This window comes from Anomaloglossus baeobatrachus, chromosome 5 (assembly GCF_048569485.1).
Source record: "Anomaloglossus baeobatrachus isolate aAnoBae1 chromosome 5, aAnoBae1.hap1, whole genome shotgun sequence".
In the NCBI taxonomy this organism is placed as follows: domain Eukaryota; kingdom Metazoa; phylum Chordata; class Amphibia; order Anura; family Aromobatidae; genus Anomaloglossus; species Anomaloglossus baeobatrachus.
This window is the reverse complement of record NC_134357.1, coordinates 408992925-409065013: the sequence shown is the minus strand read 5'-3', so window position 1 is coordinate 409065013 and position 72089 is coordinate 408992925. Positions and strand designations below refer to the sequence as shown.

At 47.2% G+C, this 72089-nt stretch overlaps 1 protein-coding gene across 1 annotated transcript; it reads right to left on the bottom strand.

The window, feature by feature from the left end:
- Positions 1-17898: 17898 nt before the first annotated feature.
- DLX3 (distal-less homeobox 3) lies at positions 17899-26528 on the bottom strand. The gene is made up of 3 exons (XM_075350218.1): positions 26123-26528; positions 22124-22314; positions 17899-18877 (listed from the first exon to the last, which is right to left on the bottom strand). Exons 1-3 carry the CDS (start codon positions 26448-26450, stop codon positions 18575-18577), a joined length of 822 nt encoding a protein of 273 aa, XP_075206333.1. The 5' UTR covers positions 26451-26528; the 3' UTR covers positions 17899-18574.
- Between the last annotated feature and the right edge of the window lie 45561 nt (positions 26529-72089).

The window sequence follows — 72089 nt, the reverse complement described above, 5'->3', positions numbered from 1 at the left end:
ACAGTTTATGACAGGTAACATTTTACCATCAACATTTACAATTTGCCACCATACTACTGTGGCGTCTTCAGGGGGGAAAAACCGCTCCTTCACTACCAGGGGTCCGACTACCCCTTACATTCCTCCCCTCTTTAACCTCAGCCTCCTGGCGAGGTTCGTACCTGCAAAACAACACATGTAGGAAAACACACAGACTGGCACACAAGTTTGGTGCCCGGAGTCCCTCCAGGGAAGCTCCCGGTCTTAGTCGCACATCTGCCCGGAGGCCCTCCTCAGGTGCTCCCGGTCTTAGCTGACCTTCTATCCGGAGGCTATTTCCAAGCGCTCCCGGTCTCTGGGTGGGCAGAAAACAACAAGACAACAAGATTCCTTCTTAACAGTCACGGAAGGAGTCCACGCACAGTTCTGCATTAAGCTCCTCCCGGGTTCAGTACTTTTAACGTTACCGTAACTGGAAACATTCACCGGCTTTCAACAGTACCGGTTTTCAACGGCAAACAAATCACTCTCTTCCGGACGATTACCTCTGGTTCTGGGATATCTTGCCAGTACGGGGCCTTAACTCCTGAGGGGGGCAGAGGGCCTACCTTAACAGACGCGGGCGCCTCCGGAATCTGTACGGATGCTCCTGGTTGCCCGCTCCCCAGAGTCAGCCGGGACTTGTAGGTGGCCCGGACTTCCGTCGTCGTTTCCCCGGTAACGGCATCCCATGAGGTAAAAAACGTGACCTTCGCTGGTTTCTCCGAGACTCCAGTCATGGCTAGTATCATGCTTGCCGGCAACGTGATGGTGGGTAACTCTCCCACCGAGCTCTCCATCGGACGTCCTCTTCCGCGTCCTACGGGCACTAGCGCGCCCGCTACGGCTTGCTTGTCTGTCCTGGCCTCCATTTTGTGTAGCACAGGTAACTGGAACTGTTGCTTCTGCTGCTGGGATTGCAATGGCGCCGGGGAAGGTGGAGGCGGTTCTTCTTTTCCCGCTTTAGCACACACTCCACCCCCGGCTTCACCCACCAGGTCTGCATAGCATTGGCGACGCCTTTTCTTTCTTGCGGCGCCGCCCACGTCTCTAGACCTCTGCAGCTTCTTGGGGCAAGTACCTCCCCTCTTTGGGCGGCGCACTCCGGGCTTCTTCCTCCCAGGCCAGCCCAGCGCTTTTCGTTTGGCGCCAACTTTTCGCGCCTCCACTGAGTCCATGAGGACGGCCGCCATCTTGCCGCCATCTTGTGGCCCGTTCAGCACGTCAGGCACCACTTGATCTTCCTCACAGTCTCTGGTCAGGGTTTCTTGCATGCAGGCTTGATCCTGGCGACTACGCCAAAATGTAACGGGGGCAGGGGGCGCCTCAGGGGGTGTAGTCGAGTCCCCTCGCCTTGTGGGCCGCAGGCTGAACCCCGGCCCGACCGTTACTTGCAAAACAGGTGTGTTGTTGGGGCAGAGTGTGGATGCATGGGGCCCATTCATGACAGCGTTCTTTCTGTGCTCTCCAGCTCCTTCTTCACTTTCAGGAAAGAGACAATTGCAGGCAGCGGATAAACCAAACACCGATTTATTAAACAAAGCTTCCATCTTTCTGTTTGCAGCAGGCTTACTTTAGTACGTTACAAGTTACAAGTCCTCTTCTACAAAAACGGTTTCCTTTTCCTCTACGGGCACTTTCCTTTGCCTGCAGGGGCCAATTGTTATCTCCCTAGCAGTGGTACTCCTATTCCGATTTTAGTCCAGCCCTTTTCCAGGGATTTGTATTGAACTAGGGGATGGCTCCAGTACTCACTACCGGCTCCGGATTAGCTCCAACTTCTTCGCTCCACTGCCACAGCACCCACTCCTGCACTCTGCCCCGGCACTTCTCCTCAGCTCACTCCCATGTTACATCTCACAGCACACTGCCCTGCATTCAGAGCCCAACCCCTCCTAGGCTGCCCTGCCCCTTCCTTCCCTGCCACTGTTACCAGGGGAACCACTGCTCTACACTGGCACCTAGTGGGGAAACAGTTTATGACAGGTAACATTTTACCATCAACATTTACAATTTGCCACCATACTACTGTGGCATCTTCAGGGGGGAAAAACCGCTCCTTCACTACCAGGGGTCCGACTACCCCTTACAGTGGCCCCTGCCCTACCAACCTCTCCAATACCTACAGCCCCAAGCAGCACGATGGAGGAACTGGCAGCCCAGGTCCATCGCATGGACGGAGATCTCGCCAAGATCCTCGCTGCACTCCAACCTTTGACCAGATCCCAGCCTCCAGCACAGATACAGCTTGCCAACAGCCCTGGGGATGTTCCCTGGATGCAGCGGAGAAGTGCTAACAACCCGCAGAGCAGACCTCCAACCTGCTACAAGTGCCTCCCGTTGTGGGATGATGTTATCCTATTTGTATATGTTACCGTTTCTTATCTTTTCAGAAAAATAAAACCGGCGTTGGACGGGCAGCCCGCGGACGGTCTGCATTTTGCTAAGGGGGAATGTGACGCCCTGGGCAAGCCAGGGGTCACAGGTCATGACACCACCACACCCTACACCCCGGATAGGTACACCGAAGCTACAACAAAAATCCTTGTTGCCTTCCTCCAGGGGCTTATGTTCACACCAGGGGGTGGGCCAGGCGGTTGGCTCCGCCCACCGAGGAGTTCACAGCCCTGGAGGTGGGAAAACCAGGCAGTTAAGCTAGGGAAGTGAAGTGAAGTGGTAGAGGAGCAAGAGAGAGGAGTAAAAGTGGAAGAGAAAGTGACAGTTGAGGAAGCCTGAAGTTGGTCCGGGTGTGTGCCCCGGACTGAGAACAGCAAGGTTAGCAGACGGCGGTGACTGTCTGCAGGAGAGGCTGCTTGGAGGTTGCCGAAAGGACCGTGGACGGGTGGTGGCCCGGCGGTACCGGAGCGGTATACGAAGAGAAGCCAGCACCATTGGCAGGGGCCTTTCGGATCCCGGCAAGGCTAGGAGTCGCCGTGAATTTGCCAAATCCGTTAGTGAAGGGGACCTCTGGGTCTCCCAACAAGCAAGTCCCGATTGAAGGCAACAGTCCAACCGTTACAGAGAGACACCGCCACCGCCAGGGCACCAGTTTCTCAGGGCCAGCGCCTGCGGGCAAAGTAGGGCTCCTCCGGCCCATATCCAAGCCGGGGAGCGGGTTACCGGTGGGACCCCATCGAAACCATAATCATCTTAGGTGCAGGAAAAGGGACCGTCACCGTCAACTACTGGGGAAAAGCAAGTGCAGCCGTCCGTGGGAACCGTCTTTCCAGCCGTGTGTTTTACCGAGAACTGTGTCATCGTCTCAGGCTGAGTGAGTACCACAGTGCCGTGCGGCACAGCGCTGCCCCCGCGTCCCTGCACCCCACCAAGCCCTGCATCACCCTCCTCATCACTGGGCCCCGGGACAACCAACCCCCTACCCATGGAGGGGAGGATTAACATCTAGCTGCTCCATACCATCACTCCCGGGATCCCCATACAGAGCAGCGGTGGTGTCAACAAATCACCACAACCGTGGGTGGCGTCACGGACAATAAACTATCCCAAAACCCAATCCCCTTTCCCTCACGGGCGAGGAGCGCCACTCGAGTCCCCGGGATCCGGCCCATCGCTCGAGCCACCGAGCAGCAGCAGCAGGCCGCAGCAGCCGCAGCGGCAGCCGGACCCGAGCAGTGGGAGAGCGTCCCCTCCTCCGCCCGCGACACTGGCACTGGTCTTCCGGGGCCCTAGGGGGTAGGCCCTGCATCCTGGTGGGGATAACATAACTCACATCAGGAGCCATTAGAAAATAAGCACCGAGCCTCCCTTAATTAGGTAGGGAAGGTGCCGGCACTACTCATTATGGGAATAATAAACAAGAGAACAAGAGTAAAGTGCAAAAAATAGACAACTTTTATTGAATACACAACAAGACAATTACTTCATTAAAATGGTGCACTACCAGTATATCCTGGGGATGCCAGCATAGAATAGACCAGTGATTATAGCCAACGAAGTCAAAAAGACCAATAAGTCAGAATCTATGTATATGGCAACAACTAGCCTAAACAGATCACAGTGATTGGGACCATACCCAGAACCAAAGGAACTGCTGTGTGGAAAGTGAGAAAATGGTCAGATCAAACCGTGGTTGCCCACCGTATAAGGGTGGGGAATCATGGTGATACCGCTGGCTATGCTGTTGATGAATATATGTGTACAGCAGGGAATCAGCATGCAATAACTATATAGAACAAGTGTGCAATTTAGGAAATGTTCCCTTACCTAAAGTGCTAAAGTGCAGATCAACCCAACGCAGGACAGCCAGCCGTAGACACAAGCAGTTCCTATGGGGTGTGAGAAGGCATCCTCAGGTCATCCAAAGGTCTCCATCCGACGCGCGTTTCGCGGGGATAGCTTTGTCAAGGTGGAAAACCAAAGTAATGGCCCCATGACCTGCATGCCTGTTTTATATACCCCTCCTAATGTAAAATCCAACAGCTGAGTGGCCGGAAATGGCATGGAGACAGGAAGTGACATCGCTTAGTAACAAGCTTATGTCGCCATCGTACCTCAAAGTGGTTAAAAGTACATATAATCTGCGGGTCCATAGTGCCTCCAAACTAATCTTGATTAAACCGCTGGAAATTGGAGCTGAATTAAACATCAGAGATCTGGCCCTGGCATATATCGTTACTACGGACGCACTTCCTGATACAACCAACAGGAAGTCGTCAGCACAAGGGGCAGGGAAAGTCCAGTGGCCGCTATGTACGCTGGCGTGTCGTAACTATAGACGCTATTCCGGATCGTTACCGGAAGTCGTCATAGGAGGGGGCGGGAAGATCCCACGTGTCCGCCATGGACGCTGGTAGCTAAGGAAGCTATGGACGCACTCCGGTGAGACAGGAAGTCATCATAGGTCCTGAAGTCAACTCCACCCTATCGCCAGGTGAGTGACGCATGAATCGCCCAATAGCAATCCAAGTGCGGACATACGGGGATCACCACAAAGGAGGGCGGGGACAAGGAAAGGCCATATGACCGCAATGCAACGTCCAACCTAGGGCCACGCCTCTCCATCCCTGACTAATACAGATACAGATAGAGCGTACATCCCTGTTATAATAACTCATGCCACATTGGGTAACTAGACGGGCAGAAAAAGTAATGGTACTACTACCGAATGATGTGGTAATCAGGAAAGCCGATTATAAATAGCACCCGAAATAACTAAAGAAAGAAAAGAAAGAGAAAAGAACAGCCCACATCTCCCCAGACTTCGGCGCAATATGTGAACACTCATAGCGGTCCAAAGACAAAAGTATCATCGGTTCTCATACCTGGTGGGAAGGCCCCACGTGGCTAGTGGGGACGTGTCACCCCCCAACCACGCACCACCATTCCCAATCAGGACGACAAAACCCAACGCAGACCATGAGCCACCACATTGTGTCCTAAGTCCTGTCACCACAAGACCACCTGTTCCGAGGGACACGTATCCCCGGACACAGGGTGTACATGTGTACAAGATAGGTACCGAGGAACATCATGGGGGAGTAAAGAAGAATCAAAATTGAAAAGCATTTTTCCCCCATATCACAGAGTTGTTATAAACCGAATATAAAGTGCCAAGGTGATCAAAATTGCATGGCAAAAAGGAACACATGGAAAACATGGTACAATTAGAGTTACTCAGAACACCAATTTAGGACATGCTAATTGAGCTTCAATAAATCTTAAATATGCAAAGAGCCGCCGGAGTATACGAATCGAGCTGTTCTCTCCGTAAGATGATGATAATCCTTCAATTTGTCCCACTATTGGGTATCTGGCAGAAATCCAGGCCATGCTTCAGCCTTACGGCACACAATCACTCGTACCGCATAAAGGAGGAATATATCTAAAAGGTAATGTATCGAAAATTAATAGCAGGTCAGAGGTCATTACAATATTGAGCAAAATATTGCTCCCGGTAGCATTAAAATAAAAATAAGAACAAACCAATAAAAACAACACTCATAAACACACAAACAATGAAATTAAAAAAAGAAGGATTGCAAAAAAAAGGAGAACAGGAAATAGCTGGAACGCCAACTAGATGTCAAATTATAAAAAAGAAACAAAGCTGATGTTCTCATTGAGCCCCTTGGGGACCAGAGTGTCCAAAGTGGAGATCCATCGGGCCTCCACTTGAGCGAGACGCTTTTTCAGATCGCCACCACGGGATCCGCCACGTATATGGTCAATACCCCGTACCTTCAGTCCAGACGGGTTACTCCCATGAAATTTAAAAAAGTGTCTAGGGAGTGTTTTCAGCGTGGTAGGGTCAATAGTGTCCTTGGCAGCACTAATGTCCCGTACATGCTCCCTCGTGCGTACCCTCAATTCACGTGAAGTGAGGCCAACGTACACGAGGGAGCAAGGACACGTGGCGTAATAAACAACGTGTGTAGTAGCACACGTAATATAACACCTGATGTTAAATGTCTTAGTGCCATCTGAGGACGTGAATGTGGAGGTGCGGATGGTGTTCTGGCAGGCCAGGCACCGACCACATGGAAAACACCCTAGCAAGGGACCACGGGTACTGAAAGGATTACAAATAGGTGGCACGTAATGACTCCTTACCAGAATGTCCCGAAGATTTTTAGACCGGCGAGCTGTCATGAGAGGGCCAGGAGGGAGGACGTCAGCCAGAATAGGATCCGATCGAAGAACAGGCCAGTGCTTACCCAGGATATCTCGCATAGTCTGCCAGTGATCGTTATGAGTACCTATAAAACGAATAGGTGGATCAGTTTTTTGTACTTTAGGAGTATATTGAAGCAACTGCTGACGAGGAGTCCGCTTAGCACGTAAATACCCCTTTCGGACACAGCGGTTGCTATATCCACGATCCCTGAATCGGCTCTTGAGGTCGGCCGATTGTGACTCAAATGTCTCATCGGTAGAACAAATCCGCCTAGTTCTCAGGAACTGGCCAGTCGGGATAGCGCGTATTGTCGAAGATGTATGGGCAGATGACGCATGCAGCAGGGCATTGACTGAAGTGGATTTGCGATGGACACTAGTCTGAATCATTGACAAAGGGTCCACTTCGATGTTAATATCCAAAAAGTCAATGCACCTGCTGCTGTGTTTGTATGTTAATTTAATATTAAGGTTATTGTTATTCAATTGCCCCATAAATTCGTCAAGCTGCTCCACTGTGCCCTGCCAAAAAAACAAAACATCATCAATATATCTGAGCCAGCACTGCACATGGGAGCTAAGCCCAGTGCCACCCTCGCCAAAGACCTCCCTCTCCCACATGCCGAGGAAGAGGTTGGCATACGCAGGGGCACAGGCCGCCCCCATGGCAGTGCCGCGTTGCTGCAGATAAAATCGGTCCTTAAAAATGGAAAAATTATGTGTAAGGGCAAAGGATGCCTTCTCACACCCCATAGGAACTGCTTGTGTCCACGGCTGGCTGTCCTGCGTTGGGTTGATCTGCACTTTAGCACTTTAGGTAAGGGAACATTTCCTAAATTGCACACTTGTGCTATATAGTTATTGCATGCTGATTCCCTGCTGTACACATATATTCATCAACAGCATAGCCAGCGGTATCACCATGATTCCCCACCCTTATACGGTGGGCAACCACGGTTTGATCTGACCATTTTCTCACTTTCCACACAGCAGTTCCTTTGGTTCTGGGTATGGTCCCAATCACTGTGATCTGTTTAGGCTAGTTGTTGCCATATACATAGATTCTGACTTATTGGTCTTTTTGACTTCGTTGGCTATAATCACTGGTCTATTGTATGCTAGCATCCCCAGGATATACTGGTAGTGCACCATTTTAATGAAGTAATTGTCTTGTTGTGTATTCAATAAAAGTTGTCTATTTTTATCCTGGTGGGGATGCAGAACATTGTAGCTCCCTGATGGCTTCAGGGGCGCTACACTACAACCCCGACCCAAGCCTCTTGGCGGGGAGCATGGCCAGATTGCCCTCATTATAATCTTTTGTGTGGTAACACATACTCACCTCCCTTCTCTTCACCCAGCGCAGTGAACCTTTCTGGAACTATGCTGCTGGCAATACAGAATGACAATGCAGCTCTAGGGGGGCGCCAGTGTCGGTGCCAGCATGTACTCACTGGCATCAAGAAGAAGTGCAACCCTGGGAGAATGCAAGTGAGGTGAGTATATGTATTTTATTTTGATATATAGGAGGTGTGGGGGTTATCCTGTATATAGGGGCTATGTGGGGACTCATGCTGTATATAGGAGCCTATATGGGGGCTACTGCTGTATATAGGAGGCTATATAGGAGCTTGTGTTGTATATTGGCTATGTGAGTGCTCATACTGTATAAAGGAGGCTATGTGGGGGCTCATGCTGTATATAGGTGGCTATGTGGGGCCCATGTTGTATATAGGAGGCCATGTGGGGATTCATGCTGTATATAGAAGGCCATGTGGGTACTCATACTTTATATAGGAGGCTATGTGGGGGCTCATGCTGTATATAGGTGGCTATGTGGGGCTCATGTTGTATATAGGAGGCCATGTGGGGATTCATGCTTTATATAGGAGGCTATGTAATGCTCAAGCTGTATATAGGAGGCTATATGGGTTCTTGCTGTGTATAGGAGGCCATGTGGGGGCTCATGCTGTATATAGGAAGCTATGTGGGGGTTCATGCTGTATATCGGACGATGAGTGGATGCTCATACTGTACATAGAAGGCTATGTGGGGGCTCCAACTGTACATAGGAGGTTATGTGGGGTCTCCTGCTATATGTAGGAGGCTATGTGGGTTCTCATGTTGTATATAGAAGGCAATGTGACAACTACTGCTGTATATAAGAGGCTATATGTGGGTTAATACTATATATGGGAGGATGTGTGGGGGCTCATACTGTATATAGGAATCTATGTGGGGGCTCATACTGTATATAGGATGATATGTGGGGGCTCCTGCTGTATATAAAAGGATTTGTGGGGAACCATGCTGTATATAGGTGGCTATGTTTGGTCTCCTGCTATATATAAAAAGCTATGTGGGGGTTCATGCTGTATATAGCGGGCCTGTGTGAGGACTCATACTCTTTATAGTGCATGTTGTGTGTGGACTCATACTGTACATAAGTCTTCTCAATATTAAGTGATACCATTAACCCCTTAACAACTGCGGGCAGTAATATTACGTCCCTGCGATCATAGTGTTAATCCCCACCTGCTGCTGCGGGCTGCAGGCGGGGATCCGAGTAAATGTCAGCTGAATGGTATAGCTGACATATGTGCATCGCAGGTACAAGTGAAATTGCTATTCACCCGTACATGTTAACCCCTTAAATGGCACTGTCAAGATGTCACAGCACCATTTTAATGGCGATCGCGGTATGACCAGCTGAGGGAGGATTCTCCGGTCGTGATGTCTGTGTAACCAAACCCCCTTATCCTCTAAGAATAAACACACGGACTGCATGCGACTTGATTCAAAATGGCCACAGCAGCCTTTTATTGCCTAATGTTTTACAAACCAGCACCTTAGGGACGCCGTCCAACGGGCGACCCAAAACAACCACATAACGGTAACAATAGACAATAACATTTACAATACCCCCCGGGGTAGGCCCAGTCCACTAACTACTACTCCCCCTGTCCCCGGCCGCAACACACCGACCCAGAGACGAGGTGCCAATCACCCACGGATTGACCCCCACACTTTGGCAGAACCCCGTGCCTGCCACATCCCGGAAACCGAGAGCCACCATACCAAGACAATGACTCCCGGTCCAGCCACCAATCACTTCCAAACCTCTGGACCAGACCTACCCCCACCGCTGCTGTGACAAAGAGTATCCCAACTACCCAAAAAACATCCCCCACATAACAACACAAAGGGAGGGTGGGCGGGGATCGTTCGGCGTCCGGAAACAGAAGAGGAGGTAACTCTTCCCTCTCCCAGACTAACCCTTTCCCTGCTCCTCCTCTTCCTCCCAGGCTAAGACCATCCCCCAATGCCATATTAGGCATACACACAACTGTCCCTATTAACCCCATCACTCCCTACCTCCCCCTTGGTCATGTCGCCCCTCCCCCCCAAGTGGGTCCGTGGCTTTCTATCCCATATTCACAGGCCGCTACCGGAAGTCACGTGACGTGATCACGTGAATTCAATGGTTGTCATGGTAGCACAGTCATGTGATGACTCCTGTAGCTCAAATGACTCAGGTCGTGTAAGAAGCAACAGAGAACTGCAGGTTACAGGAGATGATCATTTCTCACGGTCTGAGCGGTGGTGCTCTAATAGGGAGAAATTAATGAGAAATCAGACAGCTGATCCTTATAACTCCCTAAGGGAACTAGTAAAATAAAAAAAAGTTTACAAAAAAGTTTTGAAAAATAAAAAACCTTCAAATCACCATCCATTCGCCCCATTGAAAATTAAAGGGTTAAAAAAAGAAAAAATATACACACATTTGGTATCGCCGCATTTAGAAATACCCGATCTATCAAAATATAAGGCTATGTGCGCACGTTGCGTACAGTTCACTGCAGAAATTTCTGCAGCGATCTGAAGAGCACATATGCGCTTCTAATCGCTGCAGAAAATGTCCGTAGTGAAGCCGATTCCATGCGCTCTGCCTGCAGCTCCTCCCATAGACAGAGCAGGAGCTGCCGGCAAAGCGCAGGAAAGAAGTGACATGTCACTTCTTTTTACGCAGCGCTTCGGCAGTAGCCGAAACGCTGCGCTCTAAAGCGCCACGTGCGCACGGCCCCTGCACAATCTCCATAGACTGTGCAGGGGACGCAGGACGCATGCAGTTACGCTGCGCTACAAAGCGCAGCGTAACTGCATGTATTTGCGCAACGTGCGCACATAGCCTAAAATCAATTAATCTGATCAGTAAACGACGAAGCGGCAAAGAAATTCCAAACGCCAAAATTACATTTTTTTGCTTGCCGCAGATTTTGTGCAAAATGCAATAACAGGCGATCAAAACGTAGCATCTGCACAAAAATGGTACCATTAAAAATATCAGCTCGAGATGCAAAAAATAAGCTGTCACTGAGCCATAGATCCTAAAAAATGAAAACACTACAGGTCGCAGAAAATGGTACAAAACGTACATCTCTTTTTTTGGACAAACTTCTGATTTTTTTAACCCCTTAGATAAAAGTAAACCTATACATGTTTGGTGTTTACGAACTATGAGTAAGGGTCTCTATGGCCTGAAACGCGTAAGGCAGTTCTGATTTTAAACATGTATGTTTTCAACATGTTTTGTGAATAAAGGATATCTTAATTTACACTGAAGACTGGACTACAGGTGCTGGATTATCACTTACTCTTATTTAGACTGACTTCTGCAGGGGTGGACCACCCCTTTTCTTCATCCGTGCACCCTAGGTGGTTTGGATCACATGGCTATGGTGGGCTGAAATTCACTCCTTTTCACTTGGAGTTTTGAACTCATACCGACCTGAGGCATCCATATTACCATATAGTGAACACAGTGAATAAAATATCTCAAAAACAATAGTGGAATCGCACTTTTTTTTGCAATTTTTCTGAATGTGGACTTTTTTTGCCATTTTCCAGTACACTGTATGGTAAAACTCATCATTTCATTTAAAAGTACAGCTCGTTCCGCAAAAAAACAAGCCAACACATGACCAGATTGACTGAAAAATAAAAAAATTACGGCTCTCGAAAGAAGGAAGGCGAAAAAAAAACAACAGCGCAAAATCGGCCATTCGTGAAGAGGTTAATATAAAATATTAATTATAATTATTATATTAATATTAAGCAGAATTAATATCAGATCTTTGCTTCAGTCTTCTCAAACAGTCACATAGTTCATTGTCCCTTGGGAAATTTAATTTCCCACCTCTGCTCTATTATGTATAGCTGTATGTTATGTATAACGCTGTACAATTGAAAAAAATGTACCTTTCTATGCTTATGCTTTTGAAGACTACCATCTCTTGCCATTGATTTATTATAAATGCTGTTCCCTACATAAGGTGCACTGCCAGTAGGTTTTTACCACTGTTGTCAAATATTATACATATTCCTTGTATTTACTTTTGCCAAGGCTTTATTGCAAAGCAGTTATTAATTGTGGATTAACATTATATCAAGGATACAGCCTCCTTCATTTATTGTACCGATGATATTTTACAAAGTGTTCATTGTTTAATTTTATATATTAATAAATATGTAGTTTTTATATCTTGTGGGCTTGTATTTTTTTCTTACTAGAAATTAACAATCCATAATTTGTAAGATTACGTGATAGATGGTTATGTTAATAAATAGGGATGATCGAATACCTCAAATATTCGGCTTCACGAATATTTTCCGAATAGGAATATTCGATGCGCAATGTAAGTCTATGGGAAGCCTGAATAGTTCCGAATAGTTGTTATTCAGGTTTCTCATAGACTTACATTGCGCATCGAGTATTCACGAATAGTCGAATAGTGGCGACCTATCCGGAAAATATTCGTGAAGCCGAATATTCGAGGTATTCGATTATCCCTATTAATAAAGTGCTTTGGCATCTGACAAATTAAGGGTTACTCTGTCTTTATTTATGTTAGGTGCATTAAAGGGGTTGTTCAAGATTGTGATGAAAGTCTGCAGTTATTTTATGGGACTTCAGACTTCTGAATTCTCACAGCATTCACTGCACACTGTCAGGATTCTCTGGTACCGGCAGTGAGAGTGGAAAATCACGAAACTGCACGGATTTGATTTGCAAACATGTAGTCACGTGCACTGCCTAGCTCAATGAAAATGAATTGAGCGAGGCCGGATAAGTCTAGTTGGAATGTGGCCAAAATAAGGCAAATCGCATACTTACGCCCACATGACAGTCCACTCTTATGCGGGCGTCACATGAGACGATCTATCGTGTAATCGCACGAGCGATCGCACCTGCCCCCGTTGTTTGTGCGTCACGGGCATATAGTTGCCCGTGGCGCACAAAGTCGTTAAATCCCCATCACAGAGCGACGTCCACTTCCTGAAGGGGGAGGGACGTTCGACGTTACAGCGACGTCATACAGCGGCCGGCCAATAGAAGCGGAGGGACGGAGATGAGCGGGACGTAAACATCCCGCCCACCTCCTTCCTCATTGCCAGCGGGACGCAGGTAAGCTGTGTTCATCGTTCCCGGGTTGTCACACGAGCGATGTGTGCTGCCTCGGGAACAACGAACAACCGGCGCACAGAAGAAGAACGACTTTTTGAAAATGAGCAACGTGTCAACGAGCAACGATAAGGTGAGTATTTTTGCTCGTTCACTGTCGCTCGTAGCTCTCACACACTACGATATATCAAACGATGCCGGATGTGCGTCACTTACGACGTGACCCTGCCGACATATCGCCCGATATATCGTACCGTGTGACGCCCGCACTAATCCTAAAAGTGTGCAGTGGGAGTCTTCAAAAGCCTGCAGTCACCTAGAGTGACTGCAGACTTTCAGCTCAAACCTGGACAAGCCCTTTAATTATAATATGAAGCAGTGTAGCATGCCAATCCTAACAGTATGTAATATACATACTGTCAGGATTCAGCTCTCCTTGCTGGTTTCAGCAGTCATCACATGGTCTCTCCACTCATGGGAGAGTTTCATACTTGCAATCCAGTGACAATTAGCTTTTTTTCCTGCTAATCTCAGTTCCTCACTGAACAATGAGATAATATGATAGAGCAGTCCCTCTGCACGTGATTGTGTGTGCAATCAAAGATGATTGAGCAGTCACATGACGACTACCCAAACTGTCTAGGGGGGCACCAAACTGAATTCTCGCTCAAGGTGCTGGAAAACCTAGATACTCCCCTGCTTCCTAACACTACCACTCACAGTACCAGCAGCATTGCCCTTTTAGCATTGAGGGTAATCTTAATATTGCTGACTGCAATATCTTTTCACAGTAAAATATCCCCCCAAACAGTGCTCAGTCTGTCTCCCGACTGCAAACATAGCCCCAAACATTTTTACACTTCTGTCTACAAGATCTGCAGCCACCTGCTGCTTGCCAATTGCCTTAGGAGAGCTCCAACGCTGGTCCTCCCGAATTGACTAAACCCTGCCCAAAATCCAATCCTTGTACATTTCCTGGAGGCAGAAGCCATTGATTTATCTGCAATTCTTATCTATCTAAGGTAATGTATCTAGCTTGAAACAGGAGGATCATAAGTTCAGGGCTCAAATCTTTTGAGCCATATGTTTACCGTATACACACACTCATCATATATGTTAAATGTGTCCAAAGGGCTCTGTTAACCCAACAGAGGACAAAAAAGTGTCCTTTTGGCTTCCCTTTGATAAGGCATGGATTTGTCTGCCTTTTTTCTCAAATTCTTTTTATCTATCTATCAATCTATCTACCTATCTACACAGGGGTGGTATTTTGCTGGTTATACATGGAATCGGTAAAAATCAGGATTCAAAACCTATCCCAAACCAACTGTATACCTGTGTCCCTAAAATTGTAAGGTCTACATCACCATATGAATTGGATAACGTTCCGTGTTGGTGGGTGCATTCCCTCCTGGATGAGTTGTCTTGCTGTTCTTATTTTATACATATAAATAGGTGCTTGTGCTGTGATTAAAGACTTGATGCTGGGTGAGTAGGAGAAGGGCTGGGCTAACTATATTTTGTTATATGGGTGTGGGGAAAGTGCAGGGCACATGAACACACCTATTTTTATTACCGTGTGTGTCACCGTCTGGCAGCACGACACAGGAATGTACGTATATAATACTATGTGTGCGTGTATGTATATATATATATATTTGCGACCACAGTATGCACTGTTGGGATTTTGTGCAAGCAGAGCAATTTTGTGTTAGTGACAGCGATAAAGATAGCCGTAGACAATCTAACATCTGGGGCACATTAGATAGATGGATTCATGGATATGGAATATGGATTGATGATATACTCACATAGGTGAAGAAATATCACATACTGTAGGGCCATGTTCACATGTTGAGTATTTGGTGAGTTTTTTACCTCAGCATTTGTAGTCAAAACCAGGAGTGGGACAATCAGAGGAAAAGTATAATAGAAAAACTTCATCACTTCTGTATTTTCTTACCCACTTCTGGCTTTGGCTTATAAATTCTGGGGTAACAAAAACTCACCGAATACTCAACGTGAGAATGTAGCCTAAAGACATTCATACATATCAGAGAAAAATCAATCTACCATTAAATTGGTATGGGGGCCTTCGGACTTTCCCCCAACACTTTTACATCCTTACCAAGCCAAATACCGTATAGAGTGGCTGTGAAATGAAGTCTATGTATTGATTGGTGAGAGTCCAACCACTGTGCCAAATGGCAGATCAGGGCACTTTTGTCTCAAAATGGATCAACACTGCGCATTATCAACCAACACTCCATTCACTGACTCTTTGGCTGCCGAGCGCTGTAGTTGCAGCTTCATAAAGAATTAATGGATTGGGCAACCAGTTGGGCATCCGACCACCACCTTCATTCTAATGGGGGTAAATATGCCTTTTAGAATATTCCCATTTTGCTGATCAGTAAAGGTCTTAGCAGTCTGACTCCAACTGATCAATATTAGGTAAGTGATTAATGTGTTGTCTGATGAAAACGAGGTAAGTCCCACAGAACTACTGGGGAAAAACCTAAATGCCACGTTTGGGTGTTAGATTGTCCTGGCTATAGGCCCATATGCTTTTGTCTCTCAAAGGTGTCTCTCCGCTGCTTTCTCCCCTTTTCCAATTGAAAAAACATTCTCACTCTCCTCAGCTTTATGGGAGTTGGGGGAGATAGCTGTGTTCATATGTTACCTAAGGTGTACATTAGAAAGGGGATAATAGTTACCCCCTCTGCACAGAATCAAAAGGAGGACTTTAGCACTACTCAATTGTCAGTCATCCAGACCACCCCAAGCCTATAGGTATGCATAAACACACAATTTTACATATATTGCTAAATGCATCAGCAGTATGAATACAAATCGTAGATATTCTATCATTATATCAGTCATTATTCTGATCAATAAAAAGTGTGCATATCAATGTTTCCACAAAATTATTTCCAAAATTGGAAGTCAGTTCCATTAGATTGCTTTCAGGGTGTGTACTTTTGTAACAAATTTAGTTTATTTCTATATACATTTCTAGACATCTATGAAAATCAATGTGTCTCCATGGTTACAGACTACAAACAAAAAGCTGTGTAGTCTGACACTATAGTTACTTGCCAATTCACTCTGAATCTCATAAAGTGAACCCGTCAGCAGAATTTGGGCCCATAAATCCTCACCAACCTGTTATCCAGGTCAAGTGACAGGTTTACAATGATGATTTTCTTTTGTCAAGCATAATTTCCATAAGGGTGAAAATTAACTTTGATCACTGTACTTAAATGGCAGTAAGAAGTCACATGGGTGGAGCCACTTGCCCAAATAGGCTTGACTGATGTCAGCAAGGCCATGGATGTCATCACAAGCCACTCCCAATGGCTTCCGGTGCATGTGCGTGAAGGGAGGTGTTCTGGCCTTGGGGTCATGTGAGTACTGTGCATAAATCGAATGTTACTGGAGGTACTTCTTAATGCCGTTTCAGTACCGACATCTCTTATACTTTGGAATGTTAAAGTCAGACAGCCATGTGCCATCCATGTGATGTATATCTTTTTCACGAACCCATAGACTTGTATTGGCCCTTGTCATTCATGGTGCCGGAAAAAACAAACATGTCTCCGTGTGGTTCACATGGATACACAATATGGGGCATGTGAAGATCACCATAGGTTAAAATGGGTACATGTGGTATCTATGAAAAAATGGATGCCACATGTACCGGAAACATGGCATGTGAAAGGGACCTCATCTAATCTGCCCAATAAGTCACCATCGTTATTAGCTACCTAGTGCCAGTTTGAAAACCGAAATGCTGCTGACAGATTCACCTTAAGCAAGTCAGGTGGTTAATAAACATAGGGAAAAGAAAAGGTTCTGTAACACATGACTGCAGGACTAGACTATGCAACGTTTGTTTATGGTCTGTTTCGATGGAGACACATATCTACATAGGAGCTGTACAAGTGAAATAGCAGCAGGTTTTTCCAACGTTACTTCATTTTTTTAGTTTTGATGCATAACAGGAAACAACAAAAATGAAAGCAAAAAATTGTACACACCCTGTAAAATTAGAACAACAATTCAATGGACATTTACCATGTGACACAACACAAGATTTCAACCATACTCATTTTGGGTTCCATGAAGAGGCCATTCCTAGGGTCATTTGTATATTGTAAAATGTGACCTAATCGCAAACAGTAAAAGAAGAAAAGTCTATCATATGGTGATTGTGGTGACAAACATGAATGGGAAGATCCATTTTCCCAGGACCTTAACCAATACTTTTATTTCCGGGTAACATGCTTACATCAAAACTCTCAGAGAATTGTGACCTGGTTGTGAATTGCAGACTTGCCAGATTACAACAGCCTGCATGCTGTCCCTTGATAGCTAAGGAAATGACCAAGGAAACACCTTATTGTGATCTCGTTGCTAATTTCGACCAATCACAGTTCAACTTGCATTTTCAAAACTTTGTTCAAAAATTGTAAGGCGGACTCTGATTGGATACTGAGGTTCGATGACATTTATGGGATAAAAAGACCATTCAACATTATTGCACTGAATTAAAAAAAGGGAGCAGTAGTTGAACAAGATAACCAAGAGCATATCTATAGAGGGTTAGAGGGGTAGCAAACGCACTTTGACCTTGTTGCCTGAGAAAGCCCTTTGCCACATAAGTAGCCACCAGTATTATACACATGGTTTTAGTACACATTTTGTCTTGAAGCGCAGAAGCTTCTAGAACACGCACACTGTAGAGTGTCTAACGAAGTAAAAAGTAAAGACCTTCACCACGCTTGAAAATCTGCTGCTTATTCAGCACAACGCAATATTTTAATTTGCATTCACACATGAACATCCTCATACCACCCTCCTTTTAAATCTGAAATATAATCCCCTCCTATTCCATGCATTTCCCAAAAATATTACAAAAATAAGTTAAAATTGCCTCATTAATTCTCATTAAATATGACAAAGTTGCTTTATGTGGTGGAATAAAGACTATCAACAAATTTCTACAAAATCATTTAGCTTTCATTGAAACGTAAGTTCCATTTGATGTACAGTGTCTCATTCGTTTCAAGAGTCCTGACGTTCTCCATTACACCGTGCTAACAATAGCATGACTTGGTCAGAATGTCTTCAAAAAAGAAATTCTGGATCTCCTGGTGATAGACCTCTTTTGATATCCGGGCTAGCTGAGGAATCAGGTCATATAAGATGTTGTGGTATGGTGGACCTGGCATCCATAATAGGTTTTTCCATTTTATGACAATCCATAGGCTCTTGCTTCATGGGCTTTGGGTGGATATTTGTCCTTCAAAAATATTTTACAAAAATGTTCTTTTTACCAATGCCACTTAAATAAAGTCTGTAGCCCAAAAACAAAACATAATACACCCTCTTACTCAAAAGTTTAAAAAGGTTAGATCATGTTTACTCCATCTGAACTAATGTCAATGTCTCTATCACTTAATACACTGTATTAGGTGGAGGTTGGTGCAAAGCATCGGGGGGCTGTAGATGAGGTCCTGGTTGGTTTTGTTGATTATACCATTGGTTATAGTTCTCAAGATAGCTTGGGGAGGAACAGTGAGGAAGACTTTGCTGCTGAGGGGTTCTGCTTCTACTACTATGGTCCCAAATAGGTGGAGATGAGGGAGAATTGCAAGCCATTGAATCACTGTTGTTGGGGCTATGCTCCAATCCGGGACCCTCACCGTTCTTGTAAAGCTTCTTGAATTTTGACCTGCGGTTCTGGAACCAAATCTTAACCTGAAGAGCAGAAGTGAGAAGAGAATTATTAAATCACTGCAGATAATGAAACCTTCTCTTTTGAAAGACTTTATATAAAATTACCCTAGAATGATGACAATTTCAAAAAGTTATAAATGCCCGTTTTATAATCTTTTGATCATTTTTATGATGTTTTTTCTTTTTTAATTCTTAGTTCTCTCAATGAAAGGACCACGTCCCCTAAGTGTATACATCTGAACAAAGATTTTAGGCTGCTATTGACCCTTTAATCTTGAATGATGCTATCAAAATATCGCTAACAAATGTATTTCCTAAATGGTGCTCAAATCTCTCAATTTTGTCATAATGACATATTCTGTAATGACAATGTAATGCAAATTTTAAATATTCTCATTTTCCTGCTTGCCTTTTCCTGGGAATCTCTACCTACAGATCAGACAAGTGGAGGTCTTAAGGCTGCTTTACACGCTGCAATATCGCTAGCGATCGCACCCGCCCCCATAGTTTGTACGTCACGGGCAAATCGCTGCCCGTGGCGAACAATATCGCTAGGACGCGTCAAACTGACTTACCTTCCTAGCGACGTCGCTGTGGGCGGCGAACAACTTCTTTTTTAAGGGGGCGGTTCATGCGGCGTCACAGTGACGTCAATCAGCGGGCCACCAATAGAAGCGAAGGGGCGGAGAGCAGCTGCATTCACGTCATTCCCACCTCGTTACCGGAGGACGCAGGAACGCTGTTATTCGTCGTTCCTGGGGTGTCACACGTAGCGATGTGTGCTGCCTCAGGAACGACAAACAACCTGCGTCCAAAATGAGCAACGATATTTGGGAAATGAACAACGTGTCAACGATCAACGATTTTTCACAATTTTGCGATTGTTAGCGGTCGCTCGTAGGTGTCACACGCAACGACGTCGCTAATGACGCCGGATGTGCGTCACAAATTCCGTGACCCCAACGATATCTCGTTAGCAATGTTGTTGCGTGTAAAGCGGCCTTTAGTTTCGCTCATGGAAAACATCTGCATGCACTTTGTATATTCCCCATGTTTGCATGGATATACCCCCCCATATTCCAAAAACATATTGATATATAAAATATATTTAGATCTAATAAAGAATCGAATAAAAACATGAGTGGATAAATATTGTGGCTTAGGCATAAGGCAAAACTGAACAAATTCGATCTGCAGGATCAGCAAACTGTCCTGACCTCTAGAAACTGACAGATCATGTAGATGTATTCACTTGGTGTTCATTTGTTTCTGGGAAGTGTTTTGCTTTCTCTCTAGATCCTTCCTACCCCCACACTCGCTCTACACCTCTGTCCCGATTTTCCCCCGCCCTGTGACTCATCCCAAGCTCTTCTCCAACAGGACCAAACCCAGTTTCACAGCAACATTGTGTTTTGTAAATTGGTATGAGGAAGCCTCAGGATACCACCTCCCTGACCATAAACACCCCACCCTGACATCTACCACCCTTTACAATACCTCAGTTGACTTTTTTTTTTTACAAAAAAGGAAAAGAACAATTTTCATTATGCAAGTAGGTAATCTTACTTAACTACTTCCACAATTTTACAGCTAATTTCTTGATAATTAGATCAAAATTAATCAAAATTGGTGTGAAATCGGTCTAATTGAAAACTGTCAGAAATGTTTTCTGAATAATTTGGTCAGACGTTCATCAACATCCAGCCATAATCATACTGCAACACAAATTTGATGGTTTTAGACATCAGATTTTTGTTGACATGTGGTTGTTATGGCACTGTCTAATATCTATAAGTCCAGATCTGCGTGATTATCAGCACACACTAGACATATGGTGATATCACCAGGATTAGTCGATAATCTAACGTGTACACCATTCTCTCAACACTACACAATCAACTGTGTGAGAAAGATTAAAATTGGTCCAAAACATCATATCACTACTATGAGGTTATCACTTAACCATTAAATTTCAGTATCAAAACAATATATTCTGACGTTCTTCAACTGGATACAGCCAATGGAGGACACCATCTCTGTGATCCTTTGGGATCCAGTGGTGCCACCTGCTACAAACCACCATCCATGGTGACATTTATTTTCCAAAGGCTTCAGTGCTGCCTATGTTAGAAATACCTATTACTGAGGCTTTAAACACTAGATTTTTTGTTGAAATTTGTTTTTTTATGGCACCATATAATGTCTATCAAGTCATACATAGTCAAAAAATGTATCCTAAAAAAATAATGATTTTCTCTAGAGGTTGTATTAGTCACTTAGCACCTTCAGGTTCAATAGGGGGACATGTATATTGAGCCAAGCAAACATGCATGACTATGAATAGAGAGTTGATAGTACCAGTCATGTCTGTCTTATTCCCCAAAAAATGTGTTAGAATTGAATTTGGATCTTTTCCAAATCTGTTAAAATCGGTTTACCGCTAAATATAAAAGTATTTCGCCTTCTCTTTGCTTTTGTGATAATTCTGAGTGATGATCATGTATTTAAAGGGCTGTGGAATTAATAGCACTAAATAAATAAGTGAATGAATAAAATAAATTAAAAAAAAAATTAATAATACTGACATCAGTTCTAATAGACTGACTTGTTGGAACAGCTCAGTCCTAGTTATGTTAAATATATAAGGAAAAATAAATAGTGGCTCAATATATTTATCTTTGTTTGTGGTGGTGGGGAAGAGTTATTTCCAAAAATGATCGCAATAAGAGTCAATTAATGGAACCCTGCGGGCAAAACTGATAAGCCTTATTGTACTGCAGAGGCCTGAGGGGGTGGCAAATGACACAGAAATTCCAAGAACACCAAAGAGCGAGTCCTCTAGCATCTCAGACCCTGTCTTAGCCATTATAGGAGAGCATCTAGTTTGCTTGGAGTGTTTTTTTATGTTACTGGGCAAAAAAAGTTGCCCAACTTTCTTAGCCATCAACTAGCCAATTATATATCATGCTATGATAATACTTAGCTGTGCTAGGGTATGGCTCTCTAAATTTTCTTATGCAACACCCATCAAATACCCAGTACTGTTTATTCTTCTGCCAATCAGTATTACTTTGATGTATAGAACTATTACATACTCTATTGTTTTACTACATATTTGAGTAAGACCAAGGATCTTCAGATGTATGTGCATCTCATAGTGCCACGCACTTATCTTTCAGATTGTCATGTGATTCTACTTGTCGGGGCACAGCTTTGTTTATTGCTGTGTTGCATGGTGTGTTATTTTATACTCTTGTTTGTTATTACCTGTGTCTGTGTTAGTCCCAGCTGAGCCGCCAGTTCTGCTCTCTCAGGTAGTGCCAAGTACTGGGCCTTCTGGAAACGTCTCTGGAGTGCTGCCAGCTGGTAACTAGAGTAGATTGTCCTTGGCTTTCGGACCTTTTTTGGTTTTCCGTTGACCATTCGCACTTCTGTTTCTGGTTCCTCCTTTATGGAAACTACAAGGAAGATGTAGGGGAGTTGAGAATTGAAGCACCATATTCTGGACTCTTCAAATGCTACCAATATATTGTATGTCCATATGGTTCACCTCACCATCCAACCTTTAATACGTATAGGTTAAAAAGGCCCATCTACTATCACTTTCCATGAAGAGAGTTAGGACAAGATAAGTGCCACCCAAACTATTACAGTTGATCATTGTCTTTAAAAAAAATCGACAACCTACCTTATATTCTCTATGAATCTATACCTATTTACTCCATTGACTACTTTTCAGAGACTTTTTGGTTCTTTGATCACTTCTTACTGTTTATTCTGCCTTCAACAAATGCTAACTATTCCTGGGTTATATCGGCAAAAAAATCTTGTCTGCTTCTTGATATTGCCTAGTCTCTCTCTTCTCAAGTCATTCTGGAAGCCCTCAATCATTCTCTATTTATTAAGGAACAACCACCTACCAATCACCGTAACTACTTCGTCTCCCTATGCTTTTCTTTCCACTTAATCATAGGCTATGATATCTCAATATCTCCTGCTTTCTTCTATCTAGTGCTTACTCCATCTTCATTGACCATAACCTACCTCAATTACTGCCATTATGATTCCATAAATGTTCTCTTTGCTTACTTACGTCTTAGGGTCCCTTACATAGTAAAGGACCATATTGGCCCGTGTAAAATGAGCCTTCTTTATCTAGATGTATAATGGTGTTTTAGATGTATAACTGTAGTAGTTTATTCATTTAATTGTGCTTTAATACATAATGCATATCTTTGTCCAGTCGGAAATCCTAACTTTATTCTATTTTAAGTGTTACTTTAAATAAAGTGTATGTGCGCCTCCTATCTATTTATGGCTGTTTAGCCCCTTTGTGTCCTAATTGACCCTGCCTGTCTTGTATACTGTTCAAGTACTGTGGGTTATTGTCTCAGTATATCTTAGGGGCACATCTGTCTACCATCTTATCTCAATTCTGAGCTTATACAGTTTTGCCCCTAGGCATGTGCCTAGCAAACCTCAATGGTGAATACACATTTGATATTTAGTCCAAAAGACCTAAACCTGGAGTCTACACAGAGATTGAGTCTTCTTCCTTCCACAAGCTCTATTGTTTGACATCTTTTCTATGGTCTACTGATCAAAAGACTCTTTAGATTTGAGGGCATACCAGCAAATAAAACCCTGAAAGAACTTAGGATATCCTAAATATTTCCCATTTTATAGACAGTCAACTTCTGTAATATTCAACATTTGGGATTATATGACCATTTTTAAAGATATCGAAAAATTTAGAACCTATTGCTTCATCATCTTCTTTGTAACTCAATGCAATGTCATATAACCACCACTATTCAACCTCATGGTAAAACATTGCTTAGTTATTGATATGACTGTCGGAGAAGCATTATAGCAATGCCCTACAGATAAGATTAATTTTTGTTTCATGATACCATTTGTGACCAAAGGATAATTTAGCATTATAAATTAAATCTGTGGCAATGTCCACACAAGGCAGAAAATCACTCATTTTACATGGTGATCTGTGAATTTTCAAGGTAACCCACACATGAAAGTCAATAGGAACCCATATTATTGTCTTACAGATGTCTCATGGAGAGAAAATCGTACAAAAAATGAAGGGTCATCTAGATATTCCAGGTATGTATGGACTCTATATGTTAATGATAACATGAAGAACCAAAAAATACTGGTAGACACAGACAGCTTAGTCATAGACGGGCCGGATATAAGTAGCGACAGTCAACCCGCCTAACTTTAGCCAGAAACAGACAGTCGGGATATAAGAAGATCAAGTCAGACAGCTTGGTTGTCTTCAACTTTTTGCACACCTTAGATGTACAGTAGATAGACAGACATCCTGGATATAGGCAGACAGGTAAACAGGAGCTTGGGATTAGAGAAGAGACAGGAAGGGAGGGACGTGGTGCATCACAGAATATCTGCAGTAAAGGTAGAAATGCACCCTGATTAAAGCGGCAGACAGAAAGGCAGCAAGAGCTCCATAAGCCCCTCTCCTCATAAGCTTCTGTCAGTCACACACACAACTGGAGCCTTTAAACTGATGAAAAACGTCATCGATGTAATGATGTCTCAGAAAACCCCACAAGCATCTTGGAAAAATATTCCATATACCTAAAGTTGTTGTTTTCTTACCTATCTTCAAGAAATGTAAATTAGTAATCATGGAAATAGTTTTGAGTCGTAATAATAGTTAATAATTAATGCATAAAACTAATAATTTACTTTAATTAATAGAATCATTTTAATTTTAATGTTAGATGAACCACCCTAAAAAGTACAAAAAAGTTGAAATCTCTTTTGTAGGATCCTTGCTAACGTTACCTGTCAATGTGCCAGGGCTCTATGGTATAATGTAGGATTATTTACAGTTTATAGGGTTTTTAATAGGGATTTTCTGGATAGGCTATGTTATGATATTCTTTTCCCAATGACTTTAATAAGAGAAGATTGCAGTAGAGCAAGTTTAGTTATGTTTGGTGTAGATCATTTCTAGCAGTTACAGAACTACAACTCCCAGCATGTCTTGTCAGCTTATGGCTGTCAGGCCAAACAGAGTTGTAGCTTGTAACCACTGATGAGCCGTAGGTTGGAGTCCACTGATGCAGATGATCGATCCAAACCAAAGCAAAAACTATTGGCAAATGTTCTAGGTCTACCGGGGTCCATATCTCGGTTAAATCTATGGTATTGTCACTGCAGCCAATTACTACTTAAAAGTGTTGACATCATCCCATATAAACAAAATATAGGACTGCCATTAATCCCAAGATCCCATATCAGAACCTATTGGCAAATGTCCTAGGTCTACCAGGGTCCAATCTTGGTTAAATCTATGGTACTGTCACCGCAGTCAATTACTACTTAAAATTGTTCACATCATCCCATATAAACAAAATTTCGGACTGCCAATAATCCCCAAATCCCACATGAGAACCTGAAGTGCCCCCACCCGTATAATAACCAGGCAGAATGATGACAACAGAAGAATGCTGCACAATGGACCATGCAGTCATGTTTCTTCTGATGACACTTTTATCACTTGTGTCTTATTCTTTCCTTTCTTTTAGCTTATGCACTCTCAGTACCGCTCTCTATTCAAGTTCTCATTCCTCTCGCCTGCCCTCTTATTTGCCCCAACTAGGAAATGGCCAGCCTAAGTGTTGATACATTGCCTCCTATGTCACTTTTTGTTGCCATTTTTTACTCTTTTTTTCTTTGCCCTGTCTCTTCTTTGCCTTTTCCTGAAGTTCTCCGGTCTGGCACTGTCACTGTCAGAAGCTTCTTGTTTGCCTATCCTTTCCATGATACCCTATGATAATGCCCTGTCATCTCCTTGGCTGCTCTGTCATCATCTGGTCCTTTACCTCTTGGTGCCCTCGTTTTGGCCCTTCTCTCGCTTTATACGGTGTATATGTCCCATATCGTATTGCTATGATTGTCCACTTTTCTTTTTCTCCATTACTTCTAGATTCTTGACATATAGTGATTCATTTTTCAAACAGATGTAGTAGAGGATTTTTTTTTTCCAACTGGCACATCCCCTTGTACTATAACTGTTATGTCTAGTTTTACATAGGACTGCAGGTACACCTTCTGCATTGCACAATTTTATCTATAGTATCACACCACCAAAATAGAGATGTTACGGCAAATGGTAAATGAAAACTGAACTCTGCTACATCACAGGTGAGTATTTTTAGGCTGTCACCTAATATGTCATCACATATAAAGGGGCAGATGTCAGCACCCATCTCTACATACCTGACTCTGGAGCCGGAGGTTCTCGGTAATGTCCATAGGAACGGTATCCACCTCCATACTGATAGTCGTCCTTGGGCATAAAGCCTTCTGATCCCACTAGCCCACTCAGGTTGAATTGGGGATGATGGTGGTAGTTGTACGGATTGAGCGTCTGAGAATACGCCTGGCTCTGGTAGTATTCGTGTTGGCTGGCGGCCATTGGACCACTGTAGTAGCCCATGTCCGTGGCAGTGGACTCAGGTAGGGTGGGCGAGTCCTTGGCGTGGCAACTCAAAGAGGTGCTCAGGTCAGTTAATACGGCCATCTTCTTCTCATAGGTCCCACTCATGTTATGTAAAAATAAGAGATCCCAACAGACCTTCACACACACATCCCTGCTGAGCTTATGCACGTCTCCCAGTACAATAAAACCAAACCAAAGCTCCACAGACCAGTTCTACTCCATAATTATAGGGTAGAGAAGGGAGGGTCCCGCATTCCTATTGGCTCCAGGAGGAAAGCCTTCCAGGCAAAACAGATTTCTAAACCAGCTCTATATTTATGGCTCAGCGTCATGTCAGTACAAAAAGAAAAAAAAACACACAAATACAGACACATGTATATGTATATATATATATATATATATATATATATATATATTATATTCTCCAGTGCAAATGTTTACATAAAGTAGCAGCAAGTCACAGTGTGCGGGGGCTGCAGGAAACCTCTGCCTAAATATACACTAAGTCCAAGAATAAATGAGCCGGCAGATGTAGCAGAGTTGAAGTTGTTTAACTGTTCCCTTTTTTTGGTTTATGGCAAGTTGTGGTTTGCCTGCAGTCCTATGTAACACGTTCACAATATATTATATGATTTTAGCAACTCGGATTTGCTACATATTACATTGTAGCTGATCAAGTGAATATTTGCATATTTAGAGGCATACATATATGTAATTGGTGATACACACCTAATAGTATATATAAATCTATTACCATAAATATGTACAATCAGTAATCAATCTATCATATGGCGAATGTTTACAGTATAGAATAGGGATAATAATAATTTATAATAATGTTATTCATTTATATAGCGCTATTAATTCCACAGCGCTTTACATACATTGGCAACACTGTCCCCATTGGGGCTCACAATCTAGAGTCCCTATCTGTATGTCTTTGGAGTGTGGGAGGAAACCGGAGTACCTGGAGGAAACCCACACAAACACGAGGAGAACATACAAACTCCTTGCAGATAGTGTCCTTGGTGGGATTTGAAGCCAGGACCCCAGCGCTGCAAGACTGCAGTGCTAACCACTGAGCCACCGTGCCGGATTAGAAAGCAATGAAGAAACAGCCATAATATTGCTCCATATTCAGACCCCATGTGGTTCTACTGGACTGAACCTGGAACATTATGGTAATTATTAGGCTATGTGCGCACTAGGCATTTTTCGCAACGTTTTTGCACATTTTTGTCCATTTTTGGGCTCAAAACTGCATGAGTTTGCTTCCCCAGCAAAGTCTATGACTTTTCATTTTTGCTGTCCGCACACAACTTTTTTTTAGCTGCATTTTTGAGCTAAATAAAAAAATGGACATGTCAATTCTTTCCTCCATTTTTCACCCATGCAATGCATTGGAAAAACGCAGCATAACGCAGTGATCAAAAATGCAGCAAAACGCAGTCAAAAATGCACCAAAACGCGGTAAAAACACATGCGTTTTTTCCGGTGTGTTTTTGCCGAGGGTGCTTTTTTTGCGTTTGTGCGTTTTTTGCGGCCAATAACGCACAAAAACGCAGCATCAAAAAAACGCTGTGTGCGCACATAGCCTAGAGGCCCCGTCACACGCTACGATATATCTAACGATATGTCGTCGGGGTCACGGAATTTGTGACACACATCCGGCATCGTTAGAGATGTCGTAGCGTGTGACACCTCCGAACGACTGTTAACAAGCAAAAATACTCACCTTATCGTTGCTCGTTGACACGTCGTTCATTTTCATAATGTCATTCCTCCTTCTGCGCGCCGGTTGTTCATCGTTCCTGAGGCAGCACACATCGCTACGTGTGACACCACGGGAACGACGAACACACCTTACCTACGTCCCGCCGGCAATGGGGAAGGAAGGAGGTGGGCGGGGTGTTCCGGCCGCTCATCTCCGCCCCTCCGCTTCTATTGGCCAGTGGCTGTGTGAAGTCGCTGTGACGCCGAACATCCCTCCCCTTCAGGAAGAGGATATTCGCCGCCCACAGCGATGTCGTTAGGTAGGTAAGTACATGTGACAAGGGGTTAACGACATTGTGCGCCACGGGCAACGAATTGCCCATGACGCACAAACGACGGGGGCAGGTGCGATCGCTCATGCGATCGCTCATTATATCGTAGCGTGTTACGCCGCCTTTAGACTTGCTTATATAGCACCATTAATTCCACAGCACTTTACAGTGCTTTATCATCACTGTCCCATCACAATCTACATTCCCTGTAATTGAGGAAATCAAAGAACCTGGAGAAAACAGAAAAAAACAACACCTAAACAGATGTGGTTCTGGGTAGGATTTGAACTCAGTGCTGCAAGGTAAAAGTGCTCACCACTGAGCCATGTGGCCACTATGCTGACTCTTAGATATGTGATGGTCCTCCCGTTCTGACCCTGATATTTAGCCAGATTATACCTCGTGAAATTCTCCATATAATAATCTCTGTTCCTATAAAAAGACTGACCAGAGAAAACAACTGACGGAGTATGGTTGCTCAGTGGTGAGCATTGCAGCACTGGGGTCCTGGATTTAAATCCCACCAACGATAACATCTGCAAGGAGTTTGAATGCTCTCCTGGCACTTGTATGGGTTTCCTCCAGTTTCCTCCCACTTTCCAAAGACATACTGATAGGAAATTTAGATTATGAGTCCCAATAGAGACAGTGATGATGGTGTTTGTAAAGTGCTGTAAAATTAGAATGACTCTGTCACTAGGTTTTTTGCCACCTAATCTAAGAGAAGCATAATGTAGGGGCAGAGATCCTGATTCCAGCGGTGTTTCACTTACTGGGCTGCTTAGTGTAGTTTTGATAAAATCATTATTTAATTAGCACTAGATTATCTTTGGAGGTCTACTGGGCCTGCTGCTAGATAGTCCAGCATATTCATGATCTCTGTATAACTGCTAGATCTGCAGCAGAGAAAACATTGATTTTATCAAAATGACAGCAAACAGCTCAGTAAGTGACACATCGCTGCAATCAGGGTCTCTGCCCCTACATTATGCTGCTTTCAGTGAGGGTCAAAAACTTGCTGACAGATTCCTTTAAAAACCTACTATTGGAGGAACTTTTGTCTCACTTTAAGGGTAAACACACGGTGAGTAATACGGAGCAAGTGGAATGCGATAAAAAAAATCAATATTCCTCTACAGGGCAGCGCACATGTGCGATTTTTTTTCTCAGCCCTAATCGGACCAAGAAAACAATTGCAGCATGCTGCAGGTGCAATGCGATCCTTTTTCATTTGCACCCATTCAAGTCTATGGGGGCGAGAGAAACATCGCATTGCAATTGCATTACAGAGAAGTGCAATGTGATATACGGATCAGCTGGCAATGGAGGAGATGGGGAGATAAATCCCTCCCTCTCCTCCACAGCGCTGTCCCTCCCCTCCTCAGCGCCGGCCCTCCCCTCCGCAGCTGTGGTCTGATCGCAAGATCAGACCACAGTCGCTTGACACTCGGCTCCCGCTGTGGTAGCGTGAGCCGAATGTCATGCGAGCACTCGCACTAATCCCCGTGTGACCCCAGCCTAATACTTCTAAAGATACAGTGGAGGGGAGGGGAGAAAGGGCAGATATTTTACTACAGGAACTAGCGGTGTCTGCAGGTACTGTGTCGGGTCCAGTGAGCCACGAGACCGGGAATTGTATACATATACGAAGCTATTTTAGCGCTTGTTACATATGAATGGTATGTACCTGGGCGTATCAATCATTGAGCCAGACACTAAAAATGGCTGTAGGGCTGCAGAGGTCTCCATGGACTCCACGGACAACATTCTGTGAGCGTTGTGAAATGGAGATATAAGCACATGAGTATCTACTGCACAAAAATCCCCTATATTCACACATAAAATGGGCGCACTTCTTAAATCTATCACAATACCGTGACACAACATCCTATTTCAGCATAAATTCCTCCAAGTTATATAAATGTCCACCTCTACCTCAGTGAATGACCTGCGCTTTGTGTGATTAGCTCTTATGGTCTTCTTCATGGGTACAGACTAGAAGCCCCCCTGATCCTGCAGTCATGTGTCCTAGCTCCCCAACACTCTTTTAACTTCAGGGGTCAGGTGGAAGATAGTAACACAAGCTTAGGATGTAGTCTGTAACCATGGAGACACATAGGCCTGCTGAGGAGATGCATACACAAAATAGTACATTTTTAAGACTATATAGTTGGATAGTGAGACCAGAAAGAAAATACATAGCGACGGTATTTTTTTTTTTGAGAGACAAATGAAAGATTCCCAAAATTTGTGACCTTAATCTGCCACAATCCTGGTGCGCAGCTCTTAATAAATTCCCCCCAACATATTCATATTTATCTCCACTAAGCAGAAGAGCTTACAATCTAATGTTCCTACTTAAAATATTGGAAATGCTAAGCAGTGTATCCCTTTAACAACGAGTGTCGTACATATACGATGATCGATCGGAGTGAATGTATGAAGCGGGCTCAAGAGAGAGAGATAGAATAGTTTATATACTCTATATATATACATATATATATATATATATATATATATATGGGAAAAAAACATAATAAAAAATAAAAAGTGAATAAAAAAAATGTATATATAATATTTTTCATTTTATTTATCTAATATAGATATATATATATATACAGTATATATATATATATATATATATATATATATATATATATATATACTAGAAGGTGGCCCGATTCTACGCATCGGGTATTCTAGAATTTACGTATTGTGTAGTTCATGTATGATTTTTGTTATATATATATATATATATATATATATATATATATGTTGTTGTGTGTAGTTACCAAGTGTTTGTGTAGGGCGCTGTACATGTTCTGGATGTTGTCTGGGTGTGATGGGGGGTGAGAGCGGTGTTGTTTGTGTGTTGCGTTGTTTGTGGAGCGCTGTGTGTCTGTAGCGTTGTGTGTGTGTTGCGCAGTTTGTGTGTGTGTGGTGTGTTTTGGGGGGAGGTATGTTTTGTGCAATGTGCGTGTTGTGCGGTATGTGCGTATATTTGTGTGTGCAGCGTTGTCTGTGTGTGTGGGTGTCTGTGTAGGGCAGTTGTTTGTGGTTCCCAGTGTGTGTGTGTGGTGTGGTGTGTTGTGCAGTGCGCGCGCGCGTATGTGTGTGTGTTGGGGGGAGGTGTGCACTTCCCATCGTGCTCCATCCCCCATGCAGCGCACTCCCCATCGTGCTCCATCCCGTATGCTGCGCACCCCCCATCGTGCTCCATCTCCCATCCTGCGCACTCCCAAACGTGCTCCATCCGCCATGCTGCGCACTCCCAAACGTGCTCCATCCGCCATGCAGCGCACTCCCCATCGTGCTCCATCCCCCATGCTGCGCACTCCCAAACGTGCTCCATCCGCCATGCTGCGCACTCCCCATCGTGCTCCATCTCCCATGCTGCGCACTCCCAAACGTGCTCCATCCGCCATGCTGCGCACTCCCAAACGTGCTCTATCCCCCATGCTGCGCACTCCCAAATGTGCTCCATCCGCCATGCTGCGCACTCCCAAACGTGCTCCATCCCCTATGCTGCGCACCCCCCATCGTGCTCCATCTCCCATCCTGCGCACTCCCAAACGTGCTCCATTCGCCATGCTGCGCACTCCCAAACGTGCTCCATCCGCCATGCTGCGCACTCCCCATCGTGCTCCATCTCCCATGCTGCGCACTCCCAAACGTGCTCCATCCGCCATGCTGCGCACTCCCAAACGTGGTCCATCCGCCATGCTGCGCACTCCCAAACGTGCTCCATCTCCCATGCTGCGCACTCCCAAACGTGCTCCATCCGCCATGCTGTGCACTCCCAAACGTGGTCCATCCGCCATACTGCGCACTCCCAAACGTGCTCCATCCGCCATACTCCGCACTCCCCATCGTGCTGCATCCTCCATGCTGCGCACTCCCAAACGTGCTCCATATGCCATGCTGCGCATTTCCAAACGTGCTCCATCCGCCATGCTGCGCACTCCCAAACGTGCTCCATCCGCCATGCTGCGCACTCCCAAACGTGCTCCATCCGCCATGCTGCGCACTCCCAAATGTGCTCCATCCGCCATGCTACGCACTCCCAAAGGTGCTCCATCCGCCATGCTGCGCCAGCATCAGCCTCTCTACCTGCAGCATCAGCCTCTCTCCTCCCAGCATCAGCCTCTCTGTCCCCAGCATCAGCCTCTCTGACTCCAGCATCAGCCTCTCTGTCTCCAGCATCAGCCTCTCTGTCTCCAGCATCAGCCTCTCTGTCTCCAGCATCAGCCTCTCTGTCTCCAGCATCAGCCTCTCTGTCGCCAGCATCAGCCTCTCTGTCGCCAGCATCAGCCTCTCTGTCCCCAGCATCAGCCTCTCTGTCCCCAGCATCAGCCTCTCTGTCCCTAGCATCAGCCTCTGTCCCCAGCATCAGCCTCTCTGTCCCCAGCATCAGCCTCTCTGTCCCCAGCATCAGCCTCTCTGTCCCCAGCATCAGCCTCTGTCCCCAGCATCAGCCTCTCTGTCCCCAGCATCAGCCTCTCTGTCCCCAGCATCAGCCTCTCTGTCTCCAGCATCAGCCTCTCTGTCCCCAGCATCAGCCTCTCTGTCCCCAGCATCAGCCTCTCTGTCCCCAGCATCAGCTTCTCTGTCCCCAGCATCAGCCTCTCTGTCTCCAGCATCAGCCTCTCTGTCCCCAGCATCAGCCTCCCGCAGCATCAGCCTCTCTGTCCCCAGCATCAGCTTCTCTGTCCCCAGCATCAGCCTCTCTGTCCTCAGGATCAGCTTCTCTGTCCCCAGCATCAGCCTCTCCGTCTCCAGCATCAGCCTCCCCATCCCAGCCTTCCCCAGGATCAGCCTCTGTCGTCTCAGCCTCCTCCAGCACGCCGTGCTCCTCTGCCGACACTCACAGATCCGATCGCATACACTCACACACACCCACACACACCCACCCGATCGCATACACTCACACACACCTGATCGCATACACTCACACCCACCCGATCGCATACACTCACACCCACCCGATCGCATACACTCACACACACCCGATCGCATACACTCACACACAAAGACACACACACTGACGATATTGCACATACGCGCTGATACTCACAACATCCGGGGATATCACATGCTTCTGGCCATGTGATCCCCCGGCAGGTCCTGGAAGCTCACAACAGCACAGTATCGCCGCCGAGAAGCAAGCGATATCCCAGGATGTTGTGAGTATTTGGATGCGATGTGATGTGTGAGGTGTGTGTGTGTGTGTGCTGTTATGTGTGTGTATGTTCCGCAGCTGCAGGACCTTGATGTGTGGATGCGATGTGATGTGTGTGTGAGGTGTGTGTGAGAGTGAGTGTGAGCCGGTGTACACTGGTAACTATGATACACATCGGGTAACTAAGGGACCTTAGTTACCCGATGTTTATAATGGTTGCCAGCTTTCACGGCCTCCGTCAAGATCCCAGCATCGCAAGGTTATGTCTGGCGCTGCCGGGATCCTGACGGAGCCGGTGTAGAAGCAAGCGATATCCCAGCATGTTGTGATGTGTGAGGTGTGTGTGAGAGTGAGTGTGAGAGTGAGTGTGATCTGATGTGTGTGTGTACTCACCTGGGAATCGGAGCTCCGTGTCAGTTGGGCCAGAGCGAGCGTGCATTGCGTGAGGGGGGCGGGGCCTGCAGAGAGCCGGGGCGAGAGGCCAATCCGTGTGGGGGGGCGGGGCCATGGCGAGCCCAGCGGCCAATCAGCTTTGTGTCACCGTAAGGACACAATTTCGGAGCATGACAGACAGACAGACAGACAGACAGACAGAATAAGGCAATTATATATATATATATATATATATATATATATATATATATATATATATATATATATATTAGATAAATAAAATAAATAGAAAATATTATATATACATTTTTTTATTCACTTTTTATTTTTTATTCTGTTTTTTATATATATATATATATATATATATATATATATTTGGAGGAAGGCAAGGAAACAACAATAGCGCAACATTGAAAAATCGCAAGTGTTCAGGGGGACAGAAAAATGGTGAAATATGAAAATTTGGAAGAATTGCGGTGGACCTGACTCCAGAGGAACTCCGATTCTATATGCATTGTGTAAACAGCAGGCTGTGGGTATGAAATCTATGCGGAGACGTCTCCTGTCTGTGGGTTTGCTGCTCTCTAGTGGTAGAAGTTCCTCATAACAATAGAAAAGCCTAACAATTCCTTCAGACAGTAAAATTCAGCATCACGAACAGGAGAGAATGCGATCTATAGTTATATTTTCATGGGGCTTTTTACATTTGAAGGTAGATATAAGTCAACCGAGCTCAACCTATATATAGTTACATATTTACATAGGTTGAAAAAAGACCTAGGTCCATCTAGCTCTACCTTTTTCTACCAATACAGCATGTTCACCTATAACCTAACTTCCAATATTCGTGTCCACGAAACAGATGTAAGATCACTGGCGAACAGTAAAGAACACTGTTAAAGGAAATCAGCATTATGTAGAGACAGAGACCCAGATTCCAGTGATGTGTCACTTACTGGGTTGCTTGCTGATTTTGATAAAATCATACTTATCAGCAGGAGATTATCACTAGATTACTAGTAAAACTGCTGCCAGGTAGTAATCAGCATCAGTCTGGTCCTCGGTGGGCTCCCGAGCCGGACGAAGAGAGGGCCCACTGGTAATTGTTTATGTCATTAAAAACGCCATTGGCCTATAGGCCAGCAGCCGACATCAGCGCCCAACTCATGTCAGTGACGTCATTGCCATGCGCCGAGTGTTGATGTCAGCCGCCAGCTACTAATTTTTAATTTTTAATGACTGCGCTGGATTTGAACCAGCATGAAGATGCCGCTCAAGAGCAGGAGCAAGGGCACATACTGTCTGTCTATAGGGGGCTCATGCAGTTTATAGGGGGCAGTATGGTGGCCAATACAATCTATAGGGGACTACATGGGGGCTCATGCTGTACATAGGGGGCTATGTGGGGGGCTCATATTGTATATAGGGGCTATATGGGGGCTCATACTGTATATAGTGGGCTGTGTGGTGACCAATACCATCTATAGGGGGCCATGTGGGGGCTCATACTACATATATTGGGGCTATGTGGGAGCTCATATTGTATGTAGGGGCTATGTGGGGGCTTATAATGTATATAGTGGGGCTATGTGATCCAAGAATCAGGTGTGGCAATTCAACTTACCCAATCCTCCTCTTTGCTGACATCATCTTTCAGGTTAGGAGCAAAGTACAGTTGTCGCGGGCGGAGGGGACGCGCTCGCCACGCTCGTGTTCGGGGCTTCTGCTGCTGCTTGGTGGCTCGAGCGGTGGACCGGACCCGGGGACTCGAGCAGCACTCCTTGTCCACGAGTGAAAAGGGGGTGGTTTGTTTAGTGAGATAGTTCGTGACGCCACCCACGGGTCGTGGTGATAATGGGCACCACCGCTGCTGGTGACGGGGATCCCGGGAACGATGGTAGGGAGCAGCTAGGATGTTGTCCCCTCCATGGGTAGGGGTTGGTGATCCCGGGGCCTGGTGGTGTAACGGGGAGGCTGGATGGCTGGGATGCAGGGTTGCAGGGACAGCGCGGCGCGGTGCCGGATGGCACTGGTGTACTCACTCAGGCAGTCAATGACAGAGTCTCTGGTAAACCAAACGGCTGGATGGACGGGTCCCACAGCCGGCTGCAGTGTCTTTGCTTTCCCCGGACAGGATGATAGTGGCTGTCTTTCCCTGCACCTGTGTAGAATGTGTCGACTCCGATGGTTTCTCACCCGTAGTCCGCTCCCCGGCGTATAGGTACCGTAGGAGCCCTCTTGCCCCCAGGCACTGGCCCTTGGATCTCTAGCCTGTGGCGGTGGCTGTGTATCCTCACGGTGTGGACTGTTGCCTTCTAGCGGGGCTTGGGTCTTAGGAAACCCCTGGGGTTCCGGTCACTCTCGGATTTGACCGTTGTCGGTGGCTCCAAGCCTAGTCGGGGTCCGATGGCCCTGCCTGTGTGCTTAACTTCACTCCGCTCCCCGGTTCGGTACCAGCAGGCCACCGCCCAACCCCGGTCCTACGGTTCCGCAGAGATCCGCTAACTCCTGCAGATGGCCACCACCGTCTGCCGACCTTGCTGTCAGTGCCTGGGCTCCTACCCAGGCACACGCAGACGTTTTACTCACAGTTTCACAGTTTCACAGTTTTTAAGGTTGAAGGGAGACTCTAAGTCCATCTAGTTCAACCCGTAGCCTAACATGTTGATCCAGAGGAAGGCAAAAAAACCCCAATGTGTCAAATAAGCTCCAATGGGGAAAAAAATTCCTTCCTGACTCCACATACGGCAATCAGACTAGTTCCCTGGATCAACACCCTGTCATAAAATCCAATATACATAACTGGTAATATTATATTTTTCAATTAATGCGATCAGGCTCTGCTTAAATTTTACTTGTGAATCCCTCAATACAACATCATACGGCAGAGAGCTCCATAGTCTCACTGCTCGTACAGTAAAGAGTCCTCATCTGTGATTATGATTAAACATTCTTTCCTCAAGACGTAGCGGATGCCCCCGTGTTCCAGTCGCAGGCCTAGGTGTAAAGAGATCTTTGGAAAGGTCTCTGTACTGTCCCCTCATATATTTATACATTGTGATTAGATCCCCCTAAGCCTTTGTTTTTCCTAACTAACTAACCCCAAGTTTAATAACCTGTCTTGGTATTGCAGCCCACCCATTCCTCTAATAATCTTGGTCGCTCTTCTATCTACCTGTAAGATTATGCTATTTATAACCTTCTATACTTTTGCTAACAAGAAATGCATCCATTCCTCTCTTAAATTCATTCAGTGAGTTGGCCATCACCACTTCCTCAGGAAGAGAGTTCCAGAGCCTCACTGCTCTTACCGTGAAGAACCCTCTTCTATGCTGATGTAGGAATTTTCTTTCCTCCAATCGAAAAGAATGCCCCCTTGTTCTTGTCATAGTCCTTAGTACAAACAGATCATGGGAGAGATCTCTATATGGCCCTCTGATATATTTGTACATATTTATTAGGTCTCCCCTAAGTCTTCTCTTTTCTAGAGTAAATAGACCTAATTTTGATAACCTTTCCGTGTATTGTAATGCACCCATTCCATTTATTATTTTAGTAGCCCGCCTCTGAACCCTTTCAAGTTCAGTAATGTCTTTCTTCAGCACCGGCGCCCAAAATTGCACACAATACTCCAAGTGTGGTCTGACTAGTGATTTGTACAGAGGGAGAATGATGTTTTCATCTCGTGCCCCCAGACCTCTTCTAATGCATCCCATCACCCTATTTGCTTTGGTGGCTGCTGCCTGACACTGGGCACTCCAATTTAGATTCTTATTCACTAAGATGCCTAAGTCTTTTTCCATGTCTGATTTCCCCAGCAGTTTCCCATTTAGTAAGTAATCGTAGCATCTGTTTCTCCTTCCCATGTGCATAACCTTACACTTATCTGTGTTAAACCTCATTTGCCATTTTTCAGCCCAATTCTCCAATTTACTCAAGTCCATCTGTAGTTGCAAACTGTCCTCCTTTGTGTTAACTACCTTACATAGTTTTGTATCATCTGCAAATACTGATATTTTACTCTGTAAACCATCCACCAGATCATTAATAAATATATTAAATAGTAGGGGGCCCAATACAGACCCCTGTGGCACCCCACTAGTAACCCTGGCCCAATCTGAGTATGCACCATTAATAACCACTCTTTGTTTTCTACCACTAAGCCAGCTACCTACCCATCTACACACATTTTCCCCGAGCCCAAGCTTTCTCATTTTACTTAGCAGTCTTTTATGTGGGACAGTGTCAAATGCTTTACCGAAGTCGAGATAAATGACATCCAATGATTCTCCTCGGTCCATGTGAGAGCTTACATCCTCATAGAAGCTGATCAGGTTAGTTTGACAGGAGCGATCCTTCATAAATCCATGTTGATATGGAGTTAAACAGTTATTAACATTGAGACATTCCATAATAGTATCCCTTAAAAACCCTTCAAACATTTTACCCACAACAGATGTTAAGCTTACCGGCCTATAGTTTCCAGGTTCCCTTTTGCACCCTTTTTTGAATATTGGTACCACATTTGCTAGCCGCCAATCCAGTGGAACAGACCCAGTTTCTATAGAGTCTTTAAATAAAAGGAATAGAGGCCTGTCTATCACATTACTTAACTCCCTTAATACCCGAGGGTGAATGCCATCAGGGCCTGGTGATTTGTCAATTTTAATGTTACTAAGTCGGTTCTGCACTTCTTCCTGGGTTAGGCAGGTCATACTTAATGGGGCATTTACATGATCACTCTGCATTTCCCCTGGCATATGCTTTTCCTGTGTGAACACAGTTGAGAAAAAAGTATTTAAAACATTTGCTTTTCCCACATCGCTTTCTATGATTTTACCCTCATTATTCTTTAAAGGGCCAACACCATCAATTTTAATCTTTTTTCTGTTTATATAATTAAAGAATAGTTTGGGATTTGTTTTGCTTTCCTTAGCAATGAGTCTCTCAGTTTCTACTTTTGCTAAATATATTTGTTTTTTACACATTTTATTTTTTTCTCTATATATTTTTAATGCTTCCTCGCTGCCTTCTTGTTTTAGCTTTTTAAATGCCTTTTTCTTATTATTCATTGCCCCTTTTACATCCTTATTAAGCCACATTGGTTTTCTCCTGTTCCTAGCCCTTTTATTTCTGTATGGTATGGCTAGCTCGCAGTGGGTGTTTAATACCGATTTAAAAATTTCCCACTTATTTTCTGTGCTCCCATTTTTGAGGACATTGTCCCAATCAATTTGGCGAAGGTCTTCTCTAAGTTGATCAAACTTTGCTTTCCTGAAATTCAGCGTTTTTGTAACCCCCCTCCAAGGCACCTTACTAAAGGACAAGTGGAATTGTATTATATTGTGGTCACTATTCCCTAGGTGCCCATCCACTCGTATGTCTGTTATTCTATCTGGCCTGTTGCTTAAAATTAAGTCCAGAAGGGCTGCCCCTCTAGTTGGGCCCGGCACAAGTTGGGACAGATAATTATCCTTAGTTACTGACAGAAACCGGTTTCCTTTCTGAGATACACAGGTTTCAGTTTCCCAGTCTATATCGGGGTAATTGAAGTCCCCCATAATAATCACCTCATTGTGATTTGCTGCTTTGTCTATTTGTTTCAATAATACATTTTCAGTGGTTTCTGTTATATTTGGTGGCTTATAACAAACCCCTATGAGTATTTTATTAGTTTTCCCTCCTTGTATCTCCACCCATAGAGATTCCACCTCTTCATTTCCCTCTTGAATATCTTCTCTTAGTCTGGGCTTTAAACTGGACTTTATATATAGACAGACTCCACCCCCTTTCCTTTTTTTACGATCCCTCCTAAACAATTCATATCCTTGCAGGTTAGCCGCCCAGTCATAACTATCATCTAACCATGTCTCAGTTATTCCTACTATGTCGTATTTCTCCTCATACATTACCAGCTCCAGTTCCTCCATCTTATTGGTCAGGCTTCTTGCATTGGTCAGCATGCAGGAAAGAAGTTTTGCTCCCCTTTTCTCAGCTTCCTTCTTAGTACCCTGTCTTGGGTCCTCTTTACGGCATCTAGTATCCTTGATTAGTTTGTCCTTCTGCTGCATGTTCTTGTCTGCTGTTTTTTCTCCCATCCCCTCTTCTTCTAGTTTAAAGCCCTCCTGATGAGTGTGGCAAGCCTTCTGGCGAACGTGTGTTTCCCAGGTTTTGTGAGGTGTATCCCGTCTCTTGCGAGAAGTCCATCGTAGAGGTAATTCACTCCATGGTCTAAGAATCCAAATCCTTGCTGCCTCTCACTTCCATCTCCAAAACTCATCTGACTCCTTTTCCCACCTCCAGGCCTGTGAACTCCTCGGTGGGCGGGGCCAACCGCCTGGCTCCACCCCACCTGGTGTGGACATCAGACCCTGGAGGGAGGCAACAAGGGTTTTTGGTTGACTGGTGTAACTATCCAGGGGAGGGATTGTGTGTGGTGTTATGTCTGTGGCTACCTGGCTAGTCCAGGGCGTCACACTGTAATACGCAGGTGTGAGAAAAGGTCAAATACCGCCCATCCATGCACACTACAATACTTTGATCTGACCTCGGCAGGACGTGTCATGCACACGGGGCTGGGCAGCAGGACGGTGATTGCACAAGATGGAGGAGGCGCTGTACCGAGAGCATCGACTGCCAATGGACCGGACCGCCCCCTAGCTGAGTATAATAAAACTGTGTTTTACGTTATACAGAGAGGCCTGAGCTCTTATATACAGCATTACAGAATGTTGTATACAGTTAGGTCCAGAAATATTTGGACAGTGACACAAGTTTTGTTATTTTAGCTGTTTACAAAAACATGTTCAGAAATACAATTATATATATAATATGGGCTGAAAGTGCACACTCCCAGCTGCAATATGAGAGTTTTCACATCCAAATCGGAGAAAGGGTTTAGGAATCATAGCTCTGTAATGCATAGCCTCCTCTTTTTCAAGGGACCAAAAGTAATTGGACAAGGGACTTTAAGGGCTGCAATTAACTCTGAAGGCGTCTCCCTCATTAACCTGTAATCAATGAAGTAGTTAAAAGGTCTGGGGTTGATTACAGGTGTGTGGTTTTGCATTTGGAAGCTGTTGCTGTGACCAGACAACATGCGGTCTAAGGAACTCTCAATTGAGGTGAAGCAGAACATCCTGAGGCTGACAAAAAAGAAAAAATCCATCAGAGAGATAGCAGACATGCTTGGAGTAGCAAAATCAACAGTCGGGTACATTCTGAGAAAAAAGGAATTGACTGGTGAGCTTGGGAACTCAAAAAGGCCTGGGCGTCCACGAATGACAACAGTGGTGGATGATCGCCGCATACTTTCTTTGGTGAAGAAGAACCCGTTCACAACATCAACTGAAGTCCAGAACACTCTCAGTGAAGTAGGTGTATCTGTCTCTAAGTCAACAGTAAAGAGAAGACTCCATGAAAGTAAATACAAAGGGTTCACATCTAGATGCAAACCATTCATCAATTCCAAAAATAGACAGGCCAGAGTTAAATTTGCTGAAAAACACCTCATGAAGCCAGCTCAGTTCTGGAAAAGTATTCTATGGACAGATGAGACAAAGATCAACCTGTACCAGAATGATGGGAAGAAAAAAGTTTGGAGAAGAAAGGGAACGGCACATGATCCAAGGCACACCACATCCTCTGTAAAACATGGTGGAGGCAACGTGATGGCATGGGCATGCATGGCTTTCAATGGCACTGGGTCACTTGTGTTCATTGATGACATAACAGCAGACAAGAGTAGCCGGATGAATTCTGAAGTGTACCGGGATATACTTTCAGCCCAGATTCAGCCAAATGCCGCAAAGTTGATCAGACGGCGCTTCATAGTACAGATAGACAATGACCCCAAGCATACAGCCAAAGCTACCCAGGAGTTCATGAGTGCAAAAAAGTGGAACATTCTGCAATGGCCAAGTCAATCACCAGATCTTAACCCAATTGAGCATGCATTTCACTTGCTCAAATCCAGACTTAAGACGGAAAGACCCACAAACAAGCAAGACCTGAAGGCTGCGACTGTAAAGGCCTGGCAAAGCATTAAGAAGGAGGAAACCCAGCGTTTGGTGATGTCCATGGGTTCCAGACTTAAGGCAGTGATTGCCTCCAAAGGATTCGCAACAAAATATTGAAAATAAAAATATTTTGTTTGGGTTTGGTTTATTTGTCCAATTACTTTTGACCTCCTAAAATGTGGAGTGTTTGTAAAGAAATGTGTACAATTCCTACAATTTCTATCAGATATTTTTGTTCAAACCTTCAAATTAAACGTTACAATCTGCACTTGAATTCTGTTGTAGAGGTTTCCTTTCAAATCCAATGTGGTGGCATGCAGAGCCCAACTCGCGAAAATTGTGTCACTGTCCAAATATTTCTGGACCTAAGTGTATAAAGGGTCACTGTAGTGGCCTCATCAGAAGTGATCCAACTCCCTCCACCCATGACCGCAAGGAAAGCACAATATTATCTTCATAGCCTACCGGGCACAGCACCCTACTGGGTTGTGGCCATACCTGCACTTCGCACCAAGTCTGTCCCATTTAGGAATAATCCCACCAACATTTATCACATACAGGATGAGGTGGGTGAGCCTTGGTGCTGCTAGAATGGAGCAGTAGTGCATGAGTGACTTTCACAGTTTATGTCGCGGTCACACCTTCACAAGATATCCTTGTTCTACGGATCACTGGTCCAACTCCCACATATTTATCACCTATCCTGCTATAAATGATCAATGATGTTATTTGTGGGATTGAGTTAAAAAATCATAGCCGATTTCTTTAAAACAGTGCCACACCAGTTTACAGGTTGCATGTGGTATTGCAGCTCATCCTTCATTCCAAGGATCTGAACTGCAATGCCAGGTACAACCAAAGGGGGCTCTATAGGGACAACAATACGCACATACACTTAAATTGCAAAAGAAAACACCAGTCTCTAATTTTTTGTTTTATTTTTTTCCAGAGTACTTAACATAAAACTCCCCCCCGACCCCATTCTGCTTTTTGTACAAAACAAAAAATAATGAGACTACACAATTTCTTTTAAACTGTCTACAGTAAACCAATGAATCTGTTACTGTGACGCCCTGGCCTATCAGGTCGTCACAGGGTATTGTGCAATCTGCCCTTCTGCACAGTATCCACCCTCCTTGGTTACGGGTCCTGGTCCTTTGGTGTTGCTAACAGCTTAGCCAATCAAAATCCTAGTAACACTTTGCACTTTGCCCACCAGACACACCATTGGGGGCCTGAAGGGAATAAGGCCGCCCACATGGGGGGTTGGTAGGGGAGAGTGAAGAAAGTGACAGTTGAGCAGGAGTTGAGCTGAAGTTGAGCAAGGGAGAGGAGTGTGAAGCGGTGACTCTCTGAGAGGGAGAGGTCACCGGCCTGGAGCAGGGCTCCTGTAGTACTAGGTGGCAGACGTTGGTCTGGGCCTGGTAGGAGCTGGAACCCCAGTCTCAGGGGATAGTGTCAAGGGGCACGGACAGCCGAGGAGGGCAGCCGGTGGCCTTGAGCTATCACCGGGCAGGGGCCAGGGTACGACGGGGTACGTGGACCCCAGACCAGAAAGTAGCTTCACACGTTCCGGTAATTTACCCGACGGGGGTGAAGACTTCAAGATTCATCCCCAACCCGCTCAAAAATCGGGGTACTAGCGCACTGATGGAATAGGACTTTCCCAATACAGTCCAAAGAAATCCTACGCATGAACCCTAAGAGCAAGCTCACTCCGTTAGCCATACGGGTGAGTGTGACCCAAAGAGTTTTATACCCAAGGGTCCATCAGAGACAGAGGTGCCAAGGACAGGGCCACAGGCTAACAGTGACACCAAGGGCACGGACCCAAGCGTGCTCCCTACAAGCTGCAGTGGTGCTCAGAATTCTGGTTTACAAGCTGTCGGTGTTGTTATTTCCTGGACTGAATGAGTACACTGAAAACACTTGTTCTTATTCCCCACGGCACCCACGCACCAATCATCCAACGGGCCCCGGGACACAAGCCCCCTACCCACGGAGGGGTTAACACATCCTACTGCCACCCCATCGTCACCGGGCTCCCCAACGGCAGTGGTGGTCCCTTACATTACCACACACCGTGGGTGGCATCACAAACTTTCTAATCTCCCCTGTAAATATCCCCCTTTTTCTGAGTGGCCGCATGACCCCCGGGTCTGGAGAACCCTCGAGCCACCCCAGATCCGGATTTGGGCAGCCCGGCTGCTGGCACAGGGGCGGCACATTACTAAACATTTGGGGTTTGTTTGTTTTTTTCAAATTTAACCTGCAAAAAGCATGTGTTTTAAATATCGTCCATACAAGAGAGAAAAAAAGAAAAAGAAAAAAGTCTTACTTTTTTTCCTCATTATGCACCCCGAGAGAAAAAGATGGTTTCTTAAAATGATCTTCTACCCAAATTAATCCCATATATTTACTACTTTGTCTGTCTGTGTCTATGTCTCTGTGTCTTTCTCTATGTCTGTCTCTGTATCAGTCTCTCTGTCTCTCTCTATCTCTGTGACTGTCTGTGTGTGTCTGTGTGTGTCTGTCTGTCTCTCTATCTCTGTCTTTTTGTGTTTTTATCTGTGTCTGTCTGTCTCTCTTTCTCTTTCCCCGTTTGTCTCTTTCCTCGTCTGTCTCTTTCCCCGTCTGTCTCTTTCCCTGTCTGTCTCTTTCTCCGTCTGTCTCTTTCTCCGTCTGTCTCTTTCCCCGTCTGTCTCTTTTCCCGTCTGTCTCTTTTCCCGTCTGTCTCTTTTCCCGTCTGTGTCTTTTCCCATCTGTCTCTTTTCCCGTCTGTCTCTTTCCAGGTCTGTCTCTTTCCCCGTCTGTGTCGTTCCCTGTCTGTGTCGTTCCCTGTCTGTGTCGTTCCCAGTCTGTCATTCCCTGTCTCTGTCTGTCTCTTTCCCTGTCTGCCTATCTCTGTCTCCTTCCCTGTCTGTCTCTTTCCCCATCTGTCTCTTTGCCCGTCTGTCTGTTTGCCTGTCTGTCTCTTTGCCCGTCTGTCTCTTTGCCCGTCTGTCTCTTTGCCCGTCTGTCTCTTTGCCCGTCTGTCTCTTTCCAGGTCTGTCTCTTTCCCAGGTCTGTATCTTTCCAGGTCTGTATCTTTCTAGGTCTGTATCTTTCCAGGTCTGTCTCTTTCCAGGTCTATCTCTTTGGCTGCCTGTCTCTTTTCCTGTATGCCTGCCTCTGTCTGTCTCTATCTCTGTGTCTCTTTCCTTGTGTGCCTTTTCCCAGGTCTGTCTCTTTCCAGGTCTGTCTCTTTCCCCGTCTGTCTCTTTCCACATCTGTTTCTTTCCACATCTGTTTCTTTCCACATCTGTCTCTTTCCACATCTGTCTCTTTCCCCATCTGTCTCTTTCCTCGTCTGGCTTTGTCTCTTTGTCTATTTTGCTGCCTGTTTCTTTCCCTGTCTGTTTTTTTTTTTGCTGCCTGTCTCTTTCCCTGTCTGCCTGTCTCTATCTCTGTGTCTCTTTCCTTGCCTGCCTCTTTCCAGGTCTGTTTCTTTCCAGGTCTGTCTCTTTCTAGGTCTGTCTCTTTCCCTGTCTGTCTCTTTCCCTTTATGTCTCTTTCCCCATCTCTTTCCCTGTCTCTTTCCCTGTCTGCCTGTCGCTGTCTGTCTCTGTCCCTGTCTGTCTCTTTCCCCATCTGTCTCTTTCCCCGTCTGTCTCTGTCTATCTCCGTCTGTCTCCCTGTCTCTCTGTTTCTCTGTCTCTTCCCTGTCTTTGTCTGTCTGCCTCTGTCTCATGTCTGTCTGTCTATGTCTGTCTCTATCTGTCTCCCCACCAATATCATATTACCTCACACATAAGCTTCTTATACTATGAATGTCTTTCGTTCCTATAGCAACCAGGGGTTGCCCGTTTAAAGGACAGATCTGAACATAATGGCCAGTCTTATTACACTTATAACAAACAAGCTGTCCATACCGGTCGCTGTTCCATCCTTTGTTCGTCGAGGTACTCCCTCTCATCCAGGGGAGATCCTCCGGGCAGTCGGCCAGCTGAATCTGTCCTGCTGGTGTGGCCTTTGGCTTGAGCTGCATCGCCTCTAAGATCCTTGCGACGTCGGTGCTCAGCTGCTGCACCTGTGAAGACAAATCGCTGATTCCGCCCACAGGCACTTCCGGAGATGTTGGTTCCGGCAATGCTACGGCAGCGGGCTTCACATGTAAAGGAGAGGTACCAACTTGCCAGGATGGAAGGGGAGAGTCAGTAGCATCCGGTGGCTGCAGGGCTTTGATCGCCCATTCTTTCAGGATAGCAAAGTCTAATGTAGGATGCTCCAGGGCCCACAGCCGAAGCTGCTTACGGTCTTCCACTGATCCCAGGCCTTGCAGGAACTGCTCCACAAGCATCTTGTTCTCCTCCTGTTCACCGATGTCGTTGATCTGTTTCAGAGTCCGTAGTGCGGCTTGCAGTCTCAGGCCATAATCTCTGATGCTGTCTTGGGGGCGCTGTTTACAGCTGTAAAACCTCATCCTCAGCTCAGCTTCGGTGCGGGTCTCAAATGCAGCTCCCAGCCGTTTAAAGATGACGGGGACAGAGGTCTAGTCCTCATCAGTCCACGTTTCCACTTCCAGCTCAGCGGCGCCTGTCAGCTAACCGAGTACCACAGACACTCGCTGCCGGCCAGTCAGGGCATATGTGACGCCCCTGGACTATCAGGTCGCCACAAGGTACTCACAAACTGCCCTTCCGTGCAGTATTCAAATCACTCATGGTTCTGGGTCCCCATCTTACAGGCAACCCGGCAATTAACCTGAGGAGAACGGAGCCTTTATGATCTGTTCCCACCCGCTCCTGAATCGGGGCACTAGCACAATGAGGGGGATAGGGCCTTCCGAACAAGCAGTCCAAGAAAATCCCAAGCGTGAGCACTGAGAGCAGGCTCCCACACTTAGCCCCAGTGGAGACCAGGGCTCAGCAAGTTTCAGACTACTGGGCTACCACGTTGAAGTTAAACTTTGTGCCAGGAGGCAGGTCACAGATCACCAGGCAATATTGTAGGGGACGGGACCCGGACGAGCTCCCCTCTGAAAAACAACGTCAGTCAGAGACTTGGTTTACCCGGTTGTCTGCATCTCCTTAATGACTGAGTGAGTACCTGAGTGACCCCTGCATACCACGGCATTCCCACCGAGTCCCCGGGGCCTTCCCTTAACCGTGGAGGGCAACGACACCTTGCTGCCCCATTCCATTATCCCGGGTACTCCCATCGGCAGCGGCGGTACTCTCAATTAACATACACCACAGGTGGCGTCACGAACTATATCTCCCTTGTAAACACCCCCTTCTTCATTTGAGTGTGGCCCCTAGCCCCCGGGTCCGGAGACCCTCGAGCCACAAGCAATCACCCCCGGATCCAAGCAGTTCGACCGCTGCAGGGGCGGCACACCTCAAATTTCTGGCGTCATGACCAGGATACAGACAGGACCCACTAACCTGGGTGATGTGGGCCTTGAAAAGCGAAGCTGCGGTGTAAAAATCCTGTTCCCGACATTTTCCGCCATCTTTGGCGCCAAAACGCTACCTTCCAGACCAGAAGAGGCCCTGTCCTCCGCAGGTTAATTGCCGGGTTGCCTAAAGCGTCTCCCCGACCTAGGGTTTGTGTACCCCGACGTGCCTTCGGTCCCAGACCGGTGATTAGGCCCAGGCTGCTGACCGTCCTCCAAAACAGGTCCCAGGCACCTAGCCTCAATCCCCTGCGACTGTGGGTCTGACTCCTCTAGGTCCAGACCACCGTCTGCGACCTAGTCTGCTTCTCCCCTGGGAGCTACAACTCCCAGCTTCCTCAGAGCTCCTCACTGCTCGAGGGTTCCTACTCGACTCACTTGACACCTCCCACCTCCCTGCCTTACCCCTAGGTGGGCGGCCCTATTCCTGCTTAAGCAGCCCACGGTGTGTCTGATAGGTGTGATGCAAGGTGTATCGAGGATTTGTGAATGCTGGTGGAGGCAGTACTGCAAGATGGAGACCCAGAACCACGGGGGTTTGAATCCTGCACTGAAGAGAAAGAGCGGGCAGTACCCTGTGACGACCTGAATAGTCCAGGGCATCACATTCCCCCTTGGTTAAACGTAGCTCATCCCCGAGCTACAGGACATCCAGAGGTTTATTTTTGTAACTGAAAAGAGAAAGAATAACATTTTTATTAACAATTCCTCATCCCTCACAGGGGAGGCACATTACTTAAACGTTACATTAAAACTCTTAGAGTTCTTTTTTATTGATAGAACCCTGGGAACGCTACTGGTTGTAGCGGTAGTCGGTGCTCAGCCTACTCTACTGCAGCACCTTCCTTCGACAGTCCTTTCCCATCGTCCCTCTCCCTTCAACCCGCCACGCAAACAACCTGTCCCGCTGCTTCCTACTTGGTTCCGTGACAGGGTTGAAGTTCTGGAGGAATAAAAGACGACTCTCGTGGGCGCACTGGATGCATCTATATACAACAAGCACAAGTCCGTGCTGGCCGCTGCCGGTCCCGCAGCCATAGTCCATGTTTAAACTTTTTAGAAAATCAAGTGACTTTCCCAGATGATCACATCTTCATTCTATAAAACATTAGCAGCATTTTCAAAACTTTACTTATCATTCAAAAAAATAACAAACTAAGAAAAATAATAAAAGAAGGCACAGAATTAACACATTAACATTAGATAGCCTGGCCCCACGACCACGACTCCCTATATCTCAGTGGGACCTTCTCAATTCTGGACCCTCTTCTTCCCCCTGTGGCATGGAAATGACTCCTACAGGTTCCTCACCCTCAATGGCAGGTGTAGCTGGTAGGACTCTACGTGTTCGTGGTAAGGGTACAGGTACTACTCTAGGTATGGGAGTGGGTGCAGTGTCAGTAAACCTTTCCTGTTCTGGTTCCTCCATGGGTTGTGGGAATGTTAACACAGGGACTATCGCTGCTCCATTTTGCATGGGCCAATCTTCTGGGGAAATCACCTAGAATGGTACGGATCATCCTCTTCTTTCTTTCCACTACTTGAGGTTGGGGCTGTGGTTCATCTGCAACTCTTAAGGGCTCTGGACACTTCTTCAAGTGATCCCGGGAGATGATAGACGTGGTTCTTCCCTGATCCTTGCTGATGAGGCAAGTCTTCTGGTTGTCAAAGTTAGATGGTTGCACATAAGGTTCCTTTTCCTATTGGTCGTCCAGTTTAAGCAATTTTCTCTTCCTCTTCAGTACCATCTCACCTGGTGAGAAAGGGGCAGCTCTTGCCTGCTTGTTGAAGTTTCTCTCTTGCCTCTCTCTACTCTGATTCAAATTCTCTTCAACATACTCCTGGATCTGTTTATACTGGATCTGGCGACGTGAGTCCCAATCCGCATCGGGCGAGTAAACTTCAGGCAGTTCGACCTCCATCTTTAAGTCCACTGGGAGTCTCCCAGGTCTGGCTCTCACCAGGTAAGCGGATGAACATTTGGTGGATCCCACAGGAATGTTATTTGTAGATGTCAACAAGATCCGTCAGTTTTTCAGGCCACTGGTTCTGCTCCTCAAGTGGAAGAGTCTTCAGCAGGTTGATTACTAGTTGGTTCTGTGGCGCCCCTGAGGCTTCTGTCACCACAGAGATATTGCACCTCAGCCAGAGGTGTGATATCCCATCCTGGGTAAGAATAGGGTCACCTACCGGTCCACAGACTAAACTTGCACACACTAATTGGTAGGCATACTCTGGGTCAGGGATAGTGGCAGCAACCCCCATAGATGTATTCATGGGGCCATAAGTCCCATTTCTGGTCCCAATAGTGTGGGAGGGGCCTAGTCAGTGGGTGTGTGGGAGGAGTCAGAAAGTATGAGTAGATGTGTCACCCGGGGACCAGGGGTACTCAGATCCGGGCCACGGGGTCACTTCTGTGGGTATCACGGTGGCGTGACCCGGTCTGTGATCCCAGGCTCCACAGTAAAAAGGGGTTAGGTAAGGGAGATTGTCCGTGACGCCACCCACGGTTGTGGTGAGGTTGTGACACCACCGCTGCTCTGGACGGGGATCCCGGGAGCGATGGTATGGAGCAGCTAGGATGTTGTTTTTCCTCCATGGGTAGGGGGTTGGTGGTCCCGGGGCCCGGTGATGGGATGGGGATGGATGGCAGGCAGGATACGGACCTGGTGAGGTGCAGGGTCGCAGGGGCAGCGCTGTGCTGCACGGCACGGTGGTACTCACTCAGCCCAATGATGCACACACAGTCTCTGCTGAAACAAACGGCTGGATGGACGGGTCCCACAGGTGGCTGCGGTGTTTTTCCCCTGACCTCAGGTTGGTGATGTAAGTCCTTTCCTGCACCTTCCGTACGCTCCTCCTGCGCTCCGGTTTCCAGCTGGCTCTCCGATTCAGTACCGGTGGGCCACCGCCCAGCCCCGGCTACCTACGGTTCCACCAACTGTCTGCCCGGCTCCCTGCAGACGGCCACTACCGTCTGCCTGACTTTCTGTACGAGGGCCCTAGGCTCCAACCTAGGCCCCTGGCTATGTCTGCCTCTCTGCAGACCTCCTCTCTCTCTTCCTCTGCCTGAACTTGTCTGGGCTTGCTTCTTGCCTCAGGCCAGCCAAACTCCTGGGTGGGCGTCTCCATCTCCTGACTCCGCCCACCTGGTGTGTCTGTCTGAGTGCGAGGAAGAAAGCAGGTCACTTTGGGGATGTCTGCTGTGAACTGCTGGGGTGGGGGTGTTTGTGTGTGTTGTTATCTGTGGCCCCTGGCTTGTCCAGGGCGCCACATAGACAAGGGAACTAGGAAGTTTAAGTCAGTTAGACAGTCTGGGAGAGTGAGGTAGTTACATCAGGAGAGTGAAGGAGTAAAGTCTGAAGAGAAAGTGACAGAAAGAAGTTCCTGGTGAAGATCCTGGGGTCTAGTTAGGCCCAGGTGACACCGAGAAAGAAAGGATCCCAGGGCCATGGAAGGGGATATTGGCTCGTGGCCTGTTCCACTGAAAGATCGGGTGGAGGAATCTGGCTGCGTTCGGGGACGGTCCCCAGACTGAGGGAAGAAAGACAATTCCTCAAAAGTAACACCGAAGGCCTGGGGGTGGTTGCAGGCGTCCAGGGCCACAACCCACCACAGATCCCCGGTGAAGGGGGTGTCGTGGAAACCCCTTTCTTGGGAGAGCTAATTTAGGGTGAGATGCAAGGGATCTCCAGATCTGCCAATGTTGGTCCAATTAATAGCGATGCATCAGAGACAAACACAAGAACACACAGTCAATCCGTGTACCAGGCTTTGTCTGAATCTCAGATGCCCAAACAGTAGTTTATTAAAACCACAAAAGAAAAGGGGACGGCTTAGTACATGACCAAAAATGGGTATATAGGTTGAAAATAACAAAATCGTAAATTATGGATCCTGCTGCATTCCTAAAAATCTAGTTCTGTCCAGTTTTCTGGACCTTCAGTAACAAAGAAACTTTAGACAAAGGCCTCTTTAAAGCGACTACACCCAGTGCTTTTATGAATAACACTTATAAAGCTAATACAAAAATACAAAATTATTAAACATATATAAATTGCTTAAATGATAACCAAAACTTAATATAAAATATTAACCATAACAATTCCTCCCTTTTTATTATTTACAGACAATTTATCCATCAGCTATATCCCCATGCTGTGACAGCATGGAGGGGCCAACCCCGTTCACCGATAGATATCTTGTTTGTAAACTTCATCATATATGTTTACCAAGGGAGCACTTTGATGTTTTGCAGATGTGTTAACTGACGGCCTGTGATACTTGATCTTACATGTCTCTTTTCATAGTGTTGTCATTACAAATTCACCAATTCTAGCAGCTACATACACTAATAGTACCAACACTCCCATCTGTAGAATGCCCATCGGCCACCCAGTGATACCTGAGAACCAAATTGTCGGAGACATTTGTCTGCAGCTCGGTTATATAGGGAATGTTTGGGTAAAGCACTTATATCTAGAACACCATGAGGAAATATAAAGGTAGCGGCATAAGGCGTGCAGAGGTGTCGATCCCCTCTGCGCCCCGGGGAAGTCATTTATAGGCCTGGTGACCACATACTAGATATAAATCCTTAGGAATTGTGCAGTGTATTATGTCAGTGGTTCTCCCAACACAACACATATAAGTCAAACGTCCTTTGCCTTGAAGGTTTGGCACACCAATTTCAGCAGTTTTTGAGACAGACCTCATTCCTTCAGAATGTCTTAGACTCAAAATGTTAGTTAAATTGGTAAAGTTGTTCACAAGTCTACACAGAATGTGTAAACCACAGTTCACTATTGCTCAAAACATCCATGGTCACTTTTCTGGAAACAACTATCATTACAAATAATCACGAGTAATTGAAGTACTCTCAGAGTTTTTCCAGTCCTAAGAGTGTGAGCATCACAGGCGTAACTTATAGTCCTCATATAGGGTCAGGGGATCTGCAAGATATGGCGTAGAATTAGAAGATATTGGGCTCGGAGTGCATATCCAACAGTTCTTAGTGCTTTAGAGTCCATATCTTGGAACAGAACTTGGTGATGCTTTATCAGTTTGTTATCACAGTCCTCTTTTAGTGCCTCATTGATAGGACAAGAGGTACAGTTGCCATCAGCATAATCCAAAAGGCAGAGTGGTTATCTTTGTATCTTTGCCTTGGATCTTGACAGAAGTGGCAGTGGTTAGCATCACTTAGAATGGCTCCCTGGATCTAGGCTCCAATGGTCTCCTTATGTGTCTCTTGACCACGACCCAGTCGCCTGGTGCCGGTGTGTGTGTGCCGCCTATAAACATGGGGTCTGGGATGGAGGAAAGAACACAGTTATGAGTAACAGTCAGATGTTTGTGCAACTCAGCGACATATTCAGTGAGAAAAGCATACGAGGCCTGCAATTGCTGTGGGAAATATAATTCTGTCTAAGGAACACTACCAAACATTAATTCATATGGGGACAGCTTCTTTATACCTCTTCGGGCAGTTCTCACTGAAAGCAATGTGATGGGCAAGCAATCTACCCAGGACAAGTGTGTTTCCTCCATGCACTTTAATTTAAGAGTACCGTTAAAGCGTTCCACCTTCCCACTACTTTGTGGGTCATAGGGAACGTGGAAAGCATGTTCTAATCCCAAAGTAGCCATGATCTGTTTCATTTAATTCTCCATTGAAGTAAGCACCTCTGTTACTTTCTATAGTTTTGGGAAACCCATATCAGCAAACCACCTTACTTATTACTTTCTTGATGGTAATTGTGGTCTTTGTATTATCTTTCATCACGGTCTAAGCTTCAGACATACCAGGACATATTCATAAGTACCCACCTTAGGTAGCAGTATGTAGTCCACCTGCAGTCTCTGAAATGAGTAATCTGGTTTTGGTGCTGAATTTCTGCGGAACTCAAATAGGCCTACCGGGGCTGTGTTTTGCACAAACAAGACATACTTTGCAGCCATATTCGGGAACCCTGGGGCACATCAGTTTTGCAGCACTACCGCACACGTCACACCTTTGCACCGGGGAATGTGCCAGGGCAGCCATCATGGGGAACAGGCAGCGAGGGAGGCAAATCCGGGTGTTTACCTGCCATACCACTGACTCTGACCATACAGCGCATTGCATTCTGTTCGTTTGAGGGGGCCTGGGTCTGGAAGACCTGCAACAGTTCACGATCAACGGCCACTGGGGCCGGTACGGTGCCAGCCTCCTTTGCTGTAAGGGGGCACCCCGCACTCTCGGTCACTAAGCTCCCTGAGAGGGCTATGTCTGTTATGGCCAGTATGTCTGTCAGAGGTAGTCTTGCTGCTTCTTTAGCCGCCTTGTCGGCCAGTGCATTCCCTACTGCAAGGGGAGTTTGTTCCCGTGCGTGTGCCGATACTTTGACTATGGCTGCCCTTTGGGAAATGGTGAGTGGTGCGAGTAACTGCTCTACCGCCTGCGCATACTTCAGGAAATTACGGCTCCGCCAAATGACGCCAAAGTCGTGTGCTACCCCAAAAGCGTATTGTGAGTCAGAAAATACATTACTCTTCTTACCGTTTCCCAGACTGCACATTACAGCGAATGCCTTCAGCTCAACCTCTTGCGCAGAGTAGCTCGAAGGGAATGGTTCTTACTGCCTTACCATTGTGGACTACTGCATACCCGGTGATGAACAGTCCTTGATCATTGTCCAAAGCTATGGAACCATCTATAAAATGCTCAGCAGAGGGGTTAGTGAGTGGTACATCAGTGATATTTGTCAAGTCCTCTGTTTCTGCCTCCACCAATGCCTGACAGTCATGTGTCATATCAAACTGAACTTCTTCATCTGCTAGTTTGAAAAACAGGGGCAAGTCTTGTCTCATGGTCTCTCCCACAGGGACATGTCTTGTCTCATGGTCCCTCCCTCAGGGACATGTCTTGTCTCATGGTCCCTCCCACAGGGGCCGGTCTTGTCTCACGGTCCCTCCCACAGGGACAGGTCTTGTCTCATGGTCCCTCCCACAGGGGCCGGTCTTGTCTCACGGTCCCTCCCACAGGGACATGTCTTGTCTCATGGTCCCTCCCACAGGGGCCGGTCTTGTCTCACGGTCCCTCCCACTTCCCCATCCAAATATTCTCCTCCCTTTTCTACAATCTACTGGATTTAGACCATTACAGTTTGAGAGCATTATGGGGGAATGTAAAGAGGGAAAAGCTTAATATTTGTCCGGCCTTTATACTGAAAGATGGTGGGTCTGAGCCTGTTGGAGTCTTTCAGATACAGCATGAGGAGATTGGAGTGAGGGGGCAGCTTAACACTATGTCCTCTGTCTGTCTAATAGAGTCCTGAAACAGCTGCCCAGCTCTTACACAAGCAGGGGTCACTGTAATAACTGAATGTAGTATCCCAGAGTAATACTCTGGAGGGTGCTGTCTGCCACCGTGTTCTTGGGTGAGGACGCCGGCTATATGTCCAACCTGCTTGTGGCGGTAAAGGGTTAAAGGTTTTTCCCACGTCTATTTTGCTTATGTGACCACAACTGTCTGGGTTTATTCTTGAGTCAAACAACTAGCTTTGGGAATTGTCAGTCAGGATGCGGAGACTACACAGGGTGCCTTCTTTTAAGGGGGGTGGTCACCTTGGGCCCAATTAGGGTAAATTATATGCAGGTCCCAATTTTCTGCAACACGTCTGTCCTTAAATTAATAAGTGAATATGAGAAAACTAAAACCTGGGTCACAAAATAGGAACAGTGAATGTAGTCCCCGGGGGATGACAATGGGGTTGTGGGAGACATCTGAATTGTCAGTTTCCTATGGTGGTGGGGGTCACGATAGTAGTTGTTGCCTTTTTGGGACATTTGTCCCCTCAAAAAAACAAAAAAAAAACAAAAACCTTTTTGTCCAATGGTTACATATGGTTACATATAGGCTATTTTTTTTCTCCTCACTCTTTTGTGTATTCCTTGTAGTTTAGTCTCTTATCTCCTTCTTGTGGTGGATTCCCCCTCTACCCCTCCCTTTTCTTCTACTTGGCTGCAGGGGGGCCAAATTAACGCTTTCCTTTCTAGTTCAGCTCCCCAGGGGATATTTCCCTCAAATACATCCATTTCAAATTGCTCCACTTTGGGAGACTGGTACAGCGCCCTGGACTGCAGGTCTATGGGCATTTAGAACACACCGCAGCAATAGTCCATGAATCTTATCATTATGTTCATACCCAAAACTGAGTATGGTCCTATGCTACAATCTGCAACAGATCTTGTCGCTTATTCTGCCTAAAACCAGTGTCTAATCCTCTGTTAAACTCCATTCTCTGGAAAGTTACCAAGATTAGGTTTTCCTATGTGGCCAGATATACCTCCTGAATACCCTGGAGATATGTTCTAAATGTAAGGGTAATTTTACAGGAGATTCAGGATCTAGGTAGCAAGGACAATATGCCTGGGCATAGGGAAACACAGGACACGCAATATTAGCTCCAGAGGGACTGTGTTGGCCACAGTGTCTGCAGGTCTATCCCAATGATCCTGCATATGGCAGGGGTGCTGAAGGGGGAAGGCCGTGCAGGTTTTACATCAGTTATAGAGACTGCAGCGTTCCCTGGGCCTTTATACTATCACAGATTACATATACACCACCATGAATGGTTTAATCTGATTTATGGTCACTCAGTGAGAGACGCTTGGATACTTTACCACATTCTAACCTGTTTGTTTTTATCTTTCAAACAGTCTTCACATTTGCAGAAAAAAACATCTCCCAAAACAAAAAAAAAATTCCAATAACATGTTGCATCAATCCATTGCTTCATTCCCTTTTCGTCTTTCTTCTATATCCTTTGTAGGGACATGGGTGGTACCTCTGAGGCTGATTACTTCCTATAGCTGCCAGTCCTCTGACTGCAACTTCAATGCCCGCAGTTAACCGTAGAACTGAAATGGGCCACAGAGTCTTAACCGCAGAAGACTCTACTCTTCTCCCAGCACCAATTTGCTCGCAAGAGAAGGATTTCTACTCCCAGAACCACTGTTCTCGCAAGAGAAGAATTTCTAGGAAGCATCAGGTTACCAGCCCTCTGTACCCGTACAATGAGACAGAACCAAACAAATAACAATTCATAAACTCTACTACCAACAGTTATTGGGATTACTTCTACTTCTCAATATATCATGGGAGACTAAGCTAATTTCCTACAAAATCTCCATCTACCTCTGACTCAAACAGACTACATCAAACACAAAAGAGACAGTGTATCCAGACCAGAGCATATCAGATTTCAACTACTCAAACAAGATCCCTTTCTTATCCTGTAGAGGGCGCAGCTCCAAAAATAAAATCTTCAATAAGTTTTCCCTCTCTGGCTATATGTTTTTGTCTGGATAAACTGGATGATTAAAAACTACACCTCCTATTAAGCCAATTCCCATCTTAAATGCAAATGCAAGAGAACATAAACACCAGCACAATGGTTTATAAGATTTTTACAATACATCCGTCACTCAAAGATCAATCAGTCCCACATTAAAGGATCCTCATAGCTTAAAATATAATTCCAGACATAACAGTCATATAGAAAACACAGGACAACATATAATCTTTCAACTGCTGAGATGATATACTCTTCATTCAATTTCCTTCAACAATCATTCGCACATTTAAAAACACATTGATACATATAACAGATCACAGATGGCATCTCTCTATTATTTCAATCATACACACAAAATCCAAACACTGGCAGAGATTTGATAAGAATGGTCTTGTTGGACCACTACGTACCCGTCTCGGACCTCCCGAAAGCACTGAAACATTTGTAACACAATGGGTTACTCACCGCAGATTTTGTTCAGTGGTTCCTGGGAAGGTCTTTGTAGTCGGGTCACAGAGAGGTCCAGTTAACCATCCCAGGTTTCTGCACCATGTTCTGTCGTGGAAACCCCTTTCTTGGGAGAGCTAATTTAGGGTGAGATGCAAGGGATCTCCAGATCTGCCAATGTTGGTCCAATTAATAGCGATGCATTGGAGACAAACACAAGAACACACAGTCAATCCGTGTACCAGGCTTTGTCTGAATCTCAGATGCCCAAACAGTAGTTTATTAAAACCACAAAAGAAAAGGGGACGGCTTAGTACATGACCAAAAATGGGTATATAGGTTGAAAATAACAAAATCGTAAATTATGGATCCTGCTGCATTCCTAAAAATCTAGTTCTGTCCAGTTTTCTGGACCTTCAGTAACAAAGAAACTTTAGACAAAGGCCTCTTTAAAGCGACTACACCCAGTGCTATTGCTTTTATGAATAACACTTATAAAGCTAATACAAAAATACAAAATTATTAAACATATATAAATTGCTTAAATGATAACCAAAACTTAATATAAAATATTAACCATAACAGGGGCAAGATACAACTGCGGTTAGCCCCCTTTGTACAGGCAGTGTGGTGGAGGCAAAGACCAGCTCAGCTAAAACAGTCAAGGCTAAGAAGTCATTCAGGAAAGGACACAAAGAGGGGTGCACCGGTACTGGCCCTTGAACTACCCGGAATTGGCGGAGGTCCCTGACAGTGGATCCCAGCATACTGTGGGCAACCGGACAGCTGCCGAATTGAGACCAACCAGTGAGTAAAGACGTTATCTGTAAGCCTTGTGTCGTCTCCTCTATACCGCCCTGTCGGCCCTGCACCACAGCACACAACACCATAGACTTTACCAAGCACCAAAGGTTGCCCCGGGGTACCCGCTCTACCTGTGGAGAGCAAGAAACACCTCAGCTGCCATTACATCAGCCCCGGAGGTCCCTTCCAGCAGCTGCGGCTCCATAGCTGCAAATTACCACAGGTGGCGTCACGAATCTTAAATAAACATTATTATCATCTCCCCAATATCACCACATTTTGTATTGACTCCACCAGGGTCACGGAGTCAGGCCCCGCCACCGCTGACTACCCCGGACTAGTCCAGCCCGACACCGAGTCACCTAAGGCCCTTCTCGCACATCCCATTGGTTTGGGCATGGTATGGTGTAGTACGTATCTTCTTACATCCGTACAGGCTACAGAATTCCTTGAAGATTTCAGCCTCAAACGCTAGACCTTGATCAGTGAGGACATACCCACGCGGCCTGCAAAAGTGCGCTTGGAATGCCTTTGCCGCTGTGCTGGCAGTTAGATCTTTAACAGGTACCACCACCATGAATCGGGAATAGTGGTCCACCATCGTGAGTGCATAGGTGTAAACACTCCTGCTTGGGGTGAGCTTGACGTGATCCAAAGCCGCAATCTCCAGAGGCTGCTTGGTGACTATTGGTTGGAGTGGTGCTCGCTGACTGGTGCCATCTTGCCTCCTCAAGGAGCAAGGACCGCAGTTCCTGCACCAGGCCTCTATGGTATCTCTCATCCGGATCCAGTAAAAGCGACTTCTCAGCAACATCTCCAACTTCTTCCATCCAAAGTGCCCTGCTCTATCGTGGTACGCTTCCAGGCCCACAGGGACATACGCTTTAGGTATCACTATCTGGCAGATTCTTTCGTGCATCTTAGGATTGGTAAGACTTCTGCATAACTTAAAACTTACAGGGACACTAGCGCTCACAAACAAGATGTTCTGTGACTCGTTGGGTATTGCTGGATGGGGGATAGGTTTTTATGTACCACCTATTGCCCTATTTGCCAAACCAGAAAAATTGGGGAGCTGCCAGGAAAGCTGCAGGTAGTAGGCAGGGTCCGCGAATAACCTGTCCGGGAGCGATAACACTAGCAAGAGTAAAATGGTATGGCTACCGCGCTAACTGGCAGGGGTTAGTTGAATGCAGTAAGTAGATGAATGTATGCAAATTGATATACTGGGGATCAAGTATAAAATCAAGGTAAAACAATGTGAAAATGTTAAAAATTTAAAATAAATGTTAATTTCATATACATAAAATGCAGTAAAAAGGGTTAAAAAGGGTCAGGAAATTCTGATAGGATCCAGGTATCTCGAATGATGATGATGATTGGATCAATATAGGACCTAAGGAATGAGAGAAAAAAGAGGGAGAATGTGTATATTAGAATATGGGCCCAATAGGGTAAACCTAGTGTTGTCGTATTCAGTACAAATAGAGACTACCTGTGTTCCGCAGATGTAGGACAGTGAAGTGGTGAATAAAATGAGTAGAGCACAAGGCCAATGTCCAATGTACAACAGAGGAAACCTGGAAAAATATCAGCGGTTAATCAATGAATAAGGGCTCTATGTAAAATTTATAGCAAGCCAAGCTATATACGTGACGAACCTCCGGTGCCTATTGATGGTTGGCAAATGTACATGAAGGTCATCTCCAAGTTGCTGTTTGAGAAGATCCACAAATGCCAGCAGCAACTAATCGGCTAAAAAGTAAAATTAAAAATTTGTATCCTCATGTATATCTATAGGGGAGACAGATAGAGGGGGAAAAAAAAGGACTTTTTATACCGTTGATGGACTCTTATTCCTGAATTTAGGAAGCTTCTGGAATCTTATCCGGGTGTTACCAGATAATGAGGATTTGGTAGGTTAGTTGCAAGCAGGGGAGCCGAAAAACCACAACAAGAGGTGCAAGGGAAAGGGGCCACCATCAACCTCACATGGGACATCAGCAGCCGGCTGCGGGACCCGACCATACCCGAACTTTGGTTTACCAGTGACTCTGAGTGGGAATTAATCGTGAGTACACCAGTGCCATCCGGGCACGACACTGCACCGCAGCACGGCACCCTGCACCCCGACAACAACCCCGTCACCAGCACCTCCGCTCCCCGCACCGGGATCCGGGACACACCGCCCCTACCCACGGAGGGGCTAACATCTAGACTGCGGCCGCAACACCGATCCCGGATGAGCCCGCCTTCTCTCCAGCCGCAGCGGTGGTGCACCCTGTCATCACGACCCGTGGATGGCGTCACGAACCGTTAGACGACAGCGCGGCCCTCCCCGGCTGCGCGCCTCGTCCCACACCACCACCACCCCACTGCCTCCCCTTAACAAAGCGACGTGGCCCCCAGTCCGGAGGTGCTCGTGCCACCGACAAACCCGAGCCCGGACCTCGAGCGGCTCGGCCCGAGCAGCGGAGAAGCGTCCGGGCCCCTCTCAGGGCGGTACACATCGACTCTTCTGGCATCACGAACAGGATTCGGACAGTCCACTTACCTGTGGAAGTGCGCCTTAGAAGTATCCGTGAGTGGCGTCCTGCCGAAAATGTTGAAGTCCCGCCATCTTGGTGTGAAAGTTTCCCGCTCGAGTCGTCTTCCCCGAGCAGTAGAGGCGCGAAAGTGAAGCCCCGCCCCCAAAGGAGGAGTGCTAAGAGAAAACCAAGGGGGAAGGCGGGCAAGAAGGCTGCCTGATGTAACCGAGAAGATAAAAAGGCAGGGACTCCAGGACCCTGCATCCGTTCCGTTCCTGGACCCAGACTGTGCAGCATGGCGACTCCCGTCCAGCGTCCCGATACCCCGGAGCCCGCACAAGGAACGGCGGCGTGGGTGAAGGCCTGGACGGAGGAGATGTGTTGCTGCCTCCAGCACCAGGTAAGCTTCCTGGTGGAGCACTGGGCGGCGGAGATGGGGGAGATAGTGGCTGCCGTGCGGGCCCGTGAAAGGATGACGGTGTTGGCAGGGTGGGAAGGCGACCCATGTCCCTATGCCCTTGAGGGGTCGGCCATCGTGGCTGAGGGGCGCGGTCTGCTGCTGCCCGCCATACCGCCTCCTCCCTTGCCCGCAGTGGTTGTCGCTGCTCCTCCACCGGTATCCCCACCCCCGACACCGGTGGCGGAGTCCATCCCGGGCGTTCATGGTAAGCTGCTTGGGGAGGCTGGCCAGGACCTGTTGTGGAACCCGGCCGCGTTGTGCCCGTTGCCCGAGGGGACCCGTTACCGGCCAGCACCTGATCCCGAGGCGATGCCGGATGTCCCAGAAGTGACCGCGCCCAAAAGTGCCCAGGCCCCAGCAGTCCGCCCGGCCAAGAAGGCCCAGAAGGCAAGGCAAGCCGCTCCAGGGTCGCGGGCCTCGGCTGAGGTTCCGCGGGGAGGCAGCTGCAAGGCAGCAGAGCCGGCCGCGACACAGCGGTGCCCCCTTTGAGAGTGCCGATCGTGGTCGACACTGGGGAGCGCCGGCTGGGCCAGACCCCCACTGCAGTAGACCCTGGGCGTGCAAAGGCCCCGTATTGGGAGCGGCAGCCCAGCGAACTGAGCCAGGAGATAGTGGCCAGGGAAAAGAGAAGAGAGGAGGTGCTTGCCCGTACCATTGAGGGGAAGGAGCACCTAAGGAGCGCTGGATATTGGGTGCGGGCCCCACCTACCAGGGCCAGGTCAGGAGATTCAACAAAGACAAAGGCTGGGGGTTCCTGTACGACCCCGAATTGGATGGAGAGGTTTTCTTTTCCCGGCGGGAGGTGAATGCCCATCTCCCGTTCGGGCACCCAGACCGTGATCTCCTGCCCGGCGATCTGGCGCACTACACACGGCACCGAGGGGAGAGGGGCTGGTTTGCCCTGGATGTCCGGAGCGGCAGACAGCCCCCTCCACCACCGCACAGCCTCGAAGTGGAGTTTGAAGAAGAGTTCCCCGCTGCAGAGTAAAGATAATAGCCCGTTAGCTACAAAAAGGACCCATTCCCGTTGGGACTTGTGTTTAACCCCCGTTTAACCCTGTTGCGTTAGTGACTGCTCATGGACAAGGCCGTGGACTTGCCGGCCACCCAAGAACTTTTGGGCTTGTAAATAGTGCCCTATCTTCCCCTTAACATGCCTTCCAGTTCTGTTAGCCTCTGGAGAGGCAGATTGGAGGAAGGACCCGCAGCAGAGCAGGCTGGGGTCCGGTCACCACCGGGACCGGTGACCATCCTCCGGGAAGCCCTTGCCAACTGCCGGGTGCGCCGCACTGTACCCGTTCCCGCCTGGGTGATCTGGCCATGTTCCTGTTTCCGGACTGGGGAAAAGGGGTGCTGCCCATTTCTTAGGGGCAGCATCAAGGCTAGGTTGTTTAGGTAGGAAAGGCGGAAGGACATGAATCCGTTCCGTTTAATAAAGTTATGCAACGTTAAAGTAAATGCCTCCCGTTATGGGAAGACCTTCAGTAACCATAGTTTGTACAAATGTTATTATAATTGTAAATGTTTCCCGTTTTCCCGTTTACAGTTGAAAAATAAAAATAAACCGGAGTTGGTCGGGCAGCGCGCGGACGGTCTGCATTAAACCAAGGGGGTATGTGACGCCCTGGACCCCAGGGGTCACAGGTAACAACACCAACCACATTACACACACACCCCCATCCCCTGTGAGGACACACTCAACACCCGAAAGGGAGACCTCATGCCTCCCTCAGGGCCATGAGGGCACACCAGGTGGGCGGAGTCAGGCGGAAAGGCACGCCCATCGAGGAGACTACTGTCCTGAGGCAGGAAATACAAACAGAGAAGTTCTAGAGTGGACAGTGAGAGGAGTGGAGTTGCAGAACTGTCAGGGACCCGGGTTGGAGCCTGGGCCCCTTGAAACGTCAGACAGGCAGACGGTGGTGGCCGTCTGCAGGAGTACCGGTACAGCAACCGGCGGAACTGTAGGGACCGGGCCAGGGTTGGAGCCCGCCGGCCCTGAACCGGCGAGTCAACCGTGTACCAGAGCACCAGAAACCGGATACTCAGACCCCGTCCTAGCTTAGAAGCCACTGAGTTTAGGCAAATTGACTGATTGCTGGCTGGACATCACGGGTTCATCCACACCCAAAGTCCCGAAAGAAGGCAAAAGCCCACCGATACCGGGTGAGTGCCACCGCCAAGGGCCAAACACCCGACGGGCCAGCGCCTGCGGGCAACCGAGGGCTCCTCCGGCAGCTCAACGCCGGGGAGCGGGCTACCACTGCCCAAGCAGGGGAGCCGAAAAACCACAACAAGAGGTGCAAGGGAAAGGGGCCACCATCAACCTCACATGGGACATCAGCAGCCGGCTGCGGGACCCGACCATACCCGAACTTTGGTTTACCAGTGACTGAGTGTGAATTAATCGTGAGTACACCAGTGCCATCCGGGCACGACACTGCACCGCAGCACGGCACCCTGCACCCAGTCACCACGACCCGTGGGTGGCGTCACGACCCGTTAGACGACAGCGCGGCCCTCCCTGGCTGCGCGCCTCGTCCCACACCACCACCACCCCACTGCCTCTCCTTAACAGAGCGACGTGGCCCCCGGTCTGGAGGCGCTCGTGCCTCCGACAAACCCGAGCCCGGACCCCGAGCGGCTCGGCCCGAGCAGCGGAGAAGCGGCCGGGCCCCTCTCAGGGCGGTACTCAGAGCGTACAATGTGCCCCCTGTTAAATAACAAAGGATTTGGAGAGATCCTTTTGTTGTCCCCTAGGGGGCATCTAGCAAGGTAATGTACCGCCCCGCGGCCTCGGCTGCGACCGCCGAGCCGCTCGGATTTGTGCTCGTGTTCTACGGGTGGTGGCTCGAGCCTCTCACGTACCCAGGGGTCACGTCGCTCTGCAAGGGGGGTGGTTGGCGCTACGTGCGGGGGATGCGTGTGTTTGGGTTTTGGAATTATAGTTCGTGACGCCACCCACGGGTTGTGGTGATTGTGGACACCACCGCTGCGGTGAAGGTACGGGGACTCCTGGGAGCGGTGTACAGTTAGGTCCAGAAATATTTGGACAGTGACACAAGTTTTGTTATTTTAGCTGTTTACAAAAACATGTTCAGAAATACAATTATGTAAATAATATGGGCTAAAAGTGCACACTCCCAGCTGCAATATGAGAGTTTTCACATCCAAATCGGAGAAAGGGTTTAGGAATCATAGCTCTGTAATGCATAGCCTCCTCTTTTTCAAGGGACCAAAAGTAATTGGACAAGGGACTCTAAGGGCTGCAATTAACTCTGAAGGCGTCTCCCTCGTTAACCTGTAATCAATGAAGTAGTTAAAAGGTCTGGGGTTGATTACAGGTGTGTGGTTTTGCATTTGGAAGCTGTTGCTGTGACCAGACAACATGCGGTCTAAGGAACTCTCAATTGAGGTGAAGCAGAACATACTGAGGCTGAAAAAAAAGAAAAAATCCATCAGAGAGATAGCAGACATGCTTGGAGTAGCAAAATCAACAGTCGGGTACATTCTGAGAAAAAAGGAATTGACTGGTGAGCTTAGGAACTCAAAAAGGCCTGGGCGTCCACGGATGACAACAGTGGTGGATGATCGCCGTATACTTTCTTTGGTGAAGAAGAACCCGTTCACAACATCAACTGAAGTCCAGAACACTCTCAGTAAATCTGTCTCTAATTCAACAGTAAAGAGAAGACTCCATGAAAGTAAATACAAAGGGTTCACATCTAGATGCAAACCATTCATCAATTGCAAAAATAGACAGGCCAGAGTTAAATTTGCTGAAAAACACCTCATGAAGCCAGCTCAGTTCTGGAAAAGTATTCTATGGACAGATGAGACAAAGATCAACCTGTACCAGAATGATGGGAAGAAAAAAGTTTGGAGAAGAAAGGGAACGGCACATGATCCAAGGCACACCACATCCTCTGTAAAACATGGTGGAGGCAACGTGATTGCATGGGCATGCATGGCTTTCAATGGCACTGGGTCACTTGTGTTTATTGATGACATAACAGCAGACAAGAGTAGCCGGATGAATTCTGAAGTGTACCGGGATATACTTTCAGCCCAGATTCAGCCAAATGCCGCAAAGTTGATCGGACGGCGCTTCATAGTACAGATGGACAATGACCCCAAGCATACAGCCAAAGCTACCCAGGAGTTCATGAGTGCAAAAAAGTGGAACATTCTGCAATGGCCAAGTCAATCACCAGATCTTAACCCAATTGAGCATGCATTTCACTTGCTCAAATCCAGATTTAAGACGGAAAGACCCACAAACAAGCAAGACCTGAAGGCTGCGGCTGTAAAGGCCTGGCAAAGCATTAAGAAGGAGGAAACCCAGCGTTTTGCGATGTCCATGGGTTCCAGACTTAAGGCAGTGATTGCCTCCAAAGGATTCGCAACAAAATATTGAAAATAAAAATATTTTGTTTGGGTTTGGTTTATTTGTCCAATTACTTTTGACCTCCTAAAATGTGGAGTGTTTGTAAAGAAATATGTACAATTCCTACAATTTCTATTAGATATTTTTGTTCAAACCTTCAAATTAAACGTTACAATCTGCACTTGAATTCTGTTGTAGAGGTTTCATTTCAAATCCAATGTGGTGGCATGCAGAGCCCAACTCGCGAAAATTGTGTCACTGTCCAAATATTTCTGGACCTAACTGTAGCTCGCAGCTAGGTGTTGACCCCCTCCGTGCGTAGGGGATGTTGGTCCCGGTCCCCGGTTGGCGAGGGCCGGGGTGCAGGGCGCAGTGTTGCGGTGCAGCGCGGTGCGGTGCCTGATGGCACTGGTGTACTCACTCTGATACAAAACACTGGAGTCGCTGGTAAACCAAACAGAGTGATGAACGGAGCCCGCAGCCGGCTGCAACTTTTCCAGTTAAATTGGCAATGTCCGCCTTTCTCCTGCACCTGTGTGTGCATCTTGACTCCTGTGCCTGGGCACCGGTAGTCCGCTCCCCGGCGTATAAGTGTCGTAGGAGCCCGTTTGCCCGCAGACGCTGGCCCTTTGGATCTCTTGCCTTTGGCAGTGGCACTTATCCGGAATGGTTGGGCTGTTGCTTTCAATCGGGACTTAGGTGGGAATGAACCCCTGAGGTCCAGACCGCAAGCAGTTGATTTGACTATGGTGGTGGCTTATAGCCTAGTTTGGGGTCTGAGTACCCTGCCTGGTGCTCTGGTATCCAGTTGGCTTCCCGGTTCAGTTCCAGCGGGCCACTACCCTGCCCTGGTCCCTTACGGTTCCACCGGTCGTATTCCCGGTCTCCTGCATGTGGCCACTACCGTCTGCCTCCTTGCCAGTGGTGACTGGGCTCCAACCCAGCCACCGGAGTAGTCTTTGGCAGGCCTGAGCACAGGTCTGCTTCTGGACACAACCTCCCTCCTTCACTGTCAGAACTCCTCTCTTAATTACTTGAACTTGACTACTTAGGTTCCCGCCTCTAGGCCTGTGAACTCCTCGGTGGGTGGAGCCAACCACCTGGCTCCACCCCCTCTGGTGTGCACATCAAACCTGGAGGGTGGTGACAAGGTTTTTTGTGTTTGACTGCTGTTACCTAACTGGAAGGGGTGTGATGTTGTGTGTGTGACTACCTGGGACGTCCTGGATAGTCCAGGGCATCACATTGCCCCTTGGTTTAATGCAGACCGTCCGCGGGCTGCCCGTCCATCACCGGTTTTATTTTTCTGTAAAAGTAAACAAATAATCAACATCTTGTAAACAGTATGCACATTACTTGAACCGTTACAAACGGAAACATTTTTATTAATAACAAGGGAACGGGTCCATGTCCTTCCGCTTTCCCACCCAAGCACCCTAGCCCTGATGCTGCCCCTAAGAAGCAGCACCCCTTTTCCCCAGTCCGGAAACAGGAACCTGGCCAGGCTACCCAAGCGGGAACGGGTATGGTACTACGCATCCGGCAGTCACTCAGAGGCCCCACATCCAGGGGGGCCCCTGACCCGGAGGATGGTCACCAGTTCTGATGGTGACCGGACCCCAGCCTGCTCTGCTGCGGGTCCTCCCTCCAACCAGCCTCTCCGGAGACTGGCAGTCCTGGGAAGGGCAATTGGGCAATATTTAAAAACCCAAAGTTATTGGGTGGCCTGCAAGTTCTCGGCCTTGTTCATGATTACTCATGCAGGGGTTAAGGGGTGTGAAACGGGGACAACATCAGTCCCAACAGGGACGGGCACTTCAGTAACCAACGGGCTACCACAAAACACTGTTGGTTCCTACGCGGACTTGCTGTAAGATCCCAACGGGGGCTGTCCTTTTTCAATCAGGTGAAAGCCTCGGGTGATTAGTGCTTATTCATTCAAATATTTACAAAATTAACACATCGCACCCCTAAATAGCAGTTTCCCTGTACCTAAGCGAGCGCCTACCTAGGTAATGGTTCACGATGGTCAGGGCATATGTGTACCCGCTTTGTTTGGGCGTGAGCTTGACGTGGTCCAGGGCAACCAACTCCAATGGCAGGTGGGTGACGATCGGCTGAAGGGGGGCCTTCTGGCTGACCTCATCCTGCCTTCTCAGTGTGCAGGGGCCACATTCTCGACACCAGGCCTCCACAGGCTCACGCATCCCACTCCAGTAGAACCGCTCTCTCAACAACATCTCCAGCTTCTTCCAACCGAAGTGCTCTGCACCATCGTGGTAGGCCTTCAGGACCCTGGGCACACTGGCTTGGGGGACCACCACCTGGCCAACCTTCTCATGGGTCTTTGGATTGATCATTTCCCGACACAGCTTCCCCTGATGCAGGTGCAGCCGGTTTCTCTCCTTCCACAACCGTTGGGCTTCTGAGGGGGCTGCGGGATCCATCCTGGAGGAGTCCTGCGCGATCATGGCTTTAACCAGCTGGACCGCAGGTTCTTGATCCTGGGCTTCCTGCCACCCCTGGCCGGGCAGCGGGTCAAGGTTCACCTGTTGTTGGTTAACGCAGGGCTTCTCATCTCAGGGCCGATGGAATGCCGGTAGTTCAATTTCTTCAAGGTCGTCGTTCTCAACCCTGTCATCAGGTAGGTGCGGCATTTGGGACAGCGCATCTGCATTGGTGTTCTTGCGGCCAGATCTGTACTTGATAGCGAAATCGTAGTTGGACAGTCGAGCCATCCACCGCTGCTCCAGGGCACCCAGCTTGGCCGTGTCTAGATGTGTCAACAGATTGTTGTCCGTGTAGGCAGTAAACTTCGCCGCTGCAAGGTAATGCTTGAACCTTTCAGTTATTGCCCACACAAGGGCTAAGAACTCAAGCTTGAAGGAACTGTAATTTTCGGGGTTCCCTTCGATTGGCCGAAGTTTTCTGCTAGCGTAGGCGATCACCTTTTCCTTCCCATCCTGCACCTGGGACAGGACCGCGCCGAGGCCCACATTACTGGCGTCGGTATAGAGGACGAACGGGAGACCGTAGTCCGGGTAGGCCAGGATTTTCTTCGCCCGTCAGGGCTGACTTCAACTGGTGGAAGGACTCCTCATGTTTCTCACTCCAGACAAACGGGGGGCCGGGGGCTCTCCCATTCTTGGTCTGTCCCACGAGGAGGTCTTGCATGGGCGCGGCCATCTTCGTGTACCCCTTGATGAAACGGCGGTAATAGCCCACCAGGCCCAGGAACTACCTGACTTCTCTCACCGTGGTCGGTCGCGGCCAGCTCTGGATGTCAGCAACCTTCTCCGGATCCGGGGCTACGCCTTCGGCACTCACCACATGTCCGAGGTATTGCACTTTGGGTTTCAGTAGATGGCACTTTGACGGCTTCAACTTCATCCCGTACTTGGAGAGGGCTGCGAATACTTCTGTCAGGTGCTCCAGGTGGGCCTCATACGTCTTGGAATACACGATCACATCGTCCAGATACAATAGAACAGTCTCAAAGTTGAGATGCCCCAAGCAGCACTCCATGAGCCGTTAGAAGGTCCCCGGGGCATTGCACAGCCCGAACGGCATACTGTTGAACTTGCAGAGTCCCATGGGGGTAGCAAATGCGGTCTTCTCGCGGTCTTCTGGTGCGACTGCCACATGCCAGTATCCGCTGGTAAGGTCAAGGGTAGAGAAATAATTAGCAGCAGTTTTTAGTGCAGCCAGTGACTCTTCAATGCGGGGGAGAGGGTAGGCATCTTTATGCGTTATCTGATTGATCTTCCAGTAATCCACACACATCCTCATGGTACCGTCTTTCTTCTTTACCAGCACCAATGGAGCTGCCCAGAGACTACAACTATCCCGGATGACCCCTGCCTCTTTCATGTTCCTCAACATGTCTTTGCTGCATTGATAGTGTGTTGGTGGTATTGGCCTATACCTCTCCTTGATAGGTGCATGTGTGCCTGTGGGGATATGATGTTGGACCCCTTTAATCCTCCCAAAATCTAGCGGGTGCTTGCTGAAAACCTGCCCATACTCCTGTACTACCCTGTATAGCCCGTCTTTGTGATGTACCGGGGTAGATTCGGTGCCAGTGTGGCACCCCTGAGGCTTCTGTCGCCACAGGACATTGCACCCCATCCAGCGGTGTGATGCCCCATTCTGGGTGAGGAAAGGAGTGAACACCAGTCCCCTGGTAAATCTACACAACACCCATTGTTAGGTACATACTGGGACCAGGGACAGTGGCAGTTACCCTCCAATGCTGCATGCTGGGAGGGGTCGTAAGACCCATCCCTGCTCCTATAGGGTACAGCTTAGCAACTGGGGAGGTGGGAGGAGCCACCAGAGAGCAGTCAGAGAAAGGAAGGTCAAGTTAGTTTCAGTTTACCTCAGAGAGTGAGAGAGTGAGGAGACAGCATGTAGCTGTGAAAGAGAAAGGAGCTCTGTGAGCTCAGAGTGTCCGCACAGAGAAAGCAACAGAAGAAGGAGAGAGAGTGGGGAAGGAGGAGGAGGTCTGCAGGAGGCAGGCAAGGAGGAGAGAAGGAAAGAGAGCTCCAAGTCAGTCAGGAGCTGAGAAGAAGAAAGAGACGCTTCCTGGTGAAGATCCTGGGACTCAGAGGGTCCAGGTGACACCAAGCAGAGAGAAGAAGGGATTCCAGGGCCACGGATAGCTGTAGAGCTGTGGGGGCCTGTTCCACAGGAACATCGGTGGAGGGATCAAGCTGCAACAGGGGACGGTCCCTAGAAACCGGAGGAGTGCAAAGTTATCTCCAAACAGTAAAGACCGAGGCCCAGGGAAAGTTGTAGGCTCCCCGGGCCACAGCCCACAGCAGAACCTCTAGAAAGGGGATAATCATCCGACAGGTGACCCCCCAGCCTGGAGGCTGTAGTGGAGGCCGAGCAGGTTCATCCTAAGAGAGCTAGGCTTGGGAAGACAGCTGAAGATAGAGACACCTTAGAGAGAAGGGTACCGGTTTTTACTCCAAGAATCACCCAGAAACGGCGGAGGTCCCTGACAGTGGGTTCCAGTCGTCTGAGGGCACCAGTGTGCGCATACCAGGACGTGTGAGTAAAGAACTTGAAACTGCACCCTTGGAGTGGTCTCTGTTGTTTTATCTGCTTAGCCTTCCATTACACCATAGACTCTCACGAGCACCAACAGTGTGCCCCGGAGCATTGCTCCACCTGTGGGGAGCAGTACCATCATTGCTGCCATATCATCACCCTGGAGGCCTTACACAGCAGCGGCGGCTTAGTAGCCGCATACCACAGGTGGTGTCACGAACACAAACTTTATTCATCACCAAGTCATCAGCCATATTTAAACTGACACCCACCAGGGCCACGGAGCCGGGCCCCGCCACCACTGACGACCCCCGGACTAGTCCAGCCCGGCACCGGGTGTCCCATAGCCCTGGGGTGGGCGAGTCACCGACATGTAGCTCTCGGCACCACTCCTGTAGTGGCGGAGATGGAGTGTCACTACTCATGTCGGGTGTAGGGGTAGTGGGGGTGGTCTCATGGATAGTGTGGGGGTCGATGGTGAACAGCTTAGCTATGGTGGCGTAGCGGGGAAGCCTAACCTCTTCCTCCCCGCAGTTCAGCACTCTCACAGGCACCCTCCCCTTTTTGATGTCAATCACCCCTCTGACTACCATTACCACCGGTCGTATTCCCGGTCTCCTGCAGGCGGACACTACCATCTGCCTCCTTGCCAGTGGTGACTGGGCTCCAACCCAGCTACCGGAGTAGTCTTTGGGAGGCCTGAGCACAGGTCTGCTTCTGGACACAACCTCCCTCCTTCACTGTCAGAACTCCTCTCTCAACTACTTGAACTTGACTACTTAGGTTCCCGCCTCCAGGCCTGTGAACTCCTCGGTGGGTGGAGCCAACCGCCTGGCTCCATTCCCCCCTGGTGTGGACATCAAACCTGGAGGGTGGTGACAAGGTTGTTTGTGTTTGACTGCTGTTACCTAACTGGAAGGTGTGGTCTAGTGGTCTCCATGTTAAAAACGTGTTACTGCATCTCACCTCATTTGAGATCTCCAGCCATTTTGATGACACATGGTCCCATTATAATTCTTGAAGGCCAGCTTGTTCCAGTACAGGTGAGATTCTGTTGTTTTGAACTTTGTATTGTCCTGGCTGGGATGGACTTCATGGTCTCCAGAAAAGTTAGCATGACATCCTGGGTCCAGTTATCTGTCAAGAAATATACACAATGCATGGAATAAAGTTGGGCAGGAGCACCAGCTGAGAGAAAGGGCAAGGTCAGCTGTCATTTTGGTGTTTATTTGTTCTCCACCAGCTGCTCCGTTCATCCTCTGTTGGACAGATCCGTAGCACGTCAGGGAGACTGTAACAACAAAGATGCCAGGTTACATGGGAAATATGGGCTCATGGAACCCCCTGCCATACCTGTATCCAAGTGATTTGGAGTAAATATCAATCCATGCTACCATGTGATGTCTCGTTTTACAAGGAGAATTTTCAGGGACCATTCGTGGTGGAAAGTCAGAACTGATATGCAAGATATTGTACATGGAGATCGCCAGGAAGCTGGCACAGCAAAGGTCCAAGAACAGGAATGATGACAAACACTGGGCACATGCATGCCCACTTGGAAGTAGAAGCATACAGCAGCACTATATGCAGGGTAATAACTGTTTTCTGGTTCTAAACAGCTCCAAATAATGAGACTACTTCACTTGCAGT

Excerpts from the sequence above, each read along its gene's own strand:
- DLX3 (XM_075350218.1), bottom strand. The coding sequence starts at position 26,450 with ATGAGTGGGACCTATGAGAAGAAGATGGCCGTATTAACTGACCTGAGC. Across the intron at positions 22,315-26,122 it reads ACCTCCGGCTCCAGAGTCAG|TTTCCATAAAGGAGGAACCA; the intron begins GTATGTAGAGAT and ends TCTTCCTTGTAG. Across the intron at positions 18,878-22,123 it reads TGGGACTAACACAGACACAG|GTTAAGATTTGGTTCCAGAA; the intron begins GTAATAACAAAC and ends TCTGCTCTTCAG.